The following is a 72,089-nucleotide window of genomic DNA, read 5'->3' as shown; positions in this document are numbered from 1 at the left end:
TGAGTTTTCACAAACTCAGCATCAACCATGCTGATTCCAGCTCCACTGTCAACAAACACAGAAATTTTCTTGGTTTTGATCTCTAGCACCACATCTGCTGACAAGACAAAGCGGGAACTGCAGGTTGGTTTCAAATGCACGCCTTGTTTATCCAACTCCAGACTGCCAAGAGTTAATCGAGACCCCTTTTGTTCATGAATTGAAGGACAGGTCCCAATAAAATGTCCCTTTTTCCCACAAAAAAAACATACACCCTTTTGCTTCAGGGAGATGTATGATGTAGAGACACCCCCTAACTGCATGGGTACTTCCACCTCCCTCAGTACTGACTCAAACCCAGACAGCTCCCCCGGCAGAGGTACACAACCCCGATAAGAAGGCCCCAGAGAAGGTGGTCTCACCTGTCTATCCCGAAGGCGTCTATCAAGACTTACAGTGGGTACGGAAAGTATTCAGACCCCTTTAAATTTTTAACTCTTTGTTTCATTGCAGCCATTTGGTAAATTCTAAAAAGTTCATTTTTCTCATTAAAGTACACTCTGCACCCCATCTTGACTGAAAAAAAACAGAAATGTAGACATTTTTGCAAATTTATTAAAAAAGAAAAACTGAAATATCACATGGTCATAAGTATTCAGACCCTTTGCTCAGTATTGAGTAGAAGCACCCTTTTGAACTAGTACAGCCATGAGTCTTCTTGGGAATGATGCAACAAGTTTTTCACACATGGATTTGGGGATCCTCTGCCATTCTTCCTTGCAGATCTTCTCCAGTTCCGTCAGGTTGGATGGTGAACGTTGGTGGACAACCTTTTTCAGGTCTCTCCAGAGATGCTCAATTGGGTTTAGGTCAGGGCTCTGGCTGGGCCAGTCAAGAATGGTCACAGAGTTGTTCTGAAGCCACTCCTTTGTTATTTTAGCTGTGTGCTTAGGGTCGTCTTGTTGGAAGATGAACCTTCGGCCAAGTCTGAGGTCCAGAGCACTCTGGAAGAGGTTTTCACCCAGGATATCTCTTTACTTGGCCGCATTCATGTTTCCATCAATTGCAACCAGTCGTCCTGTCCCTGCAGCTGAGGGTCGTCTTGTTGGAAGGTGAACCTTCGGCCAAGTCTGAGGTCCAGAGCTCTCTGGAAGAGGTTTTCATCCAGGATATCTCTTTACTTGACCGCATTCATGTTTCCATCAATTGCAACCAGTCGTCCTGTCCCTGCAGCTGAAAAACACCCCCATAGCATGTTTCACTGTTGGGATTGTATTGGGCAGATGGGCAGATGATGAGTAGTGCCTGGTTTTCTCCACACATGCCACTTAGAATTATCACCAAAAAGGTCTATCTTCGTCTCATCAGACCAGAGAATCTTATTTCTCATAGTCTGGGAGTCCTTCATGTGTTTTTGAGCAAACTCTATGCGGGCTTTCATATGTCTTGCACTGAGGAGAGGCTTCCATCGAGTCACTCTGCCATAAAGGCTCGACTGGTGGAGGGCTGCAGTGATAGTTGACTTTGTGGAACTTTCTACCATCTCCCTACTGCATCTCTGGAGCTCAGCCACAGTGATCTTGGGGTTCTTTTTTACCTCTCTCACCATGGCTCTTCTCCCACGATTGCTTAGTTTGGCTGAATGACCAGGTGTAGGAAGACTTCTAGTGGTCCAAAACTTCTTCAATTTAAGGATTATGGAGGCCACTGTGCTCTTAGGAACCTTGAGTAATGCAGAAATACTTTTATAACCTTAGCCAGATCTGTGCCTTGCCACAATTCTGTCTCTGAGCTCCTTGGGCAGCTCCTTTTGAGTTCATGATTCTTATTTGGTCTGATATGCACTGTGAGCTGTGAGGTCTTATATAGACAGGTGTGTGCCTTTCCAAATCAAGTCCTATCAGTTTAATTAAACACAGCTGGACTCCAATGAAGGAGTAAAACCATCTCAAGGAGGATCACAAGGAAATGGACAGCATGTGACTTAAATATGAGTGTCTGAGCTAAGGGTCTGAATACTTATGACCATGTGATATTTCAGTTTTTCTTTTTTAATAAATTTGGAAAAAAATCTACATTTCTGTTTCTTTTTTAGTCAAGATGGAGTGCAGAGTATACTTTAATGAGAAAAAAAAATGAAATTTTTAGAATTTACCAAATGGCTGCAATGAAACAAAGAGTGAAAAATTTAAAGGGGTCTGAATACTTTCCGTACCCACTGTATGGCCAACGACATGGCAGCCTTCAAGGACTGAGGGGTTTCATATACTGCCAATGCATCTTTCAACCTTTCAGTAAGCCCCTCACAAAATTGACTTCTAAGGGCTGAGTCATTCTATTTGGAATCCATTGCCCATCTACGGAATTCCAAACTGTATTTCTTCACTGACCGATTCCCCTGCTGAAGGTGACGTAGCCTAGACTCAGCCAAGGTGAATCGGTCAGGGTCATCATAGATGAGGGTCAGAGCCCCGAAAAACCCCTCCACAGACTGAAGACAAACCGAGTCCTGCGGTAAAGAAAACACCCACGACTGAGGACCTCCCTGCAGTAGAGAGATCACAATTCCAACCTGTTGCTCCTCATTTCCGGAGAAATAAGGACAAAGTTTAATATACAGTTTGCATGCCTCCTTGAATACAAAAAAATTGTCCCTACCTCCTGAAAACCTGTCCGAGAAGGCAACCTTGGGTTCAGGCGGGACAGGCCTACTTGCAGAAACCCCCAAATTGGTGACTTGTAGCCGCCAATGCTGCTGCTGAACCTCGCAGTGTAGGTCATTTACATACAGAGACAGGCTGTGCAGCTGCTCTGCGAGCTCTGCAAGCTCTGCAACTGAACCCATACCAAAGGAGAAAGGGAAAAAAAATGGTACACGCCCAAAAACACACAGAAAAAAAAAAAGTGTCAGTTTTTTTTTTCCTTCTCAAAATGTGCTCGGCCGGCGAAAATGTCATGCAAAGTGTGGGAAAGACTTAGTGCAACACAAAGGGAAGAGGGAAAGGGAGCCCAGACACTAGGGAAAGGGGGGAGTGGAGACCTCCTAGGTTGATCTACCATCACCCTGTCTTCACTAACATCCCTGTATTGGCTCTTCACCAATCTTTGCACGCATACCTCACCCTGTCTTTCCCTGGCATTTGGCTCGGGCTAGGGAAGGGAGGAGATGAGCACTAGTCGATCTCCACTAAACACTATAGACAACAAGGCAGAACAAGCAGTGGGAAATTGCTTAGCTTTAGATGACTCCAGAGAAATGCGCACATGTCCTCAAGCTCCAGAGAAGACAAAGTACTGTTCTTGCTAAAGCCTTCACCAGTAGGAATGAATATTGCCGGCACCACAATATAGAACACACCATTTATTTATACACCCCGGGCAGGGAGTTAATTGGCCAGAGCAAGGTAGCCGCTGGGTCCTAGAGACAGCCTCTAAGAAGATGTCTGTAATGCCAATCATAGAGATCTCCTGCAAGCAACTGCAGGGCGACTGTCTGTCACTTCTGACACACCCGTGACAAATACCATTGCTACTTCAGAAGCACAGTTACCCTTTTATTAGTGTAGTTTGTTAAACTACTCCAAAAAATCCTGTATTAGCAAGTAATGGCATGTCACTAGGATATTTCAACACTTAAAGGGAATCTGTGTACAGGTTTTCATCTGAGGACAGCATTAGGTAGCAGATGAGATACTTTTGTCAGCAATGTGTCACATATTAGGCTTTGTGCTGTTGTTTGAATATGTGAAGAAATGGTAGCAGAGAGACCCTGCAGAATCCCACCGCTGCCACCAATGTGAAGGAAAGGCACCAGGGGGTCCCCACAGAATCCCTCTGTCGCCGCTTCTTCCGGTGGATCCACACCCCGCCACCCGCTTAATGTCACACTATGCCAGGCGGAGCACGTAATACGGATCTACCCTTTGCTCCAATGTGACGTTCTGCACCCCCTTAAGGACGTGTAAGGTCAGATCAGCACTGTTCTACACCGTCACCTCCTGTCCACACGGGTACAGAGAGGCACCAGGAGGTGGGACAAGGTGGTCCACTCAGACGCTGACGTGGCCCCACACTCTTCCACACTCCTGACAGGCTGAGAGGCTCTTTCACTACTCCAGTGAAGCAGAGCCTTGTCAGCCTGGATAGAGCTGCCACCAGTTTCTGTTTGATATAACAGACTTATATCGGGCTAGAAACCAGCCCAGTAGCACGTCGTTAGACCGAACAGCAGACGTGATGTTCATGGTTCTAGATAAAAGTCCAGCCCAAGATTAAATTATATATTTAATCACCATAAGGGCTCACTAAACAATCTACTATATACAGTATATCAGGGCTATATTTCCAGTGGTAAGAGTTACAAATACAAAAGCTGGTACATCAAGTCAATTACCGGTTAGATGGAAAGCTTGGCTTGGGGTTGGGCGACCACATGGGGAAGAATATGTGCCATGCTTGGTTGCTGGACTTCTCCCACACATCTGCATGTCAGGAGCTTCCACAGGGAAAAGACAATAGGCTTTTGCTACACAGACCTTCCAACTCTCTGGGAACTCCCACTACCTGCCCCCTTTTCAGCCCAAGTCTCCACCCCCTGTTCCTTCCTGGCTAACAGACTCCCAGAACTAGCATGGCCCATACCTCCTTACTGGATGGTCCCAGGGAACCGGTTCTAGTGTTAATGGACCCAGCCAGGCCCCTGCTACTTGTGGATACCAAACACAGCAGTTGTACGAGGTTCCAAAAGGCTGGGACATGTAAATCCTCATCCCTACAAGCTAGAGTGGGCTAGGATGCAGTCTGGCATTTGCTATCTTCCCATGAGCTAGAAAATCCATTTTGTGAAGAGCTGGAACATATAGTTCTTCCACAGCTCAATATTGAAGTATAGTACCTTACACAGCATAGCACATGTTGAGAACAAAGAGAGGATCTCAGCAGGGGACTTGCCTGTCAGCTCAGCTCATGCTGCAGAGGGACACTCGCACTGAAGCCCCCCTCCCGTCTCTCTTACAGCTGGAAGTCATGTTACGCTGTGCTTGGAGACCTGACAACCAGGGAACATGTTATTATTCTAGAATATTCTTCACAGAATACAATGAGTGTTTTATCAGCAGGAGATTATCTCTGCCAGACTAGTGCCCATGTGCCAAATGGTTGAACTCCGCCCCCACCACTAGTTAGCAGCTCACTGTCAAAATTTACGCAGAAAGCTGCAGCGTGGGCAGGGTTAGCTTTCTCAGCTCTGCTACATGCCACACTAAAAACTCTGATTGTATCACAACTGCTGCACTTAGTAAGCTAAGTGATACATAGTTTGATTCAGGATCTCTTTTCTTCATTTTGCTGTTCTCAGATGAAGTAACAATAACCTGCTGACAGGTTCACTGTAAAGATTGCTGGGGATTCAACCTCTGAGACTACCATTGATTGTGAGGGGCTACAGCTCTGATTTAGCACTGCACTTCCCTCTCAGTTTTTCCTCTGTATAAGGGAGTTTGTGGCCACCAGTTGCAGTGCAGCTCCATTCCTGCCATAATTTACTAAAATGCAAATGTTCCTTTAAAGATAAATATAATGTGTATATATAATGAAATAGATCACATAGCCCTGATGAGGAAGATGGTGTTTTTTTATAGCAAATCAATCTCTTTCTGCACTGAGATCAGCTTTATACTGCCAGATTTTACGAGTCCAAGTATTTTCAGGCTGTACACATCTCCACCCACTTAACTGGATTGACAAGCTCCTTTCACATCCTCTGAGTCCTCACTGCTCCTACTTCAAATATGGCATATGCTCAGTAGAACCTGCAATCTCCGCAGTATTTTCACTGTGTAATAGTCTGCTGCAAGAATCATGTTCACCAATGGCAGTTCTGCATATGTGTACATTATATCTATGATAGCACAGGGTGGAGTTACCCAGACTCCAGCGCTGGGGGCAAGAGGGAGAAGATGATACTGAATATTGATGAAGCAGACACCTGCTGAGCTGCCCCCTTAACAGGATTGACATACCAGGAAAATGTGAATAAACATTTTGTCAGTACTGTGGGAGACTAGAAATGTTCTAACAAGAGCAATGCATTGTCCTTAATGAACCTAACACTATGGTGAGCAGAAATGGACATGGTTTTGCTAGTAGTGACAGATCCACTGGATCTGTCTATAGGCATGAAGTAGACCTCTGTATCTCATCAATTTTACAGCGGCAGAAACTGATGTTTTCTTCACTAGAAAATAAATACGGTCATAGGTGCTAATGCAAAATCTGAGACTTTCTGTGGTTCTCCTGATGGAGAAGTTATAGATACTTTGAAATACTATAAGATAGCACACAGACACAGTTGATTGGAGGTATCATCATAGAAATGGATGTCATCTGTGATGTTATCCTGGAATGTTGCTCTAGTGAGAATAAGCACTAAGAGGATTGTTTGGGCATCTTGGCCAGCTTTTATGGGTAGCCAGCTTGACGGGTGGATCTGGCTACCTACATACCTCACCTCTGGGTGTGGTTAACAACTTAAAATGGAGCCGTTGTTTGGCACATGGTCTGTGTATGGAGGGAGAAGGCCTCCTGTGTGTTGTTATCACCAGACTGAGCCAGTGTACTGGATGCTATCCAGCCTGTGTGACCACAGGACTGGCTAACCAGAGACTTTGCCTAAAGGACTGTTTTCTTTATTTTGCCTACACAGAAGGCTGTTTATTATCCTTTTGCTGTGGACGGCTTATGAAGCAATAAACCGACATGGACATTTAAGGCCACGGCCCCACTATCAGTATTTGGTCTGAATTTTTTCTCAGGAGAGGGAGCCAAGACCAGGAGTGGGTGATAAATGCAGAATTGGTGCACTTGTTTCTACTATACCTTTTCTCTGATTGTTCCTCACCTGGTTTTGGCTCCCACGCCTGAGAAAAAATACTGACCGAATACTGAGAGTGGGGCCGTGGCCTGAGGGTGGAACACGTTACCTTTTACTTTGAACACAGCCAGGAGGATGACAGCCATAGATGTTATAATGGAAACATGTGCAGATGACAAAACAGCCCCGATTCACAGACAGAATGTGGCAGCAGAGACAGAGAACCGGGTGCATATGAGGAGAGCATGACAGCAAGTCCGTCTAGTGTCTAAGCCTGGAGGGACTTGCTGTCATGCTTGGTGTCCAATAATGATGCCATGAAAATATCTTCCACCCTGTCAGGGCTGCAATCTCTAGATGGCCTCCATGTCCCAGTGTCACTAACATTCATTATGTATGAGGCATGTTAGCTGATATTTTCCCCATAGTTACTATGAGTAATTTACTTCTGGCTGATTGTTCTTCCTGCATTCTAGTCACACTTGCAATCGCAATTAGACCCGTGGGCAGGAAAGAACCAAGGCTTTACTCCATCCCAGTGTCCAGATGCCTTTTCACAGTCTTCTCCAACTATCTGCTCCATAGCGGCCTGGGTTTGGAACAGGGGAATAATCTCCCTCACATGTTTGCTTGAGCTGTCCTGGTGCTATGGTGCTCACTGAAACTCTTCACTAGACTCTCAGTTTAACTCTCTAGACTTTCATTCTGACTAGAATTATTCTTGTTATAACTTTTATGCACATAACTCCACCCGCCAAACTATTCTCTTAGTGTGGCACCCCTGAGGGTTCGGTCGCCACAGAGGTACTGCACCTCACCCAGAGGTGTGGTGCCTCCCTTCCCTCAGGTAAGGAGGGAGTGCTGCACGGAACCCCAACACCTGCATCCAACACTACACTACCCCAGGCCAGCGGGAAGAGCAAGACGCAATGTAGTTTTCTGCTGAGCTCTGACCCTGGCTACGGTGGGGGGAACCCAAAGTTAGGGGGGAACCAGTAGTGGGTGTGGGTGGAAGAAGTAGTTCATGGGAGCACTCATACAGTAAAGATATAAATAGGGAATCCATCTTAGGGTGGCAGAACAGAGAGACTAATAGTTGGAGAGCAGTCAGGGAGCAGAGGCTCTTTAGGAGCTCTGCTCCACTACAAAGGGCCCAGGACTGAGGCCCAGGAGGGGAGCAGGGAGTAGGCTCCCTTCTACTGAAGGGATCCTAGGGGGTACGGCGAGTGCAGGTAGCACCCGTACACCCCGAACCTGCCAGGTGTCAGGAGGATCTAGGCCTCAAGAAGGGGACCGGCCCCTAGCCCAGTCGTGCAGCTTCAAGCCTCGGCTGGAAAAACCGGAGGCTTCTGACTTTTATAGCAGGAGCCAAATTCTCACTTCAATCCAAAAGTAAGGTCGAGCAGGTCTGAGCAACTCCGACGGACAGGGGGGACCTCGCAGCACCAGAATAGGATCCACAGTGAGAAGCGCAGGGCAGGAGAGAGTAAAGACCCAGCGTGAAGTCGGTCTAGGAAGGTACATATGGAAGTGGGGTTCCGCCAGGTACGCCCGAGCTGCCTGAGGAAGGACCGAACCCCTGCCCGGTGAACGCAGTGCGATGCGGGAGGATGGCACCAGTACTGTGCACCTGAGGGACTTGAACCGAACTGTGAGTAAACTCGGATGACTGCACTGAACTGCCTCCGCTCCTTCATTTCGCCGGTACCTTTTCCCTCCCTGCACTACAAAGCCCAGCGTACCTCCTCCATCTTCCCCTGCACTGCCCTGAGGCCTGCTCCACCTATGGGGAGCCGTTCCATCACAAGCTGCCCTACCACCTGCCTCGGAGGACTGTTGCAGCGCTGGTGATCCTCACCAGACGCCACAGGTGGCGTCACGACAAATCCCCTATACATATTTCCCCCTTTTTGAGTGACCGCCCTGGGCCATGGACCGGACCAGCCACCATGATATCCCCTGGCTACCGGAGGCCCGGCTGCCGAATACCCCACGGCCCTGGGGGCGCGTCATTAGCAACATGTCTTGAGGAGACTTAACTGTTAGTGATGAGCGAACATGCTTGCCACTGCTCGGTACTCACCCGAGCATCACGATGCTCGACAAGCTTGGCGCTCAGCGAGTATTTCTGGGTTGCTCAGTCGGGAACTCGGGTCCCCTCCCTGCATGTTAGAGAGCCAATGAACATGCAGGGATTGCCTGCCACGCAATATAATGCCGTAGCCATATTGGTTGTGAGAATTACAGTGATTGGCTGGCCGCACAGCGTCATCAGATCTGGCGCCGCTATGCTCGTCACAGTCTACCCCGGAAACAAGCAGAGTAGACAGAGGTGCTGCTGAGTCAGGGAGAGATTTGCTTGTTTATAGTTAGTATAGGTATTCCACAGCATATACAGTACAGACCAAAAGTTTGGACACACCTTCTCATTTAAAGATTTTTCTGTATTTTCATGACTATGAAAATTGTACATTCACACTGAAGGCATCAAAACTATGAATGAGCATATGTGGAATTATATACTTAACAAAAAAGTGTGAAACAACTGAAAATATGTCTTATATTCTAGGTTCTTCAAAGTAGCCACCTTTTGCTTTGATGACTGCTTTGCACACTATTGGCACAACATATATACATATATCCATCTGTACTAACAGTCTTTCTGAGGACTAATCCAGCTGCATATAATCAGTGCTAGGCAGGAGTTAGGCAGGCAGACTGTATGTGGCAGACTGCAGTGCATATAGCGCAAGAGGGTCCATTGAACGTCCTGTCTGCTGCTGTAATAATTACAGATATTTGTAGACATAACCCAAGATATCAGGGTCCAGGGCAATTTTTTTTATCTTAATCCTGGTTATTTGCTTAAAAAGCAATCCAGACTACACCATTTTTCTGCTCCATTTGCTTGTTCTCACTGCAGAATAAAGCCAGATCTGTTCTATATTTCAGCGATAAAAATTCAGAAATTTAAACTGAACGTGAAAAATATTGGCCTCCTTTTCCATTCTGTTGCAGTGTATCGGTCAAGCTATTCACACTAGGTGTCTGTAAAGGATAGTATTGGCAAATAACAGGCCTGCTATTTAAAACCATGATTCTCTGTCACACATATCACCTATAAGAGTGTTCCAAAATCACACATTTCTTCCATTCTCATTCCGTTGCAGTGTGTCGATCAAGCTATTCACACTAGGTGTCAGTGAAGGATAGTATTAGCAAATTATAGGCCTGCTATTTAAAATTGTGGTTCTCTGGCAGACGTATCACATATAACTGTGTTCTAAAATCATCCATTTCCCATGAACGTGGAAAATATTGTCCTCCATTAAAAATGGGCAAGGTGCGTGGCAAGGGACGGGGAAGTGGACATGATGGTGATGGTGCATGCAGAGGCCAAGACGTGGCCGTGGGCAAGCTGAAATTGTGTCACAACAAACACCCATATGTTGTCGCTCGACCTTCCTGTCCCAATTAATAGGGGACCGCAGAACACCACTATTGAACACAGAGAAGTGTCAAAAGGTTATTGGTTATTATTAGCAGATAATGCTTCCAGTCACTTAGCCACCACCACCATCCTGTCTTCCACACGGTCAAGTCTCAGTAGCCGTGAGTCTGGACCTCATATTCCTCATCCTGATCCTCCTTCCTCCAACCATGCCGAGTGCCCGGAGATAACTGATCCCACACTTGGACACTCAGAAGAGCTGTTCACTTTTCCATTTGTAGATTCGGGCCTGTCGCCCGGCCAGCTTCAAGCGAGTCAAGAGGAGAACGCGTGTAGCAATGCCCAAATATTGGAGCAGCCACGGTCACATGAAGGCGATGGTGGGAAAGTACAATTACTGTCGCAAGAGGTGGATGATTAAGATGATGAGATACAATTGCCAGAAAGTCAGGAGGTGGACTAAGGTGCGGAAGTGGAAGACGAGGTGATGGATGATATAGTAACTGACCCAACCTGGCAGGAGGACATGCAGAGCGAGGACAGCAGCACACAGGGGGAGGGACTCATAGCACCACAAAAGGCAGGAAGAAGCAGCGTGATGGCAGCAGACACAAGGCGGGAAAGCATTCCTTGTAATGCCAACATGACGGAAGTTGCCAGTACAACTGTTAGGTCTTCCCGAGTCTGGTCATTTTTTAAAGTCTCTGCAGATAACCCCAAAAAGGCCATTTGCACCACCTGCCAGACCAGCATCAGCAGGGGTAGCAAAACTAGCAGCCTGACCACCACCAGCATGATCAGGCACAATGCAGCAAAGCACGCGACTAAGTGGGCCGAACCCCAGAGTCCAGCAACAGTGTCTGCGGGTGAAACCACTGCTTGTTCCGCTGTTGTGCATGCATGCCAATCCCCTGTCCATGGCACATGCCAAGACGCAGCCAAAACCAACTAAATTAACACATTTTGCGAACGCTTGCTCTCAAAATGTTGCCTTTTAGGCTCGTGGAGACGGAAGCTTTCTGCAACCTGATGACGGCAGCCATCCCTCGGTACTCGTTCCAGAGCTGCCATTATTTCTCCCGGTGTGCTGTCCCCGCATTACACGAGCATGTGTCCCACAACATTAGACGTGCCCTCAACGACGCAGTTACTGGGAAAGTCCACCTAACCACGGACACGTAGACAAGTGCTTGTGGGCAGGGATGGTACATCTCGCTGATGGCACACTGGGTTAATATAGTGGAAACTGGGACCCAGTCGGACCTTGGGACGGAACATGTCCTCCCGACACCGAGGATTGCGAGCCCTCAATCAGGGTTGCCCCCACATTCTACAGCTCCTGCACCTTCTCGTCAGCCTCCATCTCTGAAATGACCACATTAGTCGCAAGCTGGAAGCACTGCAGCACTGCCTCGGGCAAGCGACAACAGACTGTGCTGAAGCTAATATGCTTAGATGACAAACCGCACAACGCTGAAGAGTTGTGGACAGCTCTGAAACAGCAGGCAGAACTGTGGCTGACAACACTGAACCTACAGCCAAGCATGGTCGTGTGTGACAATGGCCAGAACCTGGTGGCAGCTCTTAGGCAAGGCAAGCTCACACGCATACCATGCCTGGCTTCCAGCTCACCAACTGATCGGCGATATCACCACACGTTGGAACTCTACATTGCAGATGTTGGGAAGGATTTGTGAGCAGAAGAGGGCAGTTTTTGACTAACAGCATCAACAAGGCCATCGGTATTCAGTTCAGATTCCACACATAAGACCTCAGGAGTGGATATGAATGTCAGACTTTTGTACCATCCTACAAAACTTTGAGGACTCCACCAAGATGGTGACCGGCGATGACGCCATAATTTGCGTCACCATCCCGCTTCGCTGTCTTCTGAAATGCTCTCTGCTCACAATTAAAGAGGATGCATTGCAACCGGAGCATGATGAGATGGAGCAAGGAACCATACAGGGTGATTCCACACAGCCCAGTCTCATCTCATCCCAACGTGGATTGGGTGACAATAAGGAAGAGGAGGAGGAGGAAGAAGAACAGGAGCTGGTTTCCTGTGCTATAGATGGTGCTACCTGCACAACTGTCATGCCGTCTGTTCAGCGTGGATGGCCTGAGGACAGGGAGAAGGAGGAAGAGGAGGAGGATGAGGAGGAAAACATGATCAGTCATCGTCTTGGTGAGGACACGGAAGTCTTGCCTTTTTGCAGTCTGTCACACATGGCTGAGTTTATGTTACGCTGCCTTTCCCGTGACCCCCGTGTTGTCCAGATTTTGGGTGACAGTCATTACTGGTTGGTGACAGTTCTAGACTCACTCTACAAGGAGAACTTTCGGTCTCTTATTCCCTTTCAGGACAGGCGTAATAAAATGGGGCAGTACAAGAAGACCTTTGTTGTGAAATTATTTAAAAAATTCCCATCTGAAAACGCTGGCGGCTGAGCTCACAATTCATTGGACAACCAAGGAGTACAGGCAAGAGAGACACAAATTCAATCCAGCAGAGGCAGGGGAACACTGTGACAGTTCTGGGACAGTTTTCTCAGACCCTCCCATTGCACAGGCCCTGAGGCGCTGGGTACTCTCGCAAGGAGTGCAAAGTTTCGGAAGAACGTGAGGTAGTACCTTGCCGACCGTACCAACGTTCTCCGTGATTCCTCTGTGCCTTATAGTTATTGGGTATCCAAGCTGGACATGTGGCATGAACTGGCTCTCTATGCCTTGGAGGTCCTGGCCTGCCCTGCCCCTAGCATTTTATCAGAGAGGGTTTTTAGTGCCGCTGGTGGAATTATAACTGATAAGCGCATCCACCTGTCAACTGAAAATGCTGACAGGCTGACTCTTATAAAAATGAACAAGGGCTGGAATTGGCCAGACTTCTCAACACCACCGAATGATAGCAGCGTAACATAAACTCAAATGCAGTGTATTTTTCTTGGGAGGTCTAACTCTATTCCCATGTACCTTTGTCTTCACACCCAGACATGGGTATACACTTCCTGATTTTATCTATTTGCTCTTGTCCTTCTTCTTCTCCGTATCCTCATCCTCCAACACCATATCACCATCATATGTACCATATCAACATATCTACGTCTTTTGCAAGGGGCATTGGAGTTCCTCCAAATTTTTGGCAGCCGTTGCTTCACTGCATAGGCAATCAGTATGGGAGACACACTTCCTAAAAATGGGAACATTTTTTTACAGGAAGCCCTCCAACCTCTACGTCTTTTGCAAGGGGCATTGGAGTTCCTCCAAATTTTTGACAGCAGTTGCTTCACTGCATAGGCAAACAGTATGGGAGACACACTTCCTAAAAATGGGAACATTTTTTACAGGAGGCCCTCCGACCTCTGAGTCTCTTGCAAGGGGCATTGGAGTTCCTTAAAATTTTTGGCAGCCGTTTCAGTCACTGTATACACAATAACAGTATAGAAGACCCACTCATTAATAATGGGAACAACAAAGCATAGCCGACTGCTGGCCCTTTAAGAATAGTAAGGGCCGCCGGATGACCCTATAAAAATAGTCTTTGTGACTTTCAGAGTCCCTCCATCATAAATGAAACAGGATGTGTCTGATGAGTTGTCACACACCACAAGGCCAGATAAGGTAGTAAAATATTAAAATGCCATTTAACGCATCAAAAACGCTACATGTGAACATATCCCAAGGTGTGGAGGAGAATTTTTGCTTTTGGTTATTTATTTTGCCTTATATACAAGTCATTACCCTTTAAAGGATGTTCCGTAACATATTTCCCAGGAAAATCCATTTTGGTTTTGTTTTGTATGTTTTATTGCGAATACCTCTGACAACGTTGTTGACAGCAGTGACCTGGGAGTCAGAAATGCTTCCAGGGGTCTTCCCCATGCTGTTCCAATGTCATTTGAGCACTGTTCCCATCGATTTGGGAATTTTTTAGTCCCTTTGCAGACCGCCGGGAGGAGCCGAAGGAAAAATGCTCGAGTTTCCCATAGACTTACATTGGGCTCGTTACTCGGTCCGAGAATTCAAGCATTTCAATTTGCTCCACTCAAACAACGATTATCCGAGCATTTTCGTGCTCACTCATCACTAATTATAAATAATTTACACAGAGTTTTAGTAATACACATTCTGAGGTATTATACTATGTCGTCACTGCATTCTTGGTCTTCTATCCTTTGGATTACGATATCGGAGAGAAGAAGACACAGGACAGGATGTTTGTGTCTAAACATACTCTAAACTTTATTACAAAACACAGGGCTAATATACACCCTGAAGGCAGGAAACGGATTTACCATATATGGTTCGATTATACAGTTTAGCTGAACAAGCGAAAAAAGCTAGTTTCTGTATGCTTTAAAATATTTAATTAGACTTATCTGGTTAGCAAGGCCATTTTATCTTCTTGCAAGAACACATTCTTGCTACAAGAAGAAACATCTGGCCAGGGAGTAGTGTTGAGCCACCCCCGTAGTGTTCGAGTTCGGTTCGGTTCGTCGAACACCCGTGTGTTCGCCGAACTGTTCGTCTAACTGTTCGTCGAACACCTTCGAACACCGTTAAAACCAATGGCAGGCAAACAAAAACACATAGAAACACATAGAAAACACCTTCAAAGGTGTCCAAAAGCTGACAAACTGCTCAGAAGACATAACTAACACATGGAAAAGTGACAAGTACATATAGTCATGCGAAAATAAAAGAGGTGGAGGAGTAAAAGGAGGGGGAGACACAGATATAGGCATGTCATGCCCTTCTAAAATCCAAAAAGTGAGAAGCCGACACGGCCAGTCCGCTCCTGCCCGTGCCACCTCCGTGTCGCCGGGTTTGTGCCAGAGCCGCGGTGAACCCTGATGGCCAGCCCCCCTCTCCCAATACTGGTGCCTGTCCGCTGGTGGGTCGAGCGAGCCCCCCTGTGGTGGAGGCAGCTCTAAGCTTTTTAATTTAAATTGTCTCTCTAATTTGAATGAATACACTTTAAATCCATTTACAAGGATCTATTGGAGGGCAAGTCTCATGCCAGCAGCCGCGTAATTCCAGCTCCAGTAGCGTCCACTAAAGCTGCTGCAGTTAAAAAGCTTTTATAAGGATCGAGCTCGGCTGTCCACCGCAAGGCATCCTACTGCCAGTCCCAGCCCCTATGCCTTGGGGTGCCTCCTGATGCTCTTCACTGAGTATCCCATGGTCCCGAAGCATTTCCTTTGAAAAAATTAAGTGTCTAAACTACAGGTGGTGTAGCTTGCTTAACAGCCGGGATAATCCGCTGACTAGCAGACACTGCTACTAGGCACAAAGTATTTCCTGGGCTAGATGCAGTTAAAAATTTGTAATTAGATACTCTCGTTGGATGCTGAGAAAGCATTCCATAGAGTCTCCTGGCACGCCATATATGATTCTCTTAAAAAGCTTGGGGTAGGGGTCTAGGGGACCCTTTTATAGCCAAAATCACGGCCCTGTATCACAATACGTCACCTAGGCTGAAGATAAATGGAACTGTAGCACCCTGAGGGCTCGGTTGCTACAGAGGTATTGCACCTCACCCAGAGGTGTGATATCTCACTCTCAGGTAAGGATGGAGTGTGGATCAGGACCCGACACCTGCATGCATTACACCACATTGCCGTGGGGCAGGGCGACCAATATGCCTCTGAGATGGGCACGACAGTCCCTGTCCCTGGCTGGAGTGGGGGGAGGGAACACTGAGGAAGGGGAACCCTGTAGTGCAGGAGCAGGGAGGAAGCAGTTCCTGGGTGGATTGAGAAGGGAGTATAAAAGGTGGGCACCATCTTAGTTCAGTGCAGAGAAGTCTGAGCAGACGTGGCAGGGAGCAGGGGCTCTGCATGAGCTCTGCTCCGGAGGCGGGCCTAGTAACAGAGGCCCAGGCCTGGAAGAGGGAGAAGGAAGGAAGAGGAGCGGAGAAGGCTCCAGGAACGAGGAACGAAGGGATCCCAGGGGTGCGGACGGGCGAGTCGCCACCGCACGCCCGAATCCACCTGCGTGGAGGGGTCAGGCCAAAGGGGGAGACCGGTCCCCGAAACTAGTGGAGGCAGGAAACGACCCTCAGCTAGAAACCGGAGGCTGTGACATTTTATGTGGAACAGCCCCTCGCTACACCCGCTAGGAAGGCACCACATAGGGTCAGGGAAACTGGCGCCAAGTTTACCAAGAGGAAGCCCGGGGCAGCCGGACAGAAGGGTTGGTAAGAAAGGCCAGACAAAGGACACACAAAGGGGGTCCTGTGAAGCACTCCAAAGTTATCTGGGAGTTGTCTGAGCCCCTCACCTGGTGAGCACAGTACGACGTGGGCAGCCGTTACCTGCAGACGTGGTCTGGATAATAAGAACTGTGAGTAAAGGCCCTGGACTGCATCACTGACTCCGTGTCGTTACTGCTGCTGCCCTGCACCATCACCCCCATCCTCCGCATACACTGCCCTGAGGCTATACTCCTCCCGTGGGGAGTTATGCTACGCTCTGCTGCACCCACAACACCAGCCTCAGCGGTCTGCCCTGCAGCGGCGGTTCACTCTGACCGCAATCCACGGGTGGCGTAGTCGGACATTTAAACATCAAAACCACATAAATAGTTCCGCCACTGGTTTGACCACCCTGAGCCACGGAACCGGGTCGCCGCCACGAAGACTACAACCACCAGCATCCACCAAAAAGGGTCCGGCTCCGGGTGTCCCAAGGCCCAGGGGGTGCATCAGAACATTTTCATCACCTTTCACAATCACCAATGGGACAAGGCAGGGATGTCCTCTGTCCCCTCTCTTATACATCCTAGTGACGGAGCACCTGCTCTCATCAATTCGCCATAACCCCAATATTAGGTGGATTGAGGTGGGAGGCACCGAGTACAAGTGCTCTCTATTTGCTGATGATGTCCTAGTATATATCACTCAATCACATATATCCATCCATGCTGTTATGGCTGAAATAGATCACTTTGTTACATGGTCAAATTTTAAAATCAATGCAGCAAAGTCTGAGGCCCTCGATGTCTCCCTCCCCAAATCCATATAGGATTCCTTCCAGTCCAACTTTCCCTTTGCCTGGCCCTCACAGGGTATCAAATACTTAGGAATTCCTATTCATAGAGACCTCTCCCATCTATGTTATCTTAATTTTGGGCCCTTTATTGAACAACTCCATACAGACCACGGTTGGCAAGTTAGAACTGTAAGATTCACTACGTGAACCACTGGTGTTTTGTGGAAAAGCACATGTACACTGCGTTCCAAATTATTATGCAAAAAGTGTTTAGGAGTGATAAGGGAAGAATTTGTTTGTTTGTCAGTTAAACTCATTGATGGTGATGTGTGTCAGGGCTCTTTATATCACTGTAAGCAATTGCAGACACCTGTGCTAATTAGTTTGGCAGGTGTGTCCAATGAAAGGCAAGACTACTTAAGAAGGCTGTCTCACATTATTAAGCAGCCTACATTTTCTGCCAAAATGGGAAAGAAAAAGGATGTGTCGGCTGCTGAGAAGCAACAAATTGTGGAGTGTTTAGGTCAAGGCATGACTACAATCAACATTGTGCGATGATCAGGATGAAGTGTCTTGGCAATCAAGAAGTATGTAGCTGATTCACAGTACACACGTGTTTGTGCTGATAAGGGCAAATTGAGGACTCTTTCCTACAGGCAATTACGTCAGGTTGAAAGAGCAGCGGCAAAAAAGCCTTGTCATAGCAGCAGACAAGTTTTTAAAGCTGCTTGTGCCTCCAACGTCCCCCGAACAACAAGATGCAGGGTCCTTCAGAGGTTTGCAGCTGTGCATACGCCATCCTGTCGACCTCCTCTATCCACTTCACACAAGCAGAAACGGCTCCAGTGGGCCAAACATTACATGAAGACTGATTTCAAAACTGTTTTGTTCACGGATGAGTGCCGTGCAGCGCTCGATGGTCCAGATGGATGGAGTGGAGGATGGCTGGTTGATGGACACCCCACGCAAACACGGCTACAGCGCCAACAAGGAGGAGGTGGAGTAATGTTTTGGGCTGGAATCATGGGGAGAGAGATTGTCGGCCCCTTTAGGATCCCTGAAGGCGCTAAAGATGAACTCCATAATGTATGTGGATTTTCTCAAACAGCACTTCCTGCCATGGTTCAAGAAGAAGAACCGTGTATTTCACAGCAAGATCATTTTTCTGCATGATAATGCACCATCTCATGCTGCACATAAAACATCTGCATCTCTGGCTGATATGGGCATAAAAGGGGACAAACTTATGGTGTGACCCCCATGCTCCCCTGACCTGTACCCCATTCAGAACCTTTGGAGCATCATTAAAAGGAGTGTCTATGATGGCGGGAGGCAGTTCACATCTAAGCAACAGCTCTGGGAGGGTATTCTGTCCTCATGCAAAACAATTGAAGCAGAAACCATCCAAAACCTGACAAATTCAATGGACGAGAGAGTTCAGAAGCTCCTTTCGAACAAGGGGTCCTATGTGAAAATGTAACATCACCTAGAATAAAGTTTTGAGTTGAAAACTGTTTGATTTCAGTTTCTAACAACCTGCTAATGCTTATAATTTCAAAAATGACCATTTTTTTGGTCTTTATTAAAATGAAAAGGTTGATCGAAAAGTTTGGGGGATCTAAGAGTGTGGCAACCCAGTAGTCATGATTACTTCGAATTCTGACAATATGAGGGTCATGCTGCAGGTAGTGCAGCAAGAAGGCACTTATGTGTCTTGCGCATCTCGGAGCCCCAAAATTATTTTCCGGGCTAGATACAGCTAAAAATTATTATTAATTTTAAATCTGGTGAAGCTTTAGTATAGATGGCCTAATAGGATCAGTGCTGCACACTGCTACAAAGCCCAAATTATTTTCCAGCCAAGATACAGATAAACATGATTAGTAATTTGAAAGCTTAAAACGGTTGGTAGGGTGATTTTAACCAATCATCAAGCTTTTACTCTCCCCAGGATGACACAGGGGTAGAAAAGTCGTTTCGGATCCATGATTTGTTCATCTTTATGAACGTGAGTCTGTCTACATTATCAGTGGAGAGCCGCGTGCGCTTATCTGTCAGCACACCACCAGCAGCGCTGAACACACGTTCAGACAGAACGCTGGCTGCGGGGCATGACAAGATCTCCAAGGCGTAAGTGGCTAGCTCCGGCCATTTATCCAGATTGGAAGCCCAAAATGAGCAAGGGTCCAGTGACACAGTCGTGGCTTCAATGTTTACTTGGAGATACTCCTGTACCATCGTCTCTAGGCGTTGACTATGTGTCAGACTTCTTGTCTCCTGTGGCCTTGCAAAGGATGGGCTAAAAAAGTGGTGAAATGATTCCGCAAAATTGATGTTACCAGCAGATACTGTGGTTCTGTTACGGTTTGAGTGCTGAACACTTGACGGTCCCACGGTTGGCAAGTTGGAACTGTGAGATTCACTACGTGCACCACTGGTATTTTGTGGAAAAGCACATGTAAGATTCTGCAACAGTCTCTGCTGATACTCCTGCATGCGTGCATCCCTTTCTATGGCAGGAATAATTTCTGCAAATTTACTTTTGTACCGGGGATCCAACAGTGTGGCAACCCAGTAGTCAGGATTATTTCTAATTCTCACAATTCGAGGGTCATGTTGCAGGTAGTGCAGCAAGAAGGCACTCATGTGTGTTGCGCATCCAGGAGCACCAAGTCCCTGTTGTGTTGGTGGCGAGGTAACAATCATGCTTCCTTCCTCTGTCCTCTCCCCCCAACCTCGCACAACAGAAATGTGATCAAGGTCTCCCTCATCTGATGAGTCTTCCATCAGTTCGTCCTCCACTTCTTCCTGGGCTCCTGCACCTTCCTCACTAGTTTGGCTGCTACCATGCGCCCTGGTAAAACCATCTCCCCCACCCTCACATGCCTGCCGCCTTGGTGCTGCCGACCGTCTGGACCTTGCAGATGTTAGCCCTTCCGCATACAACTCCTCCTCCTCTACTTCCTCCACCTCCTCTTGTGCCACCACCTGACTCCGAATTCTGTTTAACATGTGCTCCAGCATGTAAATCACCGGAATAGTCATGCTGATAATGGCATCGTTAGCACTAAACATCTTTGTCGCCATTTCAAAACTGTGCAGAAGGGTGCATAGGTCCCTGATCTGAGACCACTCCTCCAGCGTGATTTGCCCCACCTCTGAATCTCGTTGGCCCAGGCTATACGTCAGAACGTATTGCACCAGGGCTTGTCGGTGCTGCCACAGTCGCTGCCACAGTCGCTGCAACATGTGCAGAGTTGAATTCCACCGGGTAGGCACATCGCATTTTAGCCGGTGAAGTGGCAGGCCCAACGACTTCTGTAGAGATGTAAGTCGCTGAGCTGCGGGATGCGAACGGCGGAAGTGAGCACACAGCGACCGTGCCCTCTGCAGAAGGCCATCTAGTCTGGGATAGTGGGCTAAAAATTGCTGGACAACCAGGTTCAACACGTGAGCCATACAAGGCACGTGTGTGACATTGCCCCGGCGAAGGGCCGCACCCAGGTTTGCAGCATTGTCGCACACGGCTTTCCCTGGTTTCAGGTCCAGTGGAGACAACCATTCATGAAATTGGTTCTCCAGAGCTGACCACAACTCCTCAGCTGTGTGACTCACATTTCCCAGACATTTCAATGTAAAAACCGCCTGATGACGTTGAGCCCTACTGCCAGCATAGTAAGGAGGTGTGCAGGATCCCTTCTGCGCAGTTAGAAAGCTTGTGGCATGACCAGACAGGCTTTGGGTGCAGGTGGAAGACCGAGAGGAGGTTGAGGAGGCAGAAGCAGTGGAGGAACTTTGACATAAAGAGGATTGACGCACAACTCGTGGGGACGGCAAGACTTGGACAGCAGCCCCTTGTCCTGCTGTCACCATAGTTACCCAGTGCCCAGTCAGCGACATGTAACGCCCCTGTCCATGCCTACTCGTCCAAGTGTCTGTGGTGAAATGCACCCTGTCACACACAGAGTTTCTCAAAGAAGCGGTGATGTTGTGTGCGACATGCTGGTGGAGCGCAGGCACACCTTTCTTTGAGAAGTAGTGCCGACTGGGCATCTGGTACTGGGGCACTGCGACGGACATAAGGTTTCGAAAATCCTCTGTGTCCACCAGGCGGAAAGGCAGCATTTCTGTAGCCAAGAACTTGCAGATGGTGAAATTCAACCTCTTAGCTTTCTCATGGCTAGGAGGAAATGGTCTTTTACTTGTCCACATCTGAGGGACCGAGGGCTGGCTATTGTGCTTAGACGGGGTTGATAAGGGTGTCCCCGGCAAACTGCCGGTCTGTGAGGAAGATGCAGGCGGACATGTTAGGTTGCCTTGATCCAAAGGTGGTGCTATCGATGTCGGACAGCGCTCAACACCAGCTGGTGTTACCACCTCCAAAGAAAATGATGACCTGCCAATCACGCTGGCTGTTGCGGGTAAAGAGGTGGCAGGTCTGCGCCCCAAAACAGGTGTGACTGCTGTCCCCCCAGTCACAGAGGATGAAGAGGCCGCGGATGCACAAGATATGGCAGACGGTGGTTGGCCCGGCCGGCTAGGCCGCATTGTAGCACACTGAGCTTCCCACTGCAACTTATGCTTCATGTCCATGTGCCGGTTCATGCATGAAGTACTCAAACTATGTATTTTTTGGCCTCTACTTAGCTTTTGCTGACAAATGTTACAGATAACACGAGTTGGGTCATCTTTATCGATCTAAAAAAATGCCCAGGCTATGCAAGGCTTAGCACCCATGCGACCTGAAGAGCCACCACGACTTGTGGTGAGAGGCAGAGTTGTGTTTGAGGATGCAGTTGTTGACGTGCTTCCAGTACTACGTCTCTGTCCAGGAAGGCGCAACCTGACCTCGTCGTCACTAGCATCTTCCTCCACCTCCTCTGCTGACCTCATCTCTTGGCTGACTGTGGGTTGACAGTAAGTGGGATCTCCAACCTCATCATCATCACCCTGTGCGTTATCACACCCGTCGTCCTCAGAGCCAACCTGTTCCTGCCCTGACAAAAAACTAAATTTGTCGCTCCAATTAGGTATTTGAGTCTTATCATCGTCTTCCTCATTGTCTCCACCAACAGGAGTTACAGTTTGGGAATGAGGGTCTACATTATGGTCAGAACCTTCTGCGTCTGGTCCTGGATCCGACTCATAAAGATTCTGGGCATCAGTGCAGATCATTTCCTCGTCTGGATTCACAGAAGCGCTGGAGTCGACCTCTGATTCCCAGGCTATAGTATGAGTAAACAGCTCTGCAGACTCAACCATCTGTTCTACCTCATACTCAGACGGGCAGCTGGAGATTTGGGAGCTGTGAGGAAGCAAGTGCGATTGGGGTGACACCTTTGAGGACTGGAGTATTTGTGATGTTGAAGTTGATGTGGAGGAGAGCCCACTTAAAGGAGCACTTGATATCCGTTGAAGCACCTGCTGTTTTTGTGCCTCATCTGGAATTTGTAGCGATTGGCGTGGCCGTAAGAAAGGGATCTTATCACATTGTCCGCTAAAAGAAGTAGACATTTTAGTTTGGCTGGAAGATGGTCTTTCTTCTGCAGATGTTACTGTTGCTTTAACACCTACCCCACGGACACAACCTTTTTTCCCCTTCCCAACACGCCTATTCCCCTTTCCACCAGCAGCAGGCCTTTTTCCACTCATTTTGGTGGTTAACTAATTCACAACTCTGGAGTTGTTTGCACAAAAGAACAATGGATGGGAACCGAGCAGAGCTGAGTGGCCAAACTATGGTATTAGGCCAAAACTATTGGCTGGGTTAGATGCAGAAAAAAATTATATTCAATTTGCAACCTGATGGAGGTCTGTATAGATGGATTAATAGAACAAGTCCCACACACAGCTAGAAGCCCAATATTTTTTCAGAGGTAGATGCAGAAAAAAATATATTCAGTTTGCAACCTGATGGAGGTCAGTATAGATGGACTAATACAACAAGTCCCACACACAGCTAGAAGCCCAATATTTTTTCAGAGGTAGATGCAGAAAAAAATATATTCAGTTTGCAACCTGATGGAGGTCTGTATAGATGGATTAATAGAACAAGTCCCACACACAGCTAGAAGCCCAATATTTTTTCAGAGGTAGATGCAGAAAAAGATATATTCAGTTTGCAACCTGATGGAGGTCTGTATAGATGGATTAATAGAACAAGTCCCACACACAGCTAGAAGCCCAATATTTTTTCAGAGGTAGATGCAGAAAAAAATATATTCAGTTTGCAACCTGATGGAGGTCTGTATAGATGGATTAATAGAACAAGTCCCACACACAGCTAGAAGCCCAATATTTTTTCAGAGGTAGATGCAGAAAAAAATATATTCAGTTTGCAACCTGATGGAGGTCTGTATAGATGGATTAATAGAACAAGTCCCACACACAGCTAGAAGCCCAATATTTTTTCAGAGGTAGATGCAGAAAAAAATATATTCAGTTTGCAACCTGATGGAGGTCTGTATAGATGGATTAATAGAACAAGTCCCACACACAGCTAGAAGCCCAATATTTTTTCAGAGGTAGATGCAGAAAAAAATATATTCAGTTTGCAACCTGATGGAGGTCTGTATAGATGGATTAATAGAACAAGTCCCACACACAGCTAGAAGCCCAATATTTTTTCAGAGGTAGATGCAGAAAAAAATATATTCAGTTTGCAACCTGATGGAGGTCTGTATAGATGGATTAATAGAACAAGTCCCACACACAGCTAGAAGCCCAATATTTTTTCAGAGGTAGATGCAGAAAAAAATATATTCAGTTTGCAACCTGATGGAGGTCTGTATAGATGGATTAATAGAACAAGTCCCACACACAGCTAGAAGCCCAATATTTTTTCAGAGGTAGATGCAGAAAAAAATATATTCAGTTTGCAACCTGATGGAGGTCTGTATAGATGGATTAATAGAACAAGTCCCACACACAGCTAGAAGCCCAATATTTTTCCAGAGGTAGATGCAGAAAAAAATATATTCAGTTTGCAACCTGATGGAGGTCTGTATAGATGGATTAATAGAACAAGTCCCACACACAGCTAGAAGCCCAATATGTTTTCAGAGGTAGATGCAGAAAAAAATATATTCAGTTTGCAACCTGATGGAGGTCAGTATAGATGGACTAATACAACAAGTCCCACACACAGCTAGAAGCCCAATATTTTTTCAGAGGTAGATGCAGAAAAAAATATATTCAGTTTGCAACCTGATGGAGGTCTGTATAGATGGATTAATAGAACAAGTCCCACACACAGCTAGAAGCCCAATATTTTTTCTGAGGTAGATGCAGAAAAAAATATATTCAGTTTGCAACCTGATGGAGGTCTGTATAGATGGATTAATAGAACAAGTCCCACACACAGCTAGAAGCCCAATATTTTTTCAGAGGTAGATGCAGAAAAAAATATATTCAGTTTGCAACCTGATGGAGGTCAGTATAGATGGACTAATACAACAAGTCCCACACACAGCTAGAAGCCCAATATTTTTTCAGAGGTAGATGCAGAAAAAATATATTCAGTTTGCAACCTGATGGAGGTCTGTATAGATGGATTAATAGAACAAGTCCCACACACAGCTAGAAGCCCAATATTTTTTCAGAGGTAGATGCAGAAAAAAATATATTCAGTTTGCAACCTGATGGAGGTCTGTATAGATGGATTAATAGAACAAGTCCCACACACAGCTAGAAGCCCAATATTTTTTCAGAGCTAGATGCAGAAAAAAATATATTCAGTTTGCAACCTGATGGAGGTCTGTATAGATGGATTAATAGAACAAGTCCCACACACAGCTAGAAGCCCAATATTTTTTCAGAGGTAGATGCAGAAAAAAATATATTCAGTTTGCAACCTGATGGAGGTCAGTATAGATGGACTAATACAACAAGTCCCACACACAGCTAGAAGCCCAATATTTTTTCAGAGGTAGATGCAGAAAAAAATATATTCAGTTTGCAACCTGATGGAGGTCAGTATAGATGGACTAATACAAGTCCCACACACAGCTAGAAGCCCAATATTTTTTCAGAGGTAGATGCAGAAAAAAATATATTCAGTTTGCAACCTGATGGAGGTCTGTATAGATGGATTAATAGAACAAGTCCCACACACAGCTAGAAGCCCAATATTTTTTCAGAGGTAGATGCAGAAAAAAATATATTCAGTTTGCAACCTGATGGAGGTCTGTATAGATGGATTAATAGAACAAGTCCCACACACAGCTAGAAGCCCAATATTTTTTCAGAGGTAGATGCAGAAAAAAATATATTCAGTTTGCAACCTGATGGAGGTCTGTATAGATGGATTAATAGAACAAGTCCCACACACAGCTAGAAGCCCAATATTTTTTCAGAGGTAGATGCCGAAAAAAATTATATTCAATTTGCAACCTGATGGAGGTCAGTATAGATGGACTAATAGAATGATGCTATGCCCAAAAGATTTTACTTCACTAGGTGCAGTAAAAAAATTGGTATTCTATACACAGGTGGTATATCTTGCAACACAGATAGGCTACTCCACTGACTAACACACTCTGCAATAGGCCAAAAAGGATTAGCTTTGCTAGATTCAGTCAAATGCTGTGAAAAAACTTGCACAGCACTGGCACAGACCTGCCTGGCAAAAACTGATAGGAACTGATGTAACCTAGTCCTGAAAAGGACTCCAATTACAATTAGTCTTTACTCCCACAATCTATCTATTTAAGAGCACAGACCTGCCTGATAAAAGTCGTAGGAAATGCTGTAACCTAGTCCTTAAAAGGACTGCAATCACAACTATTCCCTACTCCCAAGCTATCTGTAGATTTGTGCGAAAATTGGCTTGAAATTAACAAGGTATAGCGCACACAGCAACAGCGGTGCCGTCTAACACGCAGCTGCAGCAGTGAGAAAATGGTGGCGACGGGGAAAATGGCTTGGTCTTATAGGGCAAGGACATGTGACATACACTGCCAATGACACATGCCCTTGCTTGTGTGAAAAAAAGCACTTCGCTCCGTGTGTGCGCTGCTGATAGGCTGACAGATTGCACCTCCCCACTGCAAATGCGGGAAAGAGAAAAAAAAATGGAGATCTTCATTGTTCCTGCAGAGATCCATCCCCTGCCCCTCCCCCCACCCCGCTGTACACTCAAACTGCGTATTAACATTAATTTTCATCATTACTGAGAAAAAATCCAGTTATGATTTTGGTGCACGAACAGTTATCGAACATAACCTCGAACAGCCGAATTTTTCTCAAATTGTTCGTGTTCGCCGAACGGCTCGAACACCGCCCAAAACAGCTTGAATTTGAGATTGGCAAACAGTTCGAGTAGAACAACGCTCATCTCTACCAGGGAGTACACTTTATCTCCTTAGCAAGGACACGCTATTGATACAAGAAGGAACATTTCAGCTTGCTGTTTTTTTTTACCTAAAATAACTGTCAGACTTATATAGCATAGATGGGGTCTTTAAACTTGAGGGACTCCATCTTCTGCTATAACATTCCATCCTTTTGTTCCTTCATTTATCAATACGAATCTCTATGTTTTCTTTTAGTACACCGCTGAATACACATTAGAAAAAGCTTAAAAACCAAATAAACCGCAAGACACATTAGCAAAACCTGTAAAATAGCTTGTACTATACCAGCCAACCACCCACCGATACCTTTAAACCAATTTGCGGGATTTAGAAAGGAAAAGGTGTTTGCCCACCAGGAATCCTGATTCTTGAGGTTGGCCTCATCATAAAGCTTCCTTAATTTTACCACATCTTCCAACTTATGCTTCAGCGTCAGTACACTAGAATTGTCTATGTAATGGCAGCATGCGGGCCCTATTATCTGGCACATCCCTCCTTGTGCTGCTGTTAAATAATCTAGTACAAAGGTATGTTGGTTCGTGACAATAATCAATTGATTCTGTACTGCAAGAGATCCATTAACTACTTCTAAAATATCCCAAATCTGATCATCAAGATAGTCTGTAGCTTCTACTAATTTATCCCACGTTTGTGTCAACATAGGGTATATAAACAATGCACTGAAAAATTTGTTTACCCCTCCCATTTCAACTATATGGGGTCTCCCACTTGGTCTTTCTTTATTGTCTGCTGATCGCTTATGCAGTGTATGTTTTGGGATAGACAAAGGATCTAGCTGGTCTGGAGTAACAATATAAGTTGTGGGGGTCAATCTGGCTAAGGTACAAGTTCCTGTTACTCCTACTGGGAGCCACTTGAAAGCCTTGTCTCCACATACCCAATACATGGATGCGGGCAGATTCCATAATGCTGAATGTTGCAGTATTAGACGGTGAACTAAATCAACAAACTTAGAAACATTTGACATCATACACCACGCAGGCTGCTGACCTAAGGGAGAACAATAGCCAGCATCAGGATTGCCACACGTAGGTGTACCTTTCTGATAACTTGAGCTTTCATTACACTGTAGATTGCCAGGTATTTTGGCACAGGTATCACTTGTCCCGTTTTTAAAATAGACATTATTCACCCAATAAGAAGTGTGTAGATATCTTTCCAACAGGGAAGGTTTAAAGGCATCACTACTGTCTGAGGTGGGCTTGAAACTTACTTTTAACCCTTGTTGTGGTATCTTACCAAAATCAGTAATTTTTGTTTTGTTTTGGGGTACCCACTCCCCTCCTTTAAATGCTAAATACAACCTGGGAATTATTTGACCCGTCAGGTTCCCTTGCCACCATGGAAATTCTGTCCATCCTACTACGGGAATCCCAACAGTGGTATTCCACAGTCTCTGTGTGGCATTATTGGCCCAAGTATCTGAACAGTTCACCCAAAAGTTTATCTCTTCCCATGAGACTGGGACAGCGAGAAAGGGTATGCTAGTGGATGTCACAGGGGCATGTGTACATATCCAACAGTTAGCAATGGTCTGGTGTTTAATGAATCTATTGTCGTCTCCATCTGTGGCGCTCAACCTAGTCCATGCACCTGTGGTTGTAAGGATGCAGGTAAGTATAAACAATGTCATCATTCTTTGTCCGCTGGTTCTCCTAGTATCTTTTTGCAATGGGACGCGTGGATCCAGGTCTCTTTTCCCTCTAGCTTAACGGTTGTACTTGTGGTCTGCAGAACTTGAAAGGGTCCGTCAAACCGTGGATCTAGGCTTTTCCTCACGTGTCTTTTTATAACCACCCAGTCTCCAGGTTGCAGCGTATGGCTGCTAGAGTCTTGATCTGGATCTGGAAGAGAACTGAAGACATTATCATGTACTTGCTTAATCTTTTTGTGTAAAGCCCTCACATAGGAACTTAGCACATGGTTGTTCATTTCTAATGCTTGCGGATAGAAACACCCTAGGCTGGGTACGTTGCCAAACAATATCTCATATGGAGAGAGTCCAGTCTTTTTATTAGGCGTGTATCTTACTGAAAACAGAGCAAGCGGTAAACAGTCCGGCCATGGTTTTCCTGTCTCAGCCATGGCTTTCTGAATTTTTAATTTCAATGTCCCATTCAGTCTTTCCACTTTTCCACTACTTTGTGGGTGATATGGGGTGTGGAATGCTTGTTGAATTCCTAGAGCTGACATGACTTCATTCATTATTTCACCTGTGAAGTGTGTACCTCTGTCACTCTCAATTACCTCTGGTACCCCATACCTGCAGACCACCTCCGCAAGCAGTTTCTTTGCGGTTGCTGCAGCCGTGGCTTTCGCAATCGGGAAAGCCTCTGGCCATCCTGAGAACAAATCAATACAGACCAACACATATTCCCATGATCCTGACTTTGGCAGCTGAATATAATCAATTTGCAGTCTCTGGAATGGATAGAGGGGCCGGGGGGTGTGTTTGGGTGGTGTTTTAACTACTCTACCCTGATTATGTGTAGCACATATCATGCACCCTTGTACCAGGTTTTCAATACAGGTGGAGAATCCTGGTGCCACCCAATGTTTCTGCATCACACTCATCACACCCGTTTTAGATTGGTGTGTCGGCCCATGTAGTATCTGGGCAGCTGCTGGGTACAGTGCCCTTGGAAGGCATCATCGTGTCCCTTTCCCCCATACCCCATTTGCTTCATTCAGGCATGCACCTTCCTTTAACCACTTATCAACCTCCTCCTTTTGAGCCTGAGCCTGCATTTGGGATAAGATGTCCTCCGACACAAAGAGGTTTTTAGGGGCACTTAACTGACGTACTGTTGACCCTTGTTGCGGCTTACAGGCTGCTGTTTTTGCCGCTGCATCTGCCATCGCGTTACCTCTGCTTACCTATTCGGTGCGTCTGGTATGTGCTCTTACCTTTATGACAGCTACTTGTTTGGGTAGTTGTAGCGCATCAATTAACTGCTGGACCGCATCAGCATTCTTAATGGGGTGTCCTGCTGCCGTCAGGAAACCTCTTGACTTCCATATTGGACCAAAATCATGCGATATACCGAATGCGTACCTAGAATCTGTGTAAATGTTAACAATACTACCTTCCGCTAGTTTACAGGCCTCGGTTAGGGCCCTAAGTTCAGCTTTTTGAGCTGACTGGTGTGGGAGCATTGGTTCTGCCTTGATTACTGCATTGAGGGAGACAACTGCATATCCAGTATGGAAGGTACCTGAATCGTCCTGATGACGGGATCCATCTGCAAAAAATTCAAAATCTGCATTTTGTAATTCATGTTCAAATACAGTAGGTAAACCTGCCGTTTCTTGTGCCATCATTTGTACACAGTCATGAGGAACTTCCTCTCTTGGATCTTCCTTAAATCACAGTACCTGACTCCTCCTTTAGATCCGAGAGAGGTAACAAAGTTGCTGGGTTCAGAGTAGTACACCTCTGTAAAGAAACATTGGGAGGCATTAACAGTGCACATTGTAACCTGAGATGACGTGCTGCTGAGAGGTGAGCGGGTTGCACTTGGTTCAATATAGTGTAGACATCATGAGGTGTTAGCATGGTGAGCGGATGATCTAGAACAATGTCTGCGGATTTATGGAGTAATAGTCCAACAGCATGCAAAGCACGTACACAGGATGGTGCACCTCTGGCTACCGCATCTAATCTGCCACTAAAGTAGGCAACAGGTCTCTGATTATCACCGTGTGTTTGAATTAAAACTCCTGCTGCATGTCCAGCTTGTTCATGAAGGTACAGAGTAAATGGGAGCTCATAATTAGGGGTACCCAAAGCTGGAGCGGCCAAAATACGGTTCTTGAGAGAATAAAAACAGTCTATTGTCTCTGGTGTTAGTACAAAAGGTGTTGGAGTAAGACAGTCATAGAGGGGCTGCATTAAAACAGAGACGGCATGAATCCACTGTCTGCAATAGGAAACAAGTCCAAGAAAAGTTCTGAGGGCTGCAACATTAATGGGGACGGTGAATGCCTGTACTGCTTGTTTACGTGCATTTGTTAAATGACGAGCTCCTGGTGTAATGCAATGCCCCAAAAAGGTGACTGAAGATTTACAAAACTGAAGCTTATCTTTCGATGCCTTGCAGCCAGCGAGATAGAGAAACAACATAAGCGATATAGTTGCACTATGACATTGTTTCCTGGAGGGGGCACAAATGAACAGGTCATCGACATATTGCAAAACAACGATATGTGGTTCAGACCATCCCTCCAGTATTTCCTGCAGACTTGCAGTGTACATTGTGGGTGAATTCTGGGCACCCTGTGGCAACACTGTCCATGTATATTGACTGCCCTGGAATGTGAAAGCAAACAGGTACTGGCAGTCAGGATGTAATGGTACACTGAAAAATGCATTTGCCAAATCGACCACTGAAAAACAAAGAGTTAGAAGGTATCTGTGACAGAAGAGTATGCGGGTTGGGCACAGCTGGTGTTAGAAGTTCTGTGGCTTTGTTAACCAACCGAAGGTCATGGACCATTCTATATGCGGCTGGTTGTCCTGGCACGCTGTTTTTCTTTACTGGGAACAGGGGAGTGTTGCAAGGGGACTGGGTTTTGACTAGGACTCCTCTCTGTAGTAATTTTTGGACTTGCTGGGCTATGGCATTCTCCTGAGCCGAGCTAAGGGGATACTGCCTCTGTTGAGGCAAGATTGCTCCTGGTTTTAATTTTATCATTACTGGTTGAACTCTTAACCTACCAACATCTGTTTTGTCTGAGGCCCAAAAATCATGTGGCACAGCCTGCTCTAATATCAGGGGAAACTCATTTGTCTCTTCTATGCTGGCAATTTCTAGTGACATAATTTTGCAAAGGGTACTTGGTTTTAAACCTGGGGTCATGGTGACAGTGCCATCGGGATGATACTCAATATGTGCTTGTAATTGGGACAATACATAATTTCCCAAAAGATTACATTGGCCTCGGGGCGATACCATGAGCTGGCTATGTACAGTAGCTCCTTGAATTTGCAGGGGAATTTTTTTAGTGACAGGGAGCAGGACAGACGGGGAATTGAAGGGGGTGGCAATGAGATGATGTGAAAAATCAGTGTCAGTGTATGGCCAATCACCTTGCGTAATTACTGAATTGTCGGCCCCCGTATCTACTTGGAAATCGATTTCATGTCCCCCTGGTAGGTTCACCTGCACTATACAACTGGGAGTTGGGGGTAAGGAGATGAGGGGGTTCATGTGCAAGCTACCCTCATCCTATGGGGGCGTTGTTTGGTCGGCTGGAGGACCCGTACTCTGAGCATTTGGATACGGGTTGGTCCTACAGTTCTTTCTAAAATGTCCTGGCTTTTTACATCCGTAACACAGTTTCTGTCCTCCTCCTTCAGTCCGTCCTCTGCCTCTGTTGTTTCTGGGGGTCGTCTCTACTATATGTATTCTGGCAGCTCTATTTGCCTGCGCTATGTCATGTTGTGCCCCCTGAGCTATTCTAGCTAAATCCTCTGCTTTCACTGATCTCCAGTCTGGTCTACTTGCTTTTACCTTCTCTGCAATCTCTTTCTTTAGTCCATTCATGAAAGCACTTGCTAATACCCTCTCACTAGTCTTATTCCCGGGGTTGAACCCCATTTCTGACCAGGTTTTCTTTAATGCATAGAAATAATCCTTAGGATCTTCCTCCTTCCCTTGCACTCTATCTTCTAGTGTAACTTGCTTTTCTGCTTGCCTGTCTTGACATGCTTTTACCAACGCTGCTGCGAATAGGACTCCAGCTGCTGCATCATTAGATTCTGCATCTACGGGTCCGGTCCTATTGGCATACTGTTTTTTTGTCTCATCTATCAACCTATCATAGCGGGCTTCATCTGCCAATTTTCCCTTAATTACCCCCTGCAGATCTATTCTAGTGGCATGGTACGTATCCTGTATGGTGGTGATCATTCTAGCGAAACCCATAGGGGACTGGGATGGGTCTGGCAGCTGGGAGATCAGTGCCAACTGCTCTGAAGGACTCCATGGTCTATACATTAACATTGTACGAGCTTCCTGACCTGGAACCACTGCATCCCCCCCTGCTGCTGCTGCTGCTGCTCCCAGTGCTCCTGGCACAACTACCGTTCTCATTGGGAATAGACTAGCTGGGTGGGGTCTCGGTCCTCCACATGCCACACAGATGTCTACTGTCAAGGGATTCTGCTGTCCACATCTGGGGCAAACCAAACATTTAGGTTCCTGGGAATTCTGGTACTGGGGTGGGGGTGACGTCGGGAGCGGACAGGGAGGAAAATCTGTCATTCCGGTTTTTGTCAGTCTGTAACGTCCGTCTCCTAATTCTTCAATCTTTCCTTCAAAATAAGCGCATGCATTCATCCATACATCCACTGTCCCTAACAGACCCTCATCTTTCAGCCATCCATGATAGGAGTTAAAGAAGGATTTCCATTTCTCTCCATTCATCTCTCCATTCTCATTCATTCCCGCTTTACATAATATTTTGTCAATTCCAATCAGTGCCTGTTTCCCTTCTCTGCGTACTACTAAGTCTTTGGCTATAATGCCTTCCTTGGCATTTTGGTTCCCCATTTTTTTCGGTTCTCCTCACCTAGAAGAGACTCCTCAGTCACTTAGACAATGGTCACTTAGACAATGGGCCACAAAGGTTTCTGAACCATTCCACTACTAGCCTCTCTAGGACTTATACGCCAGCCATAAAAACAGACCAAAAACATCAATCCCGGGACACATCCACAACACAATCATCGGATCCATACTTTCATTCTTAAATTCTCCAAAGGATAGAAGGCAGGACTGATCTGAGGGGATTCTACTGGTTCAAAGGGACCTGAGCCAGACAATAATCTGTTGAATTACCTGGGGAGCCGACCGCTCGGGGGTGAGGGAGTCTCTTCTATGCAGTGATATAATTAGGTAGAATATAACAGTTATTCTTACCTCAGCGCTGTATATATCACCAACAGAGAGCTTCACTCGTCCCACGTCTCGGACCGGTCAAGCACCCCTGGGTAGATTAACTCAAGGTCCCTGTTCGGGCGCCAGCTGTCGTCACTGCATTCTTGGTCTTCTATCCTTTGGATTACGATATCGGAGAGAAGAAGACACAGGACAGGATGTTTGTGTCTAAACATACTCTAAACTTTATTACAAAACACAGGGCTAATATACACCCTGAAGGCAGGAAACGGATTTACCATATATGGTTCGATTATACAGTTTAGCTGAACAAGCGAAAAAAGCTAGTTTCTGTATGCTTTAAAATATTTAATTAGACTTATCTGGTTAGCAAGGCCATTTTATCTTCTTGCAAGAACACATTCTTGCTACAAGAAGAAACATCTGGCCAGGGAGTACACTTTATCTCCTTAGCAAGGACACGCTATTGATACAAGAAGGAACATTTCAGCTTGCTGTTTTTTTTTACCTAAAATAACTGTCAGACTTATATAGCATAGATGGGGTCTTTAAACTTGAGGGACTCCATCTTCTGCTATAACAACTACAATGCACTGCACTCTCTGGATATCATTATTTAGTACTGACCAGTAGTGCATCTCCATCTCCTATATTTGAATTCAAAATCTGTAACAGTGGCCAAATATGCCTTTGTGATCTTCCAGGTGACATGGTCTAGGTGTGACTGCCGTCTCTGCTCTCTCTATATATGTGTCCCAGATTGGCATGCTCTAATGTACTGTATATTGTAATATGTGTGAATATTTAAGGGTTATTCCTCCCCCCAAAACAAAGTGAAGCTTTATCCACAGGATGGGGGAAAGCTTGCTAATCGCTGGGTACCCGACCGCTGGGTCCCCCATCGAATGAGAACGGGGCTTTAGTCGAGCTCCCATGAACTACAATTGCAGCAGAGGCCTGCTTGCGCACGTTCACTCCGTTCAGGTTGGGGCTACAGAGCCCAGTTGTGAGATGTGTGTCGGTTCACAAGAGTGATATAATTGTGTAGATCTGTGTCCACACCAGTATAACACTGTACTTGTTGAAGGAATGTATAGATACACACGTGGTCAAAACTGTTGGTACCCCTCGTTTAATGAAAGAAAAACCCACAACGGTCACAGAAATAACTTAAATCTGACAAAAGTAATAATAAATTAAAAATCTATGAAAATAAACAAATGAAAGTCAGTCATTGCTTTTCAACAATGCTTCTACAGAATTTAAAAAAAAATTAAACTCATGAAATAGGCATGGACAGAAATGATGATACTCTTAACTTAATATTTTGTTGAACAACGTTTTGAGGCAATCACTGCAATCAAACAATTCCTGTAACTGTCAATGAGACTTCTGCACCTCTCGACATGTATTTTGGCCCACTCCTCATGAGCAAACTGTTCCAGGTGTCTCGTGTTTGAAGGTTGCCTTTTCCAGACGGCATGTTTTAGTTCTTTCCAAAGATGCTCAATAGGATTTAGGTCAGGGCTCATAGAAGGCCACTTCAGAATAGTCCAATGTTTTCCTCTTCGCCATTTTTGGGTGTTTTTAGCTGTGTGTTTTGGGTCATTATTCTGTTGCAAGACCCATGACCTGCGACTGAGACCAAGCTCTGACACTGGTCAGCACATTTCTCTCTAGAATCCCTTGATAGTCTTGAGATTTCATTGTAGCCTGCACTGATTCAAGACACCCTGTGCCAGATGCAGCAAAGCAGCCCCAGAACATAACAGAACCTCCTCCATGTTTCACAGTAGGGACAGTGTTCTTTTATTGATATGCTTAATTTTTCCATCTGTGAACATAGAGCTGATGTGCCTTGCTAAAAACTTCCATTTTTGTCTCATCTGTCCATAAGACATTCTCCCAGAAGCTTTCTGGCATGTCAACATGTAGTTTGGAAAATTCCAGTCAGGCTTTTTTATGATTTTTTTTCAGCAATGTTGTTCTCCTTGGTCGTCTCCCATGAAGTCCACTTTGGATCAAACCACGATGGGTGGGGCGATCTGACACTGATGTTCCTTGAGCTTGAAGTTCACCTTTAATCTCTTTAGATGTTATCCTGGGCTCTTTTGTTACCATTTGTATTATCCGTCTCTTTGATTTGTCATCAATTTTCCTCCTGCGGCCACATCCAGGGAGGTTGGCTACAGTCCCATGGATCTTAAATTTCTGAATAATATGTGCAACTGTAGTCACAGGAACATCAATCTGCCTGGAGATGGTCTTATAACCTTTACATTTAACATGCTTGTCTATAATTTTCTTTCTAATCTCCTGAGACAACTGTTTCCTTTGCTTCCTCTGGTCCATGTTGAGTGTGGTACACACCATGTCACCAAACAGCACAGTGACTATCTGTAGCCCTATATACAGGCCCACTGACTGATTGCAAGATTGTAGACACCTGTGATGCTAATTAGTGGACACAACTTGATATACTGTGTCACATTATTTTCAGGGGTACCATCATTTGTGTCCAGGCCTATTTCATGAGTTTAATTTGTTTTTAAATTCTGTGGAAGCAGGGTTGAAAAGCAATGTCTGACTTTCATTTGTTCATTTTCGTAGATTTTTAATTTATTATTATTTTTGTCAGATTCAAGTTATTTCTGTGACCATTGTGGGTTTTTCTTTCATTAAACGAGGGGTACCAACAATTTTGATCACGTGTGTATACATATAAGGTTTTAACTCTGTAAATCATTTAAAATGTATTGTATTACATGATTATATAAGGAGAATAATCAGTTAATATATTGATGATAGGGTAGTAATGGTGAAATTTACCCAACAACCAAAGGGAAGTTGGTGATTGGTCTAGCTCCAGTGTGAGAGGGGCTTAGAGATTGCGCTCAGGGGATTTCTCAGTGACAGTTGAAAAACGTACGTGACAGGAATAAGTGGGGCGGCCATTTTGGAGGTATTTTGGAATATGTCCTGAACTGGAAGGGAATTCAGCAGCACCTGCTTGTGGAAACACCCCATTGACTCCAGAGAAACGGGATATTGAAGCTGAGATTGCTCATGACCGGAACCTGACCAAATCTCAGGAAATTCCTGTCAGAAACACGGTCTAGAGATGATAAAGGCCAGGATCTATGGTGAAGAGGTGTTGGACACCACTGAGAAATTAAGCATCAATGGTACCGCTCACCTGTTAAAGGGGCCCCACAGTGAGTAACTGTTCACACATTATATTTTGGCGCCAAAATATTCAAGGCTAAAGTTTAGCCTGTAGTTAGTTAGTTAGGTATATTAACGTCTTCACACAATGTTTGTGGCTGATATCAGCGTCCAGAACTTTTGGATTCGCTGCCACGGTTTATGCTGAATTAATAACTAATCCCAATCCACTTTGAGCTGCCGACACGGCACACTACGGACTCCGGATCATATTTGAACTCTATTTTTTTACAGGAGGAATCTTCTGCACAGAATCTTAATACCGGACAGTTATTTAACTACGTGCGACTATATGTACTGCTAAACGTCCGTCACTGCAGTTTGTTTTGGGTATTTTCATTACCGTAGACGACGGACTGTTCCTCTGTAAATACTACAGGAAGGGAAAGGGAAATCTGGTTGGGTAAATAGAGGAAATATTAGTAAGATTGTAAAACCTCAGTATTATATGGCTGGCTAGCCTGTACGTTACATGCATATAATTAATCTATTAAGGTGTAAACCGGTAACAGGCTGCCAGTTTAGACAAGTATGCCAGCAGGTAAATTTATAAAAAGAGATTAAATACAGATTGCTTAGGTGCCACGCTGTATAACACTGAGGTTCAGCTGTTGACTAATGTTCGCATAATATTTAAATGTTGCCTTTTTGTATGGTCTGGGTAAAAAATATACAGTTAAATAAGTAAATAGTTTAGTTTGAAACAAACTGTGTAAGAGTTTGTTTTCTCGCCCATGGCTCTGCCGTGTCCTGAACAACACTCCTGGTGCACGACTTACAACTTGGCGTTGTCGGCAGGACACAGCGATCGTTATGGACAGGAAAACAAGCAATTCCCCAGAGTCGGCTCAGGGCCCCGTTCAGGGTGCCTCAGCCCAGGTAGGGTACCTTCCAGCAGGGACTCTGTTCCATCAGTTGGCCAAGTATGATGGCAATAATATGGGCCTTCAGGATTGGATGGAGAGGGTGCAGAGTTCAGTTAAGGTGTGTAACCTGATTCCAGAGTTACAAGCAGAGGTGGCTCTGAATGCGTTAGAGGGTGATGTCAGGCGGACATTGATGATGCGCTCTGAATCTGAGAGGAACACAATAGAAAAGATAATTGCTCTCCTGGGCAGGGTCCATGGGACCCGTGTGCAGATGATGCAGCTGAGGAGCGAATTCTTTAACCGGTGAGGGGGAAACACTAATGCGTTATGCACCCTTCAGGACGCAATGCAGGAGATGCGGAGACGTGATCCAGTAGAAATGGGCACCTTTCGGCAACTGGATCGGCTCCTGAGAGACCAGTTCATTGCTGGGATAGCTGATAAGTCCTTACAGGACAAATTTCGAGAGTTGACTCGAGGTAACTCGGCTCTGACTAGTGTTAAGCGAACATGCTCGACACTGCTCGGTACTCGCCCGAGCATCTCACTACTCGGGATGTTCGGCGAGCACCGAGCATTTCCGGGTTACTCGGGTGGTAGCTCAGGTCTCCGCCCTTCATGTTTGGCGCTCTTTACAGAGCCAATGAACATGCAGGGATTGCCAGCCAGTCACTGTAATGCTGCAGCCATGTTGGTTGTGGGCATTACAGTGATTGGCTGGCTGCACAGCGTCACCTCGAGTATTTAAAACCGGGCGCCGCCATCTTGGACACAGTCGCTCCGGATCAGACGGTGTAGGGAGAGTGATGCTGAGCTAGGGAGAGATTTATACAGCAGAATAGGTAGTGTAGGGTCTCTAAAGCCTGCAAAATCAAACAAACAGTCCATCTCAGGACTAATATCCATCTCAGATATCAGGCAGGCAGGTTGTATAGGAGACGCAGTGGTTATACCAACAAGCACTGCATTAAAGTCCTGTGTGCTGCTTCTCAAATTGCTAGACTTAGCCCCAGGTCTCAGGGGCCAGGAAAAATCCTTTTTTTTACATCTAAATCCTCTTTTTTTTTCCTCAGTCAGACTGTACAAATACCCATCTTATTAACCTTTTGGTATCCCCCCCCCCAAAAAAAAAATTGAATGTGTCTGTGAGTGTTCAGACACAAATATATCTGTTTAAAAGAGTCTGGTTTCGGCCAGATAACTAGAACTGAGGTTTTACAGTTCCACAGTTCAAATCTATGCATTATCCACTTTTTTGCCTTTTTTCCATAAAAAAAACAGTTTGAGTGTCTCGCTGACTGTTCAGACACAAATATATCTGTTTAAAAGATTCTGGTGTAGGCCAGAGAACTACAACTGTGGTTTTCCTCCTCCATGGTTCAAATCTGGGTGTAATCCACCTTTTTGCCTTTTTTACATAAAGAAAAAAACAATTTGAGTGTCTCACTGACCATTCAGACACAAATATATCTGTTTAAAAGATTCTGGTGTAGGCCAGAGAAATAGAACTGTGGGTTTCCTCTTCCATGGTTCAAATCTGGGTGTAATCCACCTTTTTGCATAAAAAAAAACAGTTTGAGTGTCTCACTGACTGTTCAGACACAAATATATCTGTTTAAAAGATTCTGGTGTAGGCCAGAGAAATAGAACCGTGGTTTTCCTCTTCCACGGTTCAAATCTGGGTGTAATCCACCTTTTTGCTTTTTTTGCATAAAAAAAAAACAGTTTGAGTGTCTCGCTGACTGTTCAGACACAAATATATCTGTTTAAAAGATTCTGGTGTAGGCCAGAGAAATAGAACTGTGGTTTTCCTCTTCCACGGTTCAAATCTGGGTGTAATCCACCTTTTTGCCTTTTTTACATAAAAAAAACAGTTTGAGTGTCGCGCTAACTGTTCAGACACAAATATGTCTGTTTAAAAGATTCTGGTGTAGGCCAGAGAACTAGAACCGTGGGTTTCCTCTTCCACGGTTCAAATCTGGGTGTAATCCACCTTTTTGCGTAAAAAAAAACAGTTTGAGTGTCTCGCTGACTGTTCAGACACAAATATATCTGTTTAAAAGATTCTGGTGTAGACCAGAGAACTACAACTGTGGTTTTCCTCTTCCACGGTTCAAATCTGGGTGTAATCCACCTTTTTGCCTTTTTTACATAAAAAAACAGTTTGAGTGTCGCGCTGACTGTTCAGACACAAATATGTCTGTTTAAAAGATTCTGGTGTAGGCCAGAGAACTAGAACCGTGGGTTTCCTCTTCCACGGTTCAAATCTGGGTGTAATCCACCTTTTTGCGTAAAAAAAAACAGTTTGAGTGTCTCGCTGACTGTTCAGACACAAATATATCTGTTTAAAAGATTCTGGTGTAGGCCAGAGAACTACAACTGTGGTTTTCCTCTTCCACGGTTCAAATCTGGGTGTAATCCACCTTTTTGCCTTTTTTACATAAAAAAAACAGTTTGAGTGTCACGCTGACTGTTCAGACACAAATATGTCTGTTTAAAAGATTCTGGTGTAGGCCAGAGAACTAGAACCGTGGGTTTCCTCTTCCACGGTTCAAATCTGGGTGTAATCCACCTTTTTGCGTAAAAAAAAACAGTTTGAGTGTCTCGCTGACTGTTCAGACACAAATATATCTGTTTAAAAGATTCTGGTGTAGGCCAGAGAACTACAACTGTGGTTTTCCTCTTCCACGGTTCAAATCTGGGTGTAATCCACCTTTTTGCCTTTTTTACATAAAAAAACAGTTTGAGTGTCGCGCTGACTGTTCAGACACAAATATGTCTGTTTAAAAGATTCTGGTGTAGGCCAGAGAAATAGAACCGTGGGTTTCCTCTTCCACGGTTCAAATCTGGGTGTAATCCACCTTTTTGCGTAAAAAAAAACAGTTTGAGTGTCTCGCTGACTGTTCAGACACAAATATATCTGTTTAAAAGATTCTGGTGTAGGCCAGAGAAATAGAACTGTGGTTTTCCACGGTTCTAATCTCCTTTTTATTACCCTTTTGCCATTGATAGTGCGAGTGTAAGCTATTTTACTTCATTTACAATTGGCAAGGGGCGTGGCAAGGGACGTAGAACTGGACGTTCTGGTGATGGTGCGTGCAGTGGATGGGGCCGTGGCCAAGGTGAAAATGTACCACAACCAACAGCCACATCTTCTCGCTCCCACTTCTTGATCGAATTACTAGGGAAGCACACAACAACACCACTATTGCAAGTGTTATGATCTGCTACAAGCACTAAGGAAAGACAGGAGATCTGTCCCTACAATAGAACTTAACTGGATCCCTACGATGTAACGGGGAACCTGATCCTGCGATCAGACCCGCTAAAGTCCTAGGCTAGTCTGAACGAAGACCTATAGATGTAAGGGAGGGATCCCTACAAGAACTAGGGACTGGGATAAAGTTGGTCACCTCCTAGCAGAAATAGTAGCAGTCAAAGACAAACATACAACAAAGAACATAGAGGTCAGAAGACCTAGCAAAACTAACAGAGAACGGTAACAGAGCAACAAGCTAGCTCAAGAGTAGTAAATACAATGAAGTCCAGCAAGGCCAGGAGGGCGGAGCCGGATTAAATAGGCAAAAAAGGTCATGTGACCAGCAAACTAGAAAAAAACCAACAGGAGAGTTCTAACAGCAAGCTGATCAGTGTGAACAGGTTATTAATTGGATAGCAGATAATACTTCCAGTCACCTGGGCACCACCACCTCCGGTCTGTCTTCCACACGGTCAAGTGTTAGTAGCCGTGAGTCTCGACCGCATACTCCTCCTCACCCTGATGCTTCTTCCTCCCACCATGCCGAGTGTCGTCAGACAGAAACTGATCCCACACTTGGACAGGACTTAATGTCATTGGTAGACCAATCCAATACAGGATTATGCAATTTTAACCAGGGCAACCCCAAAATTACAGGAGAAGGGAAATTATTTAATACTACCAAATCCAAATTCTCTTGATGAATACCATTAATAGTGAGGGGAAATTCACAGACCTTGTGAGTAACACTCTTCAAGGGAGAGCCATCAACAGAAACCACAGCAATAGGGGATGACAAAGGTTTGGGTTTTAATTTAAGTTTTTCCAAGAATCCCCCATCAATCACATTCAGAGTAGAACCACAATCCACAAATACCTGAAATTTAATTAATTCTTCCTGAGCAGAGGTAGTAGCAGATAGGAATATTCCCTTAGTATTTAAACAGGCTATGCGTGCATAACTGACCTTTTTTTTTTATTTGTTCATACGAAGCACACAGTTCTTAATAAAATGACCAGAATTTCCGCAATAGAAGCACAAACTTTCAGAAAGCCTGCGGTCTTTTTCCTGAGAGCGGGGTGTCATCGCCCCAATCTCCATCGGCTCTCCTTTGTCAGCACAGACCCTCTCAAGACTCGGAGCTGACACAGCAGAGGATTTGCTCTCATTAACCCATGCACGCAATCTCCTGTCCACCCGTATAGCTAATTGCATAGCCTCCTGCAAGTTTCCAGGTGTGGGATAAGCAATCAGCAAATCTTTAACCCTTTCACCTAGCCCCGCAAGAAACAAACTTTTCAAAGCTGAATCGTTCCACCCCACCTGGGCAGACCACCGACGGAAGTGAGAACAATATTTTTCCACATTACCTGATCCCTGCCTCAAACGTCTCAATTCAGACTCAGCAGATGAGACACGATCAGGATCATCGTACAACAAACCCAAAGCAGAAAAAAAACTATCCACTGATCTAAAGCACGGATCACTAGGTTGGAGAGAAAAAGCCCATCCCTGAGGATCCTTGCGCAAAAGTGACATTATGAACCTTATGCGCTGTGATTCATCACCAGAGGATCCGGGTCTTAAACGAAAATACAATAAACAAGCATTTTTAAAAGAAAAAAAATCTTGTTGTTCACCAAAAAAAAGATCAGGCAGATGTACCTTTGGCTCTACAAAATGTGCTCCAGAACAGCTACTCACGTGTTGTTGGAGCTTGGCCACCTCCAGAGAGAGTCCCTGCAAGCATTGAGCCAAATCTTGAACCGAGACCATGATGGAAACTGGAGGTCTTTCCTTAGAGAAATTTTTTACGGCTGGACTTACTGTTATAATCTGCTACAAGCACTAAGGAAAGACAGGATATCTGTCCCTACAATATAACTTAACTGGATCCCTACGATGTAACGGGGAACCTGATCCTGCGATCAGACCCGCTAAAGTCCTAGGCTAGTCTGAACGAAGACCTATAGATGTAAGGGAGGGATCCCTACAAGAACTAGGGACTGGGATAAAGTTGGTCACCTCCTAGCAGAAATAGTAGCAGTCAAAGACAAACACACTACAAAGAACATAGAGGTCAGAAGACCTAGCAAAACTAACAGAGAACGGTAACAGAGCAACAAGCTAGCTCAAGAGTAGTAAATACAATGAAGTCCAGCAAGGCCAGGAGGGCGGAGCCGGATTAAATAGGCAAAAAAGGTCATGTGACCAGCAAACTAGAAAAAAACCAACAGGAGAGTTCTAACAGCAAGCTGATCAGTGTGAACAGGTTATTAATTGGATAGCAGATAATACTTCCAGTCACCTGGGCACCACCACCTCCGGTCTGTCTTCCACACGGTCAAGTGTTAGTAGCCGTGAGTCTCGACCGCATACTCCTCCTCACCCTGATGCTTCTTCCTCCCACCATGCCGAGTGTCGTCAGACAGAAACTGATCCCACACTTGGACACTCTGAAGAGCTGTTCACTGGTCCATTTCCATATTTGTGCCCCTCACCTGCTCCACTTGAAGTGGTGGAAGAGGAGATCCCATGTAGCGATGGCCAAATATTTGAACAGCCACGGCCACAGGAAGGCGACGCTGTCAATTTGTCACAAGAAGTGGACGATGACGAGACACAATTGCCACGAAGTGAGGAAGAGGACCGTGGTGCGGAAGTGGAAGAGGAGGAGGTGGTAGATGATCTAGTAACTGACCAATCATGGCAGGAGGACACGCAGAGCGAGGCCAGCAACACACAGGGGGAGGGAGGCAGGGTACCCCAACAGGCAGGAAGAAGCAGTGTGGTGGCCGCAGACAGAAGGCGGGCAACCGTTCCCCGTAACACCAACACGAGGGACGTTGCCAGTACAACCGGTAGGTCTTCCAGAGTCTGGAATTTTTTTAAAGACTCTGCTGATAACCCCAAAAAGTCCATTTGTACCACCTGCCAGGACTTTGTGGGGCGAACCCCAGGGTCCACAACCAGTGTCAGCGGGTGTCATCACTGCTTCTTCCACTGTTGTGCATGTAAGAGAACCCCCTGTTGTGCGTGCAAGGCAATCCCCTATCCATACTGCAAGCAAAGATGCCCCCTCCTCTCAGTCTTCACTTGTTATGGAAGTTTCTCAAGAAACAGCATCAACATCCACGTTCACATCCCACCGCAGCATTCAATTGTCCATATCCCAGACCTTAGAACGAAAGCGCAAATTCGCAGCCAACGCCCCACAGGCCACAGTCCTAAATTCGCACCTTTCACAACTGCTTGCGTTGGAAATGCTGCCTTTTAGCCTGGTGGAGACGGAATCCTTCCGCAACCTTATGGTGGTGGCCGTCCCTCGGTACTCGGTCCTCAGCCGACACTATTTTGCCCGGTGTGCCATCCCTGCACTACACAATCACGTGTCCCAAAACATCTGCCGTGCCCTCAACAACGCAGTTACTGGGAGAGTCCATCTGACAACGGACACGTGGACAAGTGCTTGTGGACAGGGACGGTACATCTCCCTGACGGCACACTGGGAAAACATAGTGGAAGCCGGGACCCAGTCGGACCTTGGGACGGAACACATCCTCCCCACACCGAGGATTGCGGGCCCTATGTCAGTCAGAGTTCCCCCACAGTGTACAGCTCCTGTGCATCCTCCTCCTCCTCCTCATGTTCAGCCTCCATCTCAGATATCACCATATCAGTTACAAGCTGGAATTACTTCAGTACTGCCTCAGCCAAGCGGCAACAGGCTGTGCTGAAACTCATAAGCTTAGGTGATAAACCTCACACTGCTTGTGAGTTGTGGACAGCTGTGAAAGAGCAGGCAGATCTGTGGCTGAGACCGCTGAACCTACATCCAGGCATGATCGTGTGTGACAATGGCCGTAACCTGGTGGCGGCTCTGAGGCGAGGCAAGATCACACACATACCATGCCTGGCTCATGTGCTTAACCTCGTGGTTCAGCGGTTTCTTAAATCATACCCCGAGTTTCCAGATCTGCTAGTCAAAGTACGCCGCCTGTCAGCTCATTTTCAGAAGTCGGCTACAGCTTCTGCCGCCCTTGCTGTGTTGCAGCAGCGTTTGCAGCTTCTGGCACACCGACTGGTGTGTGATGTCCCCTTACATTGGAACTCTACCCTCCATATGTGGCAAAGGATTTGTGAGCAGAAGAGAGCAGTTGTGGAGTACCAGCTGCAACAAGGCCGTCGATATTCAGGTCAGACTCCACACATAAGACCTCAGGAGTGGACCTGGATGTCTGACATATGTACCATCCTGACAAACTTTGAGGGGTCCACCAAGATGGTGAGTGACAATGACGCCATCATTAGCGTCAGCATTAGTGTTGAGCGATACCTTCCGATATCGGGAAATATCGGATCGGATTGGATCGGACCGATACCGAAAAAGTATCGAATATCGCCGATTCCGATACCGGAAACCAATGCAAGTCAATGGGACATAAATATCGGAATTAAAATAAACCCTTTCTTTCCTTGTAGGTTAATTCTACATGAAGGAAAACAACTAAGAATAATGTAGAATGTATTGGGGGAGGTGGGGGAGACAATAAAGGCATAGAGGTTTAGCCCAGTCAAATGGGTCTGAGTTACGGAAATATTAACTATGTTAAGTATTTTTATATTTTGTCAGATATTTATGTTTCACTACTTCCATGCTCTTCACCTTCTTTTTTACTTCTCCCACACTTTCTCCTTCATCATCCTCAGCATCTTTTTCATCCACTTCTTCTTCACCTTCTTCTTCTTCACCTTCTTCGTATTATTCTTTTTTTTTACATTCTTCATATTCTACTTCTTCATCTTCTTCATATTCTTCTTCTTCATCATATTCTTATTTGTGACAGGCATTCCTGTAGTTGTTATCTATAAAAGGTTGGACATTACACCTTTCGTTCTGCCCGTCACAAAAGATTCACAACAGGATTTGTCCGCGTTCAGTTTGGCCTGCAGCAGCAGGTCTTTTCCAGGGGCACCACGAGGAGGAACGGACTCACCCCCATACACTGCTTAGTCATATTCTGCTTATAATTTAGATATTATCTTTTGCTCTGAATCTTATGCTTAATGTTCTTCCGCTTTTTGTTCTGCAGCTTCTTGTATTTCTGCTTCTTGGTTTTCTGTCTCTTGTTCTTCTGTATCTTGGTACTTGTCTTCTCTTCTTTGTCCTCTTGGTCAACTTCTTCAGGGTCATCTTCTTGGTCTTCTTCAGGGTGGTCTTCAGGGTGGTCGTCTTCCGGGTCCTCGTTTTCGGGGTCCTCGTCTTCTTCGGGTTGGTCTTCTGGGTCCTCGTCTTTGGGGTCCTCGTCTTCTTCGGGGGTGGTCTTCAGGGTCCTCGTCTTCTTCGTGGTGGTCTTCAGGGTCCTCGTCTTCTTCGGGGTGGTCTTCAGGGTCCTCGTCTTCAGGGTCCTCGTCTTCTTCGGTGTGGTCTTCAGGGTCCTCATCTTCAGGGTCGTCGTCTTCGGGGTCCTCGTCTTCTTCGGGTTGGTCTTCAGGGTCCTCGTCTTCAGGGTCCTTGTCAGGGAGATCCAGAGTGATTACCAAGAACCATTTCAAAAAGCTTGAACTTGGAAATGTAGCAGAAAGTACAAGAAGGCTGAGGAACTACCGAGGACCAGCTGACGGTACTGGAACCCGGATGGGTAGCAGAAGGTACAAGAGCCAATGGAACTACCGAGGACCAGCTAATGTTACTGGAACTCGGTTACTAAGCAGGAGGTACCTGTGCCAGAAAGCACTACCAAGGACCAGCAGACGTTGGTGGAACTTGGATACCGAGAAGGAGGCACCTAATCCAAAGGCACTGTCGAGAACCAGCTGACGGTACTGGAACCCGGATGGGTAGCAGAAGGTACCCATGTAAAAAAAAGTTCAAGGCCGCGAGCCGGCCGCAGTTACCAAAACCCACAGTCCTACAGGGGGTGCTTGTCCTATTGGCACTATGGAACCAGCCTTCATTGCCAGATCCCGCAGCCCACATAGGAGTCACCTAAACTGCAGGCACCATAGAGTCGGCTAACCCGACCGCAACACGACAGGACAATGCATTGGAGGCAAAGTGACGCTGACACTACCCGGAAACAGCTGGCGTGCTGGAACCAGGCTGGGCAGGAGGGAGTACCCGTGCCAAAGACACTGCCGAGAACCAGCTGACGGTACTGGAACCCGGATGGGTAGCAGAAGATACAAGAGCAAATGGAACTACCGAGGACCAGCTGACGGTACTGGAACCCGGATGGGTAGCAGAAGGTACAAGAGCCAATGGAACTACCGAGGACCAGCTGATGTTACTGGAACTCGGTTACTAAGCAGGAGGTACCTGTGCCAGAAAGCACTACCAAGGACCAGCAGACGTTGGTGGAACTTGGATACCGAGAAGGAGGCACCTAATCCAAAGGCACTGCCGAGAACCAGCTGACGGTACTGGAACCCGGATGGGTAGCAGAAGGTACCCATGTAAAAAAAAGTTCAAGGCCGCGAGCCGGCCGCAGTTACCAAAACCCACAGTCCTACAGGGGGTGCTTGTCCTATTGGCACTATGGAACCAGCCTTCATTGCCAGATCCCGCAGCCCACATAGGAGTCACCTAAACTGCAGGCACCATAGAGTCGGCTAACCCGACCGCAACACGACAGGACAACGCATTGGAGGCAAAGTGACGTTGACACTACCCGGAAACAGCTGGCGTGCTGGAACCAGGCTGGACAGGAGGGAGTACCCGTGCCAAAGTCACTGCCGAGAACCAGCTGACGGTACTGGAACCCGGATGGGTAGCAGAAGGTACAAGCGCCAATGGAACTGCCGAGAACCAGCTGGCGGTGCTGGAGCCCAGGGTAAATACTAAAAACAGAGGAGCCAGAGGTGTATTTGGAGGAGGTTTTAAATCCGTAGTACAGTGGATGTGTACAAAGCAGGAGAATTTGCCGGACACACAGCTGGGGATCAGCTGACGTTACTGAACCCCAATAACACTGGAGCAAGCGTTGACTGTGCAGACGGCACTTCTGAGCAGCAACTAGCGGTATTGGAGCCCAGGGTAAATACTAAAAACGGAGGAGCCAGAGGTGTATTTGGAGGAGGTTTTAAATCCGTAGTACAGTGGATGTGGACAAAGCAGGAGAATTTGCCGGACACACAGCTGGGGATCAGCTGACGTTACTGAACCCCAATAACACTGGAGCAAGCGTTGACTGTGCAGACGGCACTTCTGAGCAGCAACTAGCGGTATTGGAGCCCAGGGTAAATACTAAAAACGGAGGAGCCAGAGGTGTATTTGGAGGAGGTTTTAAATCCGTAGTACAGTGGATGTGGACAAAGCAGGAGAATTTGCCGGACACACAGCTGGGGATCAGCTGACGTTACTGAACCCCAATAACACTGGAGCAAGCGTTGACTGTGCAGACGGCACTTCTGAGCAGCAACTAGCGGTATTGGAGCCCAGGGTAAATACTAAAAACGGAGGAGCCAGAGGTGTATTTGGAGGAGGTTTTAAATCCGTAGTACAGTGGATGTGGACAAAGCAGGAGAATTTGCCGGACACACAGCTGGGGATCAGCTGACGTTACTGAACCCCAATAACACTGGAGCAAGCGTTGACTGTGCAGACGGCACTTCTGAGCAGCAACTAGCGGTATTGGAGCCCATGGTAAATACTAAAAACGGAGGAGCCAGAGGTGTATTTGGAGGAGGTTTTAAATCCGTAGTACAGTGGATGTGGACAAAGCAGGAGAATTTGCCGGACACACAGCTGGGGATCAGCTGACGTTACTGAACCCCAATAACACTGGAGCAAGCGTTGACTGTGCAGACGGCACTTCTGAGCAGCAACTAGCGGTATTGGAGCCCAGGGTAAATACTAAAAACGGAGGAGCCAGAGGTGTATTTGGAGGAGGTTTTAAATCCGTAGTACAGTGGATGTGGACAAAGCAGGAGAATTTGCCGGACACACAGCTGGGGATCAGCTGACGTTACTGAACCCCAATAACACTGGAGCAAGCGTTGACTGTGCAGACGGCACTTCTGAGCAGCAACTAGCGGTATTGGAGCCCAGGGTAAATACTAAAAACGGAGGAGCCAGAGGTGTATTTGGAGGAGGTTTTAAATCCGTAGTACAGTGGATGTGGACAAAGCAGGAGAATTTGCCGGACACACAGCTGGGGATCAGCTGACGTTACTGAACCCCAATAACACTGGAGCAAGCGTTGACTGTGCAGACGGCACTTCTGAGCAGCAACTAGCGGTATTGGAGCCCAGGGTAAATACTAAAAACGGAGGAGCCAGAGGTGTATTTGGAGGAGGTTTTAAATCCGTAGTACAGTGGATGTGGACAAAGCAGGAGAATTTGCCGGACACACAGCTGGGGATCAGCTGACGTTACTGAACCCCAATAACACCGCAGCAAGTGTTGACTGTGCAGACGGCACTTCCGAGGGCCAACTGGCGGTGTTGGAGCCCAGGGATAAGAATGAAAACAGAGAGGAGCCAAAGGTGTAATTGGAGCAAGTTTTAAATAAGTAGCACAGTGAATATGGACAGAGCAGGAGAAATTGCCGTGAACACAGCAGGGGAACAGCTGACGTTACTGAACCCCAATAACACCGCAGCAAGTGTTGACTGTGCAGACGGCACTTCTGAGCGCCAACTGGCGGTGTTGGAGCCCAGGGATAAGAATGAAAACAGAGGAGCCAGAGGTGTAATTGGAGCAACTTTAAAATGTGTAGTACAGTGGATGTGGACAAAGCAGGAGAAATTGCCGTCCGCACAGCAGGGGAACAGCTGACATTACTGAACCCCAATAACACCGCAGCAAGTGTTGACTGTGCAGACGGCACTTCCGAGCGCCAACTGGCGGTGCTGGAGCCCAGGGATAAGAATGAAAACAGAGGAGCCAGAGGTGTAATTGGAGCAACTTTAAAATGTGTAGTACAGTGGATGTGGACAAAGCAGGAGAAATTGCCGTCCGCACAGCAGGGGAACAGCTGACGTTACCGAACCCCAATAACACGGCAGCAAGTGTTGACTGTGCAGACAGCACTTCCGAGCGCCAACTGGCGGTGCTGGAGCCCAGGGATAAGAATAAAAACAGAGAGGAACCAGAGGTGTAATTGGAGCAAGTTTTAAATAAGTAGCACAGTGAATATGGACAGAGCAGGAGAAATTGCCGTGAACACAGCAGGGGAACAGCTGACGTTACTGAACCCCAATAACACCGCAGCAAGTGTTGACTGTGCAGACGGCACTTCTGAGCGCCAACTGGCGGTGTTGGAGCCCACGGATAAGAATGAAAACAGAGGAGCCAGAGGTGTAATTGGAGCAACTTTAAAATGTGTAGTACAGTGGATGTGGACAAAGCAGGAGAAATTGCCATCCGCACAGCAGGGGAACAGCTGACGTTACCGAACCCCAATAACACCGCAGCAAGTGTTGACTGTGCAGACGGCACTTCCGAGCGCCAACTGGCGGTGCTGGAGCCCAGGGATAAGAATGAAAACAGAGGAGCCAGAGGTGTAATTGGAGCAACTTTAAAATGTGTAGTACAGTGGATGTGGACAAAGCAGGAGAAATTGCCGTCCGCACAGCAGGGGAACAGCTGACGTTACTGAACCCCAATAACACCGCAGCAAGTGTTGACTGTGCAGACGGCACTTCTGAGCGCCAACTGGCGGTGTTGGAGCCCAGGGATAAGAATGAAAACAGAGGAGCCAGAGGTGTAATTGGAGCAACTTTAAAATGTGTAGTACAGTGGATGTGGACAAAGCAGGAGAAATTGCCGTCCGCACAGCAGGGGAACAGCTGACGTTACCGAACCCCAATAACACGGCAGCAAGTGTTGACTGTGCAGACAGCACTTCCGAGCGCCAACTGGCGGTGCTGGAGCCCAGGGATAAGAATAAAAACAGAGAGGAACCAGAGGTGTAATTGGAGCAAGTTTTAAATAAGTAGCACAGTGAATATGGACAGAGCAGGAGAAATTGCCGTGAACACAGCAGGGGAACAGCTGACGTTACTGAACCCCAATAACACCGCAGCAAGTGTTGACTGTGCAGACGGCACTTCTGAGCGCCAACTGGCGGTGTTGGAGCCCAGGGATAAGAATGAAAACAGAGGAGCCAGAAGTGTAATTGGAGCAACTTTAAAATGTGTAGTACAGTGGATGTGGACAAAGCAGGAGAAATTGCCGTCCGCACAGCAGGGGAACAGCTGACGTTACCGAACCCCAATAACACCGCAGCAAGTGTTGACTGTGCAGACGGCACTTCCGAGCGCCAACTGGCGGTGCTGGAGCCCAGGGATAAGAATGAAAACAGAGGAGCCAGAGGTGTAATTGGAGCAACTTTAAAATGTGTAGTACAGTGGATGTGGACAAAGCAGGAGAAATTGCCGTCCGCACAGCAGGGGAACAGCTGACGTTACTGAACCCCAATAACACCGCAGCAAGTGTTGACTGTGCAGACGGCACTTCTGAGCGCCAACTGGCGGTGTTGGAGCCCAGGGATAAGAATGAAAACAGAGGAGCCAGAGGTGTAATTGGAGCAACTTTAAAATGTGTAGTACAGTGGATGTGGACAAAGCAGGAGAAATTGCCGTCCGCACAGCAGGGGAACAGCTGACGTTACCGAACCCCAATAACACCGCAGCAAGTGTTGACTGTGCAGACGGCACTTCCGAGCGCCAACTGGCGGTGCTGGAGCCCAGGGATAAGAATGAAAACAGAGGAGCCAGAGGTGTAATTGGAGCAACTTTAAAATGTGTAGTACAGTGGATGTGGACAAAGCAGGAGAAATTGCCGTCCGCACAGCAGGGGAACAGCTGACGTTACTGAACCCCAATAACACCGCAGCAAGTGTTGACTGTGCAGACGGCACTTCTGAGCGCCAACTGGCGGTGTTGGAGCCCAGGGATAAGAATGAAAACAGAGGAGCCAGAGGTGTAATTGGAGCAACTTTAAAATGTGTAGTACAGTGGATGTGGACAAAGCAGGAGAAATTGCCGTCCGCACAGCAGGGGAACAGCTGACGTTACCGAACCCCAATAACACGGCAGCAAGTGTTGACTGTGCAGACAGCACTTCCGAGCGCCAACTGGCGGTGCTGGAGCCCAGGGATAAGAATAAAAACAGAGAGGAGCCAGAGGTGTAATTGGAGCAAGTTTTAAATAAGTAGCACAGTGAATATGGACAGAGCAGGAGAAATTGCCGTGAACACAGCAGGGGAACAGCTGACGTTACTGAACCCCAATAACACCGCAGCAAGTGTTGACTGTGCAGACGGCACTTCCGAGCGCCAACTGGCGGTGTTGGAGCCCAGGGATAAGAATGAAAACAGAGAGGAGCCAGAGGTGTAATTGGAGCAAGTTTTAAATAAGTAGCACAGTGAATATGGACAGAGCAGGAGAAATTGCCGTGAACACAGCAGGGGAACAGCTGACGTTACTGAACCCCAATAACACCGCAGCAAGTGTTGACTGTGCAGACGGCACTTCTGAGCGCCAACTGGCGGTGTTGGAGCCCAGGGATAAGAATGAAACAGAGGAGCCAGAGGTGTAATTGGAGCAACTTTAAAATGTGTAGTACAGTGGATGTGGACAAAGCAGGAGAAATTGCCGTCCGCACAGCAGGGGAACAGCTGACGTTACCGAACCCCAATAACACGGCAGCAAGTGTTGACTGTGCAGACAGCACTTCCGAGCGCCAACTGGCGGTGCTGGAGCCCAGGGATAAGAATAAAAACAGAGAGGAGCCAGAGGTGTAATTGGAGCAAGTTTTAAATAAGTAGCACAGTGAATATGGACAGAGCAGGAGAAATTGCCGTGAACACAGCAGGGGAACAGCTGACGTTACTGAACCCCAATAACACCGCAGCAAGTGTTGACTGTGCAGACGGCACTTCCGAGCGCCAACTGGCGGTGTTGGAGCCCAGGGATAAGAATGAAAACAGAGAGGAGCCAGAGGTGTAATTGGAGCAAGTTTTAAATAAGTAGCACAGTGAATATGGACAGAGCAGGAGAAATTGCCGTGAACACAGCAGGGGAACAGCTGACGTTACTGAACCCCAATAACACCGCAGCAAGTGTTGACTGTGCAGACGGCACTTCCGAGCGCCAACTGGCGATGTTGGAGCTCAGGGATTACAGTTCAGGTGGTAGAAACATGAACAGAACAGGAGACCTGGATACTGTTGCCAACCAATTATTTATTCTGGAAGAGGACTGGCAAATTCATGAGAGATCCAGGCCTTGTTCATTTTGAGAAAAGTAAGCCGGTCAACGTTATCGGAGGATAGTCGCATGCGACGGTCTGTTAGTACACCACCTGCGGCACTAAAGACGCGTTCCGATAATACACTAGCAGCAGGGCAAGCTAGCACCTCCAATGCATACTGACTAAGCTCTGGCCATGTATCCAGCTTACAGACCCAAAACTTGAAGGGAGAAGAGCCGTCTGGGAGTACACTAAGAGGGCAAGACATGTAGTCTGTCACCATCTGACGGAAACGTTGCCTCCTGCTGACTGGAGCCGTCTGTGATGGTGTAGACATTTGTGGCGGTGGGGACACAAAACTTTGCCACATTTCGGCCATAGTGGTCTTGCCTTGTGCTGAGGCGCTGCTTCTGCTCCCTCTTTGTGCAGAGCTTCCTCCACTGCCTCGACGCACTGAGCTGCTTTGTAAAGCACTAGCAGCACTGCTCTCGGTTGGAATGGAGAACATGATGGAATGCACCAGTGCGTCTTGGTACTCCCGCATTTTACGCTCCCGGTTCAACGGTGTTATGAGGCTTTGTAAGTTGTCCCGGTAGCGAGGATCTAGGAGGGTGGACACCCAATAATCAGCCGTGTTGAGAATGTGGGCGATGCGGCGGTCGTTTCTCAGGCACTGCAGCATGAAATCAACCATGTGCTGCAGACTGCCAACTGGCCAAGAAATGCTGTCCCCTGCTTGAGGCGTGATCTCTGCCTGCTCTGCATCACCCCACCCTCGCTCTAGATACTGACTACTAGAGCATTGTGTACCTCCCTCCTCTGGACAGATGTCTTCCTCATCCATTGACTCCTCCTCATCCTCCTCACAAAGTGTCCCCTGCCTAGGCCTTTGTGAGGAACCACGTTGCGCAGACTGTAGAGAAGCAGATGGCATTTGTGACTCCTCATCCTCCACCTCTTCCAAAACCTCGTCCCTTAGTGCTTGCAGTGTTTTTTCAAGCAGGCAGATAAGGGGGATAGTCATGCTGACTAGTGCATCATCTGCACTCGCCATCCGCGTGGAATAATCGAAGGCACGCAAAACGTGGCAAATGTCCTTCATAGAGGCCCACTCAGTGGTGGTGAAGTGTGAACGGCGCGCACTGCGACTTGTTTGCGCCTGCTGCAGCTGGTACTCCATTACTGCTGCCTGCTGCTCACACAACCTCTCCAACATATGTAACGTTGAATTCCACCTGGTGGGTAGGTCACATATGATGCGATGTTCCAGAAGACGTAATCGGTGCTGCAGAGCTGCAATGCGTGATCTTGCATTGCTGGAACGCCGCAAGTGAGCGCACTCTATGCGGACCTTGTGAAGCAGTGCATCAAGATCCGGATAGTCCCTCAAAAAACTCTGCACGACCAAGTTGAGCACATGTGCCAGACATGGGATGTGAGTGAGGTTGCCTAGGCCCAGAGCTGCCACCAGATTTCGGCCATTGTCACACACTACCATGCCTGGCTGGAGATTCGCTGGCACAAACCACACGTCGCTCTGCTGCTTGATGGCATTCCAGAGCTCCTGCGCTGTGTGGCTTCGATTCCCCAAAGAAATTAATTTTAATACGGCCTGTTGACGTTTGGTCACGGCTGTGCTCATATCGGTCATCATAACAGGTAACCGTTCACGGGTCGATGTGGAGGTAGACCGTGACGGCTTCTGCAGCGCTGATTCAGAGGAACTGGAGTATGAGGAGGAGTCAATGTGTACAGACTGGATTCCTGCAATCCTTGGAGTTGGCAGAACACGTACAGCGCCACTCTCAAGATTTGTACCCGGCTCCACAACATTTACCCAATGGGCAGTGAGGGAAAGGTATCGTCCCTGTCCATGCTTACTGGTCCACGCATCAGTGGTCAGGTGGACCTTGCTACTGACGGCGTTTTGTAGCGCATGTTTAATTTTTCCCTCCACATGATGTTGCAGGGCAGGGACGGCTTGCCTGCTGAAATAAAAGCGTCTGGGCACGTTGTATTGTGGGACTGCCAATGCCATAAAGTTACGGAATGTGTCAGTCTCCACCAGCCTGAATGATAGCATTTCAAGGGCCAGTAGTTTAGCAATGCCAGCATTCAGAGCCTGTGCTCGGGGGTGGTTTGCCGAGTATGGGCGCCTTTTCTCCCATGCCTGTGCTAACGATGGCTGTAGACTGGCCTGGGAGTGTGAGGATGACTGGGAAAGTGGTGCTGTGGGTGGAATTACACTGTGTCTCTGTACAACAGTGCCAGAGATTGTTCCATGGCGATCCTGTGAGGAAGCCGAACCAGCTGTGTGTGAGCTGGAGGAAGAGGCTACAACACGAGTTGAAGAGGTGGTAGGTGGCGCTGTAGGTTGGCCTAGGTCTTCAGTGTGTTTTTGTAGCTCCACCACGTGCTTGGTCCGCACATGTTTCCACATATTTGTGGTATTGAGGTTGCTGACACTTTTCCCTCTTTTCACCTTCTGATTACACAGCTTGCATTTGACAAAGCAAATGTCATCTGCAACTGTGTCAAAAAAGGACCAGGCACTGCAAGTCTTGGGAGCGCCCGCTTTGGATTTTGGAAGAGCCATGCTCCTAATGGGTGCCGAAGTGGAGGCTACAGGCAACCAAGTCTGCCCCTTCCCTCTCCCTCCTTTTTGGGCCGTTCGGGGAATCTCTTCCTCAGAGCTGCTCCCACCACCTTCCTGTCCCTCACGCCATGATGGGTCAAGGACCTCATCATCTACACCACCCTCTTCAAACAACTGCTTCTCCTGGGTAGTCTCGACAGCACAGTACGCACCAGAAAGTGGCACCTGAGTCTCATCATCAGATGCGTACTGAGGTGTGCTGCTGACCATAGGCACTGGCCCACCCGCCTCTTCAGATTCAGAGAGACAAAACGGTTGCGCATCACTGCATACTACCTCTTCTTCAAATTCTAGAATTCTGCTTGGCTGGCCCCCTCTTTCCAAGCCAAGAGATTCAGAGAACAGAAGTAGAGATGGCTCCTGTCCAGGGCTCTCTGACTGCCTGGGCAATTTGGCAGGTGGTGAAGAGACAGATGGGTGCTCTTCAGTGCTCAGGACCTGAGAGGATCTGGAACTAATTGAAGTCGATGCGTTAGCTGCCATCCATCCGACAACGGCTTCAATTTGGTCCTCGCGCAGCAGTGTGGTACGGCTAGCTCCTACAAAGCTGCGCATAAAGGACTGTTCCCTGGTAAAACTGGGGGATGCTGAGTCACTGGTGCCCGCAGCAGGCACAGAATCCCCACGTCCTCTCCCTGCAGGCACAGAATCCTCACGTCCTCTCCCTGCAGAAACTCCACGCCCACGCCCACGACCACATGCCTTACTCCCTGCCTTCTTCATCTTGGTAGACTGATAAAGATAGGCAGAAAAGTACTAAGGGCTTAGTGTGCTTATTCCTGAACAGCTGCTAACAGGTATAAGAAACACTAATTTTATAAAGTGTGGACTAGACTTTAATATGAGCTAATGTGGCCTACACAACTGTAAAGTGGAGTGTTTGGTGAACTTTATTTAGGTTTTTTTTTGTCACAAAAAGACACTGGATGTGCCTAAAGATGTAATAACGATAGTATCACAAACTTTTTGTAGCTATTACAATGTAGGAAGGTAACCTACAATGCAATAGATGAGGCTGCAAAAAATAGGCTAATACTAATCTGGCTGGGGCTGCAGGGCCCAATGCTGCAGAAATGCTCCTCTATCTACTCCTATATAGTGTGTTTGGAATCAATTTAGCTGAATACGGATGGAACCACCACACTAATAGGAGATATCAGGAAAAATTATGAATTGGCAATAAAGGACAATGTATGAGGCAGTGACACACACTGAGTGCACTACAACCAGACGGGGTTGAAGCACACACTACAGGGTGAGCTGCACTCACACACCAGACCTTTCAGACTGCGGTGAACAGTACAGATGCAGAGCACTGTGCACTAGCGCTGCAAGACCAAAAAAATTTCTCTATCTACTCCTATATAGTGTGTTTGGAACCAATTTAGCTGAATACGGATGGAACCACCACACTAATAGGAGATATCAGGAAAAATTATGAATTGGCAAAAAAGGACAATGTATGAGGCAGTGACACACACTGAGTGCACTACAACCAGACGTGGTTGAAGCACACACTACAGGGTGAGCTGCACTCACACACCAGACCTTGCAGACAGCGGTGAACAGTACAGATGCAGAGCACTGAGCACTAGTGCTGCAAGACGGAAAAAAAATTCTCTATCTACTCCTATATAGTGTGTTTGGAACCAATTTAGCTGAATACAGATGGAACCACCACACTAATAGGAGATATCAGGAAAAATTATGAATTGGCAAAAAAGGACAATGTATGAGGCAGTGACACACACTGAGTGCACTACAACCAGACTTGGCTGAAGCACACACTACAGGGTGAGCTGCACTCACACACACAGACCTTGCAGACAGCGGTGAACAGCACAGGGAACTGTGCACTAGCGCTGCAAGGCACAGTGATTTAGAAAGTAGCTTGGGTAAAGCAGTATAGAGCAAATAGGTAGCTAAAACTGTCCCTCAGAACAACAGCGTCCTATCCCTAACTGAATTCACAGCAGAGTGAGCTCAAAATGGCGGCGGCGGCTTTTATAGTGCATCATGACATCATTTCAGCAGCCAATCACAGCCATGCCATTAGTTAAGATGCCTACATGCCTAACAGGATGTGCCCACACTTCTTAGGATCCTCATTGGCTGAATAAAATGAAAATGGCTCATTGTGACGCGCCCCTGGGCCTGTGTCGCGCTGCGGTGCGCACGCGGGAGCTTACCCGGAGCCGGATCCGTGGAGGGTTGTAATCTCGTGGCGGTGACCCGGTCCGTGCCCAGGGAGTCAAACTAGACGGCAGTCTATTAGTAGTAAATAGTTGATGACTACGCCACCCGTTGAGTGCAGCCAGGAAGCTGCTGCTGCAGGGCAGACCGCTGAGGCCGGTGGTAGGATTGTGCAGCGTGATAGTATAACCCCCAACGGGAGGGGTATGGCCTCAGGGCAGCCGACGTGGATGATGGGGGTAGCAGGAACCACTCAGAGACGGTACGGTGTAGTTCAGGGTCTTTACTGGTAACAACGACAGACCCTCCCGGAGTACTTGCTAGCAAACGGGGCCTGGTCAGTCTTTGAGCAGATGGGATCTCCCCTGGCCAGGCGTAGTTGTAGGCCTCCCAAACTGACTGTACTCTTCTGGCTACCTTGCTAGAAGCTGATGTAAGTAGCCCACGTCCCTGAGTGTACCGTGTGGTGCTCACCCGTATGGCCGGTGACTCGGGGCCTTCTAATGGCTTCCGCTCCACGATGGCGGTGCTGGTCCCACGCGTGTGACCGTGCCTTCAGGCTTCTGGGCCAGAGGACCTGAAATCCCCTGCCCGACGGATTCTGCTGCTGGGTAGGATTTAGTCCCCACAGCCTCGGACTCCGGGTCCGGTAAAGAATCTTCTTAGTCAGGGCGAGCTCTGTAGCTGCCAGCCCTGACTCCTTGTAACTCTGCTGTTTCCTATGCTGCTTCTCTTCTCCACTCTCCTTGTCTGACTCACCCTGCCTCAGCCCCGGGTTTATACAGGGGAAGTTCTTCCCCTCCCAAGACTGGGCAGGAGGTGTGGCATGCACAGGATCCCTGACCAAAGGACCTCCCACCTGCTCTCAGACATAATATCTCTATCACTGTGGCAACCAGACCCCTGGGGTGTCACATTCCCCCCTAGTGAAATTTAGTACTCCGGGACTAAACACATTTAGAAAAACATAACAAAGTATAACAATAACAATACTATAAGAAAAACACATAAGATGGTTACGGCGTGTCCGCAACCGGATGCAGTCTTTGAAGAAAAGCAAAGGTGTCCATTTCACCAACACAGGGAGACGTAACCAGGTAGGGGTCTGTCCTACCCCGAGTCCTTAACAGTCTCTAGTCCATCCTGGGTTACGCTCCAACTATATACAAGGATTCCCGGTAAATCCACCAAGGTTTCCTAAAAATAACTAGAAACACAAAATTATACGCAAGCAACAAGACACAGAAAAACATAGATATAACAATTTATACACTTTAAATTCTCCAGCGTGCGGGTAACTGGCCTCTAGTGGCCCGAGTGGACCTACGGAGCTGACTGTCTGGCCCTGAACTACAGGGTGTAGGAGCTGTCAAGGGTAAACTGGGCAGCTGTCTACCGGCTCTTTGTCTCACTAGGGGTACGGCAGGCTCACTATAAGCAGAGGGTTGATTCTCCTGTTCTGCTTGTGTGGAGTCTTCTGCCTCCTGGACCGGCTGTTCTTCCAGCTCTACCCGTTGCTCCGTAGGTTCTTGGGATGATGGTTGGAGGAAGGTGAGTACGGGAACCACAACTGCACCATTGACTTGAGTCCAAGACTGAGGGAAGTCCCCGAGCACGGTACTAACCATATCTTCCCTTTCTTCCACGGGTCGATGGTCTTCTTGTTCCTCTTCAGGGTTCCTCAGTTGTTCGGGACACTTCTTCAGGTGGTCCCGGGATACAATGGCTGTGGTTTCCCCTCCGTCTTTACTGATGGTACAGACCTTCGGGTTCTCGTGGCTTGAGGGCAGTACGGTGTACGGGTCCTCCTCCCACTGGTCATCCAACTTGTGGAGCCGTCTTTTCCTCTTCAAGACCTGCTCTCCGGGTACCAGGGGAACAGCGGGAGCATACTGGTTGTAAGTCTTCTCTTGTCTTTCCCTAGCCTGACAGAGACTTCGCTCCACGCTCTCTTGTACTCTCCGGTACTGCTGCTGCCTCTCTGTGTCCCAGTCTGTTTCTGGTGAAGTGTCCTCAGGTGTCAGGACTCCCATTTCCAGGTCAACAGGTAACTTACCAGGTCTCGCCCTCATTAGGTAAGCCGGGGTACAGTTGGTGGAACCTACCGGGATGTGGTTGTATAGGTCCACCAGATCGGGCAACTTCTCAGGCCACAGACTGCGTTCTTCCAGGGGCAATGTTTTTAGCAGATCCATTACCACCTGGTTCATTTTTTCACAAAGTCCATTAGTTTGCGGATGGTAGGGTGTCGTCCTTATCTTCCGGCAGCCATACAGATTGCAGAATTCCTGGAAGACCTCCGCTTCAAAGGCAGGTCCCTGGTCCGTCAGCACTTGGTCCGGGTACCCGTGTGGACGGCAGAAGTGCTGCTGGAAGGCTCTAGCTGCTGTTTGAGCCGTTAAGTCCTTGACGGGGACGACAACCAAGAACCGGGAGTAATGATCCACGATGGTTAACGCGTAGACGTAGCCACTTCTGCTTGGGGTCAGTTTTACATGATCCAAGGCTACCAGTTCCAACGGTTGCCGGGTGACGATGGACTGCAGGGGAGTCTTCTGGCTGGCCCGGTCCTTCCTTCTCAGATTGCACGGGCCACAGTCTCTGCACCACTTCTCGATGGTTCCCCTCATGCCTACCCAGTGGAACCGCTCGCGCAGCAGGAACTCCAGCTTTTTCCACCCGAAGTGTCCAGCTCCGTCGTGGTATGCCTCCATCACCATGGCTGCGTCTCTTCGTGGCACCACTACTTGCCAGAGTAGTTCATGCGTCCGGGAGTTGACCATTCTGCGGCACAACTTCCCCTTGTAAAGGAATAGTCGACTCTTCTCCGCCCATAGTTGTTTGGCTTCCTCCGGAGCGTCTGGTTCAAGTCGAGCCTCCGGCCGAGTCAGCATCTCCTTCACCAGTCGGACGGCAGGGTCGCTGTCTTGCGTTTCCGCCCAGTTGTAGTGGGGTAAGGGGTTCAACGTAGCAGCCTGCTTACCCCTTACCCGGTGGGAATACTGGATAGTCCCATGACGGTGGAACGCAGGGAGTTCAACTTCTTCCAGTCCCTCCGGATCTTCTCCTTCGTCCGGCAGGTTGGGCATCCTGGACAGGGCGTCCGCGTTAGTATTGGAGCGTCCTGCCCGGTATTTGATTGTGAACTCGTAGTTGGACAGACGGGCCATCCACCTCTGCTCCAGGGCACCGAGTCTTGCCGTGTCCAGGTGTGTCAACGGGTTGTTATCCGTGTATACGGTGAACCGGGAAGAAGCGAGGTAATGCCTAAAGCGCTCGGTGACTGCCCATACCACGGCCAGGAACTCTAGCTTAAATGAGCTGTAATTTTCGGGGTTCCTTTCGGTGGGTCGCAGTTTTCGGCTGGCATAGGAGATTACTCGTTCTCTCCCCTGCTGAATCTGGGACAGTACGGCTCCTAGCCCGATGTTACTGGCGTCGGTGTAGAGGATGAAGGGCTGGCTATAGTCCGGGTACGCCAAGATTTCATCCCCCGTGAGGGCCATCTTCAGCTGGCGGAAGGACTCTTCTTCTAGCTTTTCCCATTTGAAGGGCGGCTTCTGGTTCTTGGCCTTCCGGGACTGGCCTATCAGGAGGTCCTGCATAGGTGCTGCCTTTTTGGTGAAACCGGGAATAAACCTTCGGTAGTAGCCTACCAACCCTAGGAACTGCCGCACTTCTTTTACGCTGGAGGGGCTTGGCCATCCCTTAATTGCGGTGATCTTATCGGGGTCGGGAGCCACTCCGTCAGCGCTCACCACGTGTCCCAGGTATTGCACCTTTGGTTTCAGGAGGTGACACTTGGAGGGTTTCACCTTTAGGCCGTAACTCGCCAGAGCTTCGAACACCTCCGCCAGGTGTTTCAGGTGGTCCTCATAAGTTTTGGAGTATACGATGACATCGTCCAGGTACAACAGGACCGTCTCGAAGTTTCTGTGGCCCAGACAGCACTCCATTAATCGTTGGAAGGTTCCTGGGGCGTTGCAGAGTCCGAACGGCATGCAGGTGAACTCGCTAAGTCCCATCGGGGTGGTGAATGCGGTCTTCTCCCGGTCCGCCTCTGCTACAGGAACCTGCCAGTACCCGCTAGTGAGATCCAAGGTAGAGAAGAAGTTAGCAGATCTTAAAGCAGCCAATGACTCCTCTATCCTTGGTAAGGGGTACGCATCCTTGTGTGTGATACGGTTGATTTTCCGGTAATCTACACACATCCTCATGGTGTTGTCTTTCTTTTTGACTAAAACTAGTGGGGCCGCCCAGGGGCTACAGCTATCCCGGATTACCCCAGCCTCCTTCATGTCTCTAAGCATCCCCTTGGCGTGTTGGTAATGTGCAGGGGGTACGGGTCGATACCTCTCTTTTATGGGAGGATGATCTCCCGTGGGGATGCGGTGTTCTACCCCCTTGACTCGCCCGAAGTCTAACGGGTGTTTACTAAACACTCTCTCATACTCTTGAACCACCCGATAGACTCCTTGTTTCTGATGTGAGGGAGTGGAGTCAGTACCCAGATGTAGTTGCTGACACCAGTCCTCCATGTCTTTCTTAGAGCCGTTACCTTCCTCCGGGTGAGATGGAGGCAAGGGTTCCACAGATTGTATAGAATTTTGATTAGTGGTATATAATTTGGCTAGCGTGGCATACCGGGGCAGGTACACTTCCCTCTCCCCGATATTTATTATGCGAACGGGCACCCTCCCATGGCGTACATTGACCACCCCCCGTGCTGTCAAAATGGTGGGCCTACTGTCTGAGTAAACTGGTTCTACCATTGCCTGGTAATCTCTACCTCTCAGACCAATAGCTGCCCGGCACCAAATCATCATTTCACTTTTTGGGGGCATGGCAATAGGAAAAGGGTCACACATTCTTACGCTACCAATCTCACCGCCGGAGAGTTCCACTTGTTGCCGTTGCATCAGTGCCCGGATCTCTTTCTGGAGCACCCGCTGCTCGCCGGAGCTGGCGTTCTTGGCAACCTGCTGTAAAAGGAAAATCACCTCTGCAAGACAATTTTCAATTACGTTAGTTCCTAGAGTTATTTTTGGGTGACTCTCATGTTTATCAATATCTACAATGATCAGTCCCTGTGCGGCCAGTTCGACTCTACCGATTTTGAGGGTCACCTCTTTAAATCCGATCTGTGGCACGGGCTGGCCATTGCTGGCGATGATACTCAAGTCGTCGTCAGGGTAGCGGGTAATATCCGAGTCATTCCAGTACTGCTTGAAGAGCACGTACGGGATGGTGGTGACCTGTGACCCGGTATCCAGTAGGGCACTCATGGGAATGCCATCCAGTACCACAGGCAAGACTGGACGTCCTCCCACATATCTGTCGCGCCAGTTCGATGGGCCTGGTGATCTTTTTCCTGGGGGTTGGCCCTCTACCCCAGGTTGTGCCCGTTTAAAGAACAGTACCTTTCCATATGTCCGGGTTGATTGCAGCGGCGGCAGATGGGTCGTCCGTCCTCGCTGTATCGGTCACTGGGTCTTCCTCTGGCCGGTGGGGTCCTCCTTGGTCGACGCCACGGGATGTCCTCCGGTCCGGATGCCAGCTGGATCTTCCCTGGGGTGGAAACCTGTAAAGACTGCACAGTTCGGGTTAGCGCAGCAACGCTCTTAACTAGCTCTTGGACCTGATGGTGTAGGTCTGGAGCCGGGTCATTGTCCAAAGCCTGCGCATGAGCTCCCACAGGCCCTGTCGACAAGGGCGCCGCCTCCTGGTGGTAAGTGATAGCTGGGCGCCTGTGGGTCACAACGCCACCCGGTGCTGGTTCTCGGAGCACCCGGATAGCTCTATCCTTGAACTGTGCAAAGTCCAGATGGGGATCCTGTAAGGCCATTGCCCGCAACTGGGTTCGGTGGGCATTGCAATATAAACCCTCTATAAATTGTTCAGTCAACAGCCTGTCCTCGTTTCCCACCCCATCAGGGTCGGTCTGCTTTATGGCCCTCAGGGCCTCTTGTAGGTTTAGTGCATAGTCCCTTATACTCTCATGCGCTCGCTGCTTGCACCCGTAGAATCTAAGCTTGATCTCGGCTGAGGTGCGGGTATCGAAGGTGTCCCTCAGCCGGGTTAGTATCTCTGCGACAGTCCTCCTCCCAGGTGGCCAAGATTTTACTTCTCTTTTGGCTGCCCCGGTTAGTTGGGCCACCAGGATGCTCACTTTTTGCTCTTCTGTGAGGGGGTACACCTGGAAGAGGCTATCCAGCTTTTCTCTAAAGTCATGCAGGGTATGTGACTCCCCTGAGTACTGGGGTAGCCAAGCTGCTCCCGGGATATAGGGCATGGTGAAGGGCATAACTGCAGCAGCGGTAGCGCTGGCGGGGGTTGAGGCAGTGAAGCTCTCCTCCGTATCCGACATCTTCCTCCCCCCTAGTGGACCGTGGCCTACCTTGCGATGATCCTCTTCCGTAGGCCGCGGCTCCGCAGTGGATCGTCAGGGTTGAGGACCTTCCGTCGCGCTCCTGTGACGTCGGCGTCTGCTGGGCTCCTTCCAGGACCTTACGCAACGTCCGGACGTGAGGCGGGGCTTCAGTTCTCGCGCGCTTTCGGAGTCCACGCCCCTCTTCTTCCCGCGCAGCGTCCTCAAGATGGCGTCCAATGGCGGGAAAACTCCACGGATGGCGGGAAGAAGGTCGAAGATGGCGCCGGATGGCGGGAAAACTTCGCGGATGGCGGGAAGAAGGTAGAAGATGGCGCCGGATGGCGGGAAACCTCCACGGATAGCGGGAATCTTCACCACTGGTAAGTTTGAACAGTCTTTGCTTTTCAGGCACGCAGTACCCGGTGGTTGCGGGCACGAAATCCTGCCGACTACGCCAAAGTTGACGCGCCCCTGGGCCTGTGTCGCGCTGCGGTGCGCACGCGGGAGCTTACCCGGAGCCGGATCCGTGGAGGGTTGTAATCTCGTGGCGGTGACCCGGTCCGTGCCCAGGGAGTCAAACTAGACGGCAGTCTATTAGTAGTAAATAGTTGATGACTACGCCACCCGTTGAGTGCAGCCAGGAAGCTGCTGCTGCAGGGCAGACCGCTGAGGCCGGTGGTAGGATTGTGCAGCGTGATAGTATAACCCCCAACGGGAGGGGTATGGCCTCAGGGCAGCCGACGTGGATGATGGGGGTAGCAGGAACCACTCAGAGACGGTACGGTGTAGTTCAGGGTCTTTACTGGTAACAACGACAGACCCTCCCGGAGTACTTGCTAGCAAACGGGGCCTGGTCAGTCTTTGAGCAGATGGGATCTCCCCTGGCCAGGCGTAGTTGTAGGCCTCCCAAACTGACTGTACTCTTCTGGCTACCTTGCTAGAAGCTGATGTAAGTAGCCCACGTCCCTGAGTGTACCGTGTGGTGCTCACCCGTATGGCCGGTGACTCGGGGCCTTCTAATGGCTTCCGCTCCACGATGGCGGTGCTGGTCCCACGCGTGTGACCGTGCCTTCAGGCTTCTGGGCCAGAGGACCTGAAATCCCCTGCCCGACGGATTCTGCTGCTGGGTAGGATTTAGTCCCCACAGCCTCGGACTCCGGGTCCGGTAAAGAATCTTCTTAGTCAGGGCGAGCTCTGTAGCTGCCAGCCCTGACTCCTTGTAACTCTGCTGTTTCCTATGCTGCTTCTCTTCTCCACTCTCCTTGTCTGACTCACCCTGCCTCAGCCCCGGGTTTATACAGGTGAAGTTCTTCCCCTCCCAAGACTGGGCAGGAGGTGTGGCATGCACAGGATCCCTGACCAAAGGACCTCCCACCTGCTCTCAGACATAATATCTCTATCACTGTGGCAACCAGACCCCTGGGGTGTCACAATTGCATTATGGGAACTTCCGATTCCGGTATACGATATTGCAAAAGTATCGGAATTAAGTATCGGAATTCCGATACCGCGAATATCGGCCGATACCCGATATTTCAGTATCGGAATGCTCAACACTAGTCAGCATCCCACTTGTCTGTCTTTTGCAACGCTCTCTGCAGAGAATTAAAGAGGAGGCATTGCAGCCAGAGTATGATGAGATGGATCAAGAAGCCGTAGAGGGCGACTACAAACAGCCCAGCCTCATCTCACCCAATGTGCATTGGGGGACAATGAGGGAGAAGAGGAGGAGGAGGAAGAACAGGAGCTGGTATCATGCGCTGTAGACGGTAGTACCTGTACAACTGTCATACCGTCGCTTCAGCGTGGGTGGCCTGAGGACAGGGGGTAGGAGGAGGAGGAGGAGAGCATGGTCAGTCGTCATCTTGGTGAGGACACGGAAGTCTTGCCCGTTACCAGTCTGGCACCCATGGCTGACTTTATGTTATGCTGCCTTAACCGTGACCCACGCATTGTCAAAATGTTGGGTGACAGTCATTACTGGTTGGTGACACTTTTAGACCCCCCGCTACAAGGAGAACTTTCACTCTCTTATTCCTGAGGTGGAGAGGTCTATAAAAATGGGACAGTACCAGAAGGCCTTTGCTGCAGAACTGTTAAAAAAATTCCCATCTGAACACGCTAGCGGCAGAGGTCACAGTTCGTTGCCCAACCAAGGTGTACAGACGAGAGAGACGCAACTCCAATCCAGCAGAGGCAGGGGAACACTGTCAACGTTCTGGGACAGTTTTCTGAGACCCGTCCAGCTTACAGGCCCTGAGGCGCGGGGTACTCTCACAAGGAGTGGAAAGTTTCAAAAGATGGTGAGGGAGTACCTTGCTGACCGTACCAGTGTCCTCCGTGATTCCTCTGTGCCTTTTAATTATTGGGTATCCAAGCTGGACAATTGGAATGAACTCGCTCTGTATGCCTTGGAGGTCCTGGCCTGCCCTGCCGCTAGCTTGTTATCGGAGTGTGTTTTTAGTGCCGCTGGGGGAATTATAACTGATAAGAGCACTCGACTGTCAACTGACAATGCTGACAAGCTGATCCTTATCAAAATGAACAAGGGCTGGATTGGGCCAGACTTCTCATCACCACCAAATGACAGCAGAGTAACATAAAGTCAAATCCACTATTATTTCGGGAGGTGTATTCCCATGCACCCCTTCACACCCACACATGGGTATACGCTTCCTCATTTCAGCTGTTTTTTGCTCTTCTCCTTATCCTCAGCCTCCACCACCACTGTACCACCAGGGTGACCGTGGTCCTTGTTGCCAGCATTGCAAGTTCCTCCGTCCTAATTTTTGGCAGCTTTTGCTTTGAAGGCATAGGCAAAGACTATGGGAGACCCACTCCCCAATAATAGGAATAATGTTTTTAATATGCTGTACTTCATAGCTCTTGTAAGGAGCATTGCAAGTTCCTCCGTCCTAATTTTTGGCAGCTTTTGCTTGGAAGGCATAGGCAAAGACTATGGGAGACCCACTCCCCAATAATGGGAATAATGTTTTTAATATGCTGTACTGCATGGCTCTTGTAAGGGGCATTTCAAGTTCCTCCCTCCTAATTTTTGGCAACTTTTGCTTGGAAGGCATAGGCAAAGATTATGGGAGACCCACTCCCCAATAATGGAAAAAATGTTTTTAAAATGCTGTACTGCATGGTTTTTGTAAGGGGCATTAAAATCGTCTTCATAAGCTACTGTGACCTCCACGTCTCTTCCAAGGGTCATTGATATTCTCTTTTTATTCCACTGGGACCTCCACCACTCTTCCAAGGGGCATTGATATTGTATTTTTATTCCACTGCGACCTCCACCACTCTTCCAAGGGGCATTAAAACCATCTTGTTAAACCACTCTGAACTCTACGTCTCTTCCAAGGGGCATTAAAACCATCTTGTTAAGCTATTGTGACCTCCACGTCTCTTCCAAGGGGCATTGATATTGTCTTTTTATTCCACTGGGACCTCCACCACTCTTCCAAGGGGCATTGATATTGTCTTTTTATTCCACTGCGACCTCCACCACTCTTCCAAGGGGCATGATATTGTCTTTTTATTCCACTGCAACCTCCACCACTCTTCCAAGGGGCACTGATATTGTCTTTTTATTCCACTGCGACCTCCACCACTCTTCCAAGGGGCACTGATATTGTCTTTTTATTCCACTGCGACCTCCACCACTCTTCTAAGGGGCATTAAAATCATCTTGTTAAGCTACTGTGACCTCCACTTCTCTTTGAAGGGGCATTAAAATTGTCTTTTTATTCCACTGGGACCTCCACGTCTCTTCCAAGGGGCATTAAAACCGTCTTGTTTTTACGGGTCCCGGGGGTGGAACCTCTGTGCTACGGTGCAAGGAGGGACCCAGAGGGGCGTAACTAAGTATCAACCTGGACCGACCCTGGTCGTACGGCGGCAAATGACTCCGTGACCAGGGAGGGACCGAGACGAGGGACCAGGTGCAACTCTGGGGACGACATTGTAAGGGAGCAGGTGACTCCCACGGTACAGATGGCAGGGACTGACCGGAATGGAAGGTAGGCACAGCAGGCAGGCTGGCGAGCAGAAGCCTCCAGGTAGGCTATCAGGTAGACACGGCAAGTGACGGCAGGAGTCTCTAGGTGGGCTGGCAGGTGGTCACGGCAAGTGATGGCAGGAGTCTCTAGGTGGTGACGGCAAGTGACGGCAGGAGCCTCCGGGAAGGCACGGCAGGTAACAAGCAGATAACAGGCAGGTCACAGGCAAGTGCTCCCTGGTGAGCGGACTGGCAGGCACTGCAGGTAACAGGCAGGCAACTGGCAAGTGCTCCCAGGTGAATGGACTGGCAGGCACGGCAGGTAACAGGCAGGCAACAGGCTGGCGGGCAAGACTGGTAGTCAGGCTAGCAGTGGGACCTGAGGGCTGAAGCAGAGATCAGAAACACTGTGCAACAACTTTTGCTCGGGCACCTCCATTTTGGAGGAGGTGCCTTATATATGGAAGGACTCTCGGCTATTGGCTGGGGACTCCTTAGGACGGCGCGCGTGGCCCCTTTAAGAGGGAGGGAGCGCGCGCGTGCCCTAAGCACAGTGCCCGGGGAGCTGCGTGCGCCGGCAGCAGGAAGAGGAGCACTGGTGAACGCAGAGCGGGGTAGAGAGGAGGTGAGTGGGACAGCGTCTCTGCCTGACAGGGGGCAGAGACGCCGATGTTACACTTGTTAAACCACTTTGAACTCCACGTCTTTTCCAAGGGGCATTAAGGCCATCTTGTTAAGCTACTGTGACCTCCACGTTCTCTCCCAATGGGCATTAAAACCGTCTTGTTAAACCACTCTGAACTCCACATCTCTTCCAAGGGGCATTAAAACCATCTTGTTAAGCTACTGTGACCTCCACGTCTCTTCCAAAGGGCATTAAAACTGTCATGTTAAACACTCTGAACTCCACGTCTCTTCCAAGGGGCATTGGTACTGTATTTTTATTCCACTGCGACCTCCACCACTCTTCCAAGGGGCATTGATATTGTCTTTTTATTCCACTGGGACCTCCACGTCTCTTCCAAGGGGCATAAAACCATCTTGTTAAGCTACTGTGACCTTCACGTCTCTTCCAAGGTTCATTGATATTGTCTTTTATTCCACTGGGACCTCCACCTCTTTTCCAAGGGGCATTGATATTGTCTTTTTATTCCACTGGGACCCCCACGTCTCTTCCAAGGGTCATTGATATTCTCTTTTGATTCCACTGTAACCTCCACCACTCTTCCAAGGGGCATTGATATTGTCTTTTTATTCCACTGGGACCTCCACCACTCTTCCAAGGGGCATTGATATTGTCTTTTTATTCCACTGGGACCTCCACGTCTCTTCCAAGGGGCATTAAACTGTCTTGTTAAATCACTCTGAACTCCACGTCTCTTCCAAGGGGCATTAAAACCATCTTTTTAAGCTTCTAGGACCTCCACGTCTCTTCCAAGGGGCATTAAAACCATCTTGTTAAACCACTCTGAACTCCACAGCTCTTCCAATGGGCATTGAAATGTTGTTTTTAATTAACTCTAACCTCCACGACTCTTCCAACGGGCATTGCATTTCCTCCTAATTTTAGTCAGCTTTTGCTTTTCAATGCATAGGCGAACACTAAGGGAGACCCACTCCCCAATAATGGGTAGAAGGTTTTTAGTACGCTGTAATCCACGTCTGTTTCAAGGGGCATTGCAGTTCCTCATAATTTTTGGAAAGCCTTACATTCACTGCTTAGGCCAACAGTGTACAGGAGACCCAGTTGCTTTAAATGGAAAAAATGGTTTAGTTAAGGCCCTTTGACCTCCATGTCACTTCCAAGGGGCATTGGAGTGCCTCGAAATTTTTGGTAGGCATTGCACTCACTGTATGCCCTATAACTGTGTAGCCTAACCGCTCCTTTTTGGTACAGAATGTTACGCTCTTGCCTGGACTGACTGGCGTGAGTGTGATTAGTGATCCCACTGTAACGGGTCTGGGAGGCGGAACCTCTGAGCAACTTATACAAGGGGGCGGTCCTTGTAAGGAAGCGGGTGGCGACCAGGGAAAATAGGCAGGTAGTCACAGGAGGTGACCGGGACAGTCTCTGGGTAAACGGGCAGGAGGTCACGGCAAGTGACCGGGACAGTCTCTGGGTAAACGGGCAGGAGGTCACAGCAAGTGACCAGGGCAGTCTCTGGGTGAACGGGCAGGAGCTCACGGCAAGTGACCGGGACAGTCTCTGGGTAAACGGGCAGGAGGTCACGGCAAGTGACCGGGACAGTCTCTGGGTAAAGGGTAGGTACGACCTGTGACGGCTGAGCCTCCAGGTAGGCTAGCAGGCAGATGGCAGATGTGTGCTTCCAGATGAGCAGGCGAGAGTCTCTGGACTAGCAGGTGGTCACAGCACGTGACGGCGGAGCCTCCAGGTAGGCTAACAGGTAGGTAGTAGATGAGCGCTCCCAGGTGAGCGGGCAAGAGTCTCTGGACTGGCAGGTGGTCACAGCTCATGACGGCGGAGCCTCCAGGTAGGCTAGCAGACAGGTAGCAGGTGAGCGCTCCCAGGTGAGCGGGCAAGAGTCTCTGGACTGGCAGGTGGTCACAGCATGTGACGGCGGAGCCTCCAGGTAGGCTAACAGACAGGTAGCAGATGAGCGCTCCCAGGTGAGCGGGCAAGCTGGTCCATAGACAGACTGACTGGTGTCGGAAGGCAGACCGTCGGACCTCAGGCTAGCAAGCAGGTAAGCGGATAACAGGCAGGAATCAGACAGCAAACTGGCAGGAAACTGGCAGGTAACTGGCAGGTAACTGGAAACGGGACCTGAGGGCTGAAGCAGAGTAGTGAACAGTGCAACAACATTGCTCGGGCACCTCCATTTTGGAGGAGGTGCCTTATATATGGTGAAGTCCTCCGGCCATTGGCCGGGGACTCCTTAGGCCGGCGCGTGCGGCCCCTTTAAGAGGGAGGGAGCGCGCGCGCGCGCCCTAAGCACCGTGGCCGGGAAGAAGCACGCGCTGCCAGCAGAGCGGGAGGAAGACGCCGGGCACGGAGCGGAGAGGTGAGGGGAACAGCGTCCCTGCCTAGCAGGAGGCAAGGGCGCCGACGCTACAGTACCCCCCCCCTTTAGGCCCCCCCTTTTTTAGGCCAGACAGAAATTTAGCAAGGATGAGAGGGTCATGGATGTTCTCCCGGGGCTCCCACGTTCTCTCCTCAGGACCAAACCCCTTCCAATCTACTAGAAAAAAGGTCTTTCCTCTTACCCTTTTGGTGGCCAGAATGTTCTCTACCTCAAACTCGTTTTCAGCGGAAACCGGAGCAGGAGGCGTACCTGTAGACTTGGAAAAAGAATTAAGTACCACGGGTTTGAGGAGAGATACATGGAAGGAGTTAGGGATCCGCAAGTTGGCCGGGAGTTTCAGTTTATAGGCCACCGGGTTGATCTGACTGATGACCTCCAGAGGACCGATGAACCGAGGCCCTAACTTATAGGAAGGAATCTTGAGCCGGACATACTTGGACGAGAGCCAGACTTTATCTCCAGGACGGAATTGAGGAGGATCCAGACGTTTTTGTCAGCGTGCCTTTTCATACGCTCGGACGACTGAAGGAGTGCGGACCGGGTACTCTCCCACATGGAGGAAAATTTGTTAACAAGAGATTCCGCAGCCGGATTATCCACCGAGGTGGAGACGGGAAATGGGATCCGAGGATGCTGACCGAAGACTACAAAAAACGGGGATTTGGAGGAAGATTCGCTCTCGTGATTGTTGTAAGAGAACT

Source organism: Phyllobates terribilis, unplaced genomic scaffold (assembly GCF_046119375.1).
Source record: "Phyllobates terribilis strain yellow unplaced genomic scaffold, ASM4611937v1 Scaffold_2__4_contigs__length_985480577, whole genome shotgun sequence".
Classification (NCBI taxonomy): Eukaryota; Metazoa; Chordata; class Amphibia; order Anura; family Dendrobatidae; genus Phyllobates; species Phyllobates terribilis.
The sequence above is the reverse complement of the archived record's forward strand: the minus strand, read 5'-3'. Positions refer to the sequence as shown.